Source organism: Sardina pilchardus, chromosome 7 (genome assembly GCF_963854185.1).
Source record: "Sardina pilchardus chromosome 7, fSarPil1.1, whole genome shotgun sequence".
NCBI lineage: Eukaryota > Metazoa > Chordata > Actinopteri > Clupeiformes > Clupeidae > Sardina > Sardina pilchardus.
This window is the reverse complement of record NC_085000.1, coordinates 34513034-34584537: the sequence shown is the minus strand read 5'-3', so window position 1 is coordinate 34584537 and position 71504 is coordinate 34513034. Positions and strand designations below refer to the sequence as shown.

At 45.7% G+C, this 71504-nt stretch overlaps 4 protein-coding genes across 6 annotated transcripts in view; 3 read left to right on the top strand and 1 right to left on the bottom strand.

Moving 5' to 3' along the window:
- Window positions 1-13360, top strand: part of LOC134088045 (sodium-dependent lysophosphatidylcholine symporter 1) — a 22865-nt gene extending 9505 nt beyond the window's left edge. Inside the window, exons 8-14 of the mRNA XM_062541941.1 lie at window positions 1446-1567; window positions 1812-1895; window positions 5209-5292; window positions 6191-6303; window positions 7910-8053; window positions 8846-9022; window positions 12953-13360. Of these exons, the coding sequence (XP_062397925.1) occupies window positions 1446-1567; window positions 1812-1895; window positions 5209-5292; window positions 6191-6303; window positions 7910-8053; window positions 8846-9022; window positions 12953-12989 (761 nt within the window). The 3' untranslated portion in view covers window positions 12990-13360. The remainder of the gene's footprint in view (window positions 1-1445; window positions 1568-1811; window positions 1896-5208; window positions 5293-6190; window positions 6304-7909; window positions 8054-8845; window positions 9023-12952) is intronic.
- A 9382-nt stretch (window positions 13361-22742) lies between these two features.
- fkbp1ab (FKBP prolyl isomerase 1Ab) lies at window positions 22743-28560 on the top strand. 2 transcript variants are annotated; one of them, XR_009939889.1, is made up of 5 exons: window positions 22743-22886; window positions 23031-23078; window positions 24876-24988; window positions 26523-26741; window positions 26993-28560. XR_009939889.1 is itself a non-coding variant. In XM_062541940.1 (5 exons), the coding sequence occupies exons 1-4, from the start codon at window positions 22850-22852 to the stop codon at window positions 26649-26651; spliced, it is 327 nt and encodes a 108-aa protein (XP_062397924.1). In that variant the 5' UTR covers window positions 22745-22849; the 3' UTR covers window positions 26652-26692; window positions 26993-28560. The 2 variants fall into 2 exon arrangements, 1 of the variants encoding a protein (XP_062397924.1); XM_062541940.1 differs by having other exon boundaries at window positions 22745-22886; window positions 26523-26692.
- Window positions 28561-29907: 1347 nt separating this feature from the next.
- On the top strand, window positions 29908-55238 carry sdcbp2 (syndecan binding protein (syntenin) 2). Of its 2 annotated transcripts, none has more exons than XM_062541939.1 (9): window positions 29908-30065; window positions 38690-38741; window positions 39510-39603; window positions 42525-42625; window positions 43964-44131; window positions 45501-45676; window positions 53281-53452; window positions 54108-54199; window positions 54589-55238. In XM_062541939.1, exons 2-9 carry the CDS (start codon window positions 38691-38693, stop codon window positions 54641-54643), a joined length of 909 nt encoding a protein of 302 aa, XP_062397923.1. In that variant the 5' UTR covers window positions 29908-30065; window position 38690; the 3' UTR covers window positions 54644-55238. The 2 variants fall into 2 exon arrangements, with proteins under 2 accessions (XP_062397923.1, XP_062397922.1); XM_062541938.1 differs by having other exon boundaries at window positions 43961-44131.
- A 4879-nt stretch (window positions 55239-60117) lies between these two features.
- On the bottom strand, window positions 60118-69526 carry snphb (syntaphilin b). The gene is made up of 7 exons (XM_062542072.1): window positions 69474-69526; window positions 68490-68597; window positions 66968-67120; window positions 64090-64375; window positions 63743-63855; window positions 61848-62763; window positions 60118-61817 (listed from the first exon to the last, which is right to left on the bottom strand). Exons 1-7 carry the CDS (start codon window positions 69524-69526, stop codon window positions 61476-61478), a joined length of 1971 nt encoding a protein of 656 aa, XP_062398056.1. The 3' UTR covers window positions 60118-61475.
- Between the last annotated feature and the right edge of the window lie 1978 nt (window positions 69527-71504).

Sequence of the window (71504 nt, the reverse complement as noted above, 5' to 3'; positions counted from 1 at the left end):
TCTTAAACCTCAGTCTATAGCTATAGCACTATATGTGACCTTCCACGGCGAAATCATTCACAATGTCCAAATTTTCAAAATCAAAGTTATTACGTTTTCAGGAAGGGGCATAATCAACCTTCAAAACGATACCTATATCTAATGAATTGAACGTCATATTACTGAAATATAAACATTCAAAGGAGTTGAGTTCATCCTGTCATGCCAATAGAAAAACGGAGAAATCTGCCTCTGAAGTTAACCGTCGGCTCAACACTCACGAACGCTTTGTAAGGTCGCCGCTATTACAAGATTTACGGTACTTGTATCAACGACACAGCACACGGATGGCTTGGTGGTTGTCAATGAGTGCAATTACCGTAAATATTGGAATAGAGCGGCAAAAACGAGACACCTCTAACTTCCTGCTTCCTCTAACTTTCTCACCTCAACAAACTCACGTTTTTAGACTACAAAAGGTCAGTTTTTCGGCGAAATGTATTCACGGCCGTACAGTGTAGACCTCCCACTGTTTCAAAACACTTACAAAAAAAATTCCACGATTTTAGCACAAGTGACATAAATGGCCATTTTTCTCAGAAACGCCTGTTGCGACAAGCGACTGGTTTTGCCGTGGAACGACACATATTTATATTTAATCTTAAACCTCAGTCTATAGCTGTTGCACTATTCCCACTATATTATTATTTAATCTTAAACCTCAGTCTATAGCTGTTGCACTATTCCCACTATATTATTATTTAATCTTAAACCTCAGTCTATAGCTGTTGCACTATTCCCACTATATTATTATTTAATCTTAAACCTCAGTCTATAGCTGTTGCACTATTCCCATCCTCTTTGTCCAGTTGTACACTGTATATATATATATATTGCATCTTGCTTGTGCCTGTTGAGGTGTGCACTACCATGGCAACCTTGACAGGGACAAGGAGGCGGACATCCCCAGCCACCATCCTCCAGACAACTGCATTACCATATCCACCCATGGTGTCTATTGATTACCCTATCCACCCATAGTGTCAACTGCATTACCATATCCACCCATGGTGTCTATTGATTACCCTGTCCACCCATAGTGTCTATTGATTACCCTGTCCACCCATAGTGTCAACTGCATTACCCTGTCCACCCATAGTGTCTATTGATTTTCAAATGTACATACTGTATTTATTCTGATACACAGCCTTATTCTACTGGCCTTCATCCTATTCTTTTTGTTGTGTTTTTTACTCTTTTATGTTTTATTTGTTTAAGTGTTGTACTTTGAGAGCAAATATTCTAACTCCTGGTTTGTTTACCCAAGCCTGGCCAATAAAGCTGGTTCTGACTCTGATTCTGGGTGGTCAGATTTCACCCTGGGTAGCTCCTCTGAGGCTGTGTGTGTGTGTGTGTGTGTGTGTGTGTGTGTGTGTGTGTGTGTGTGTGTGTGTGTGTGTGAGCAGCTCCGCTGAGTAAGCTGGACCGTATGCAGGTGCCGTACCTGACGGGGATGCGCATGGTGTGGAGACACACCCCCTACGTCTGGCTCGTCTTCGGATTCCTCTTCTCCTCGCTGGCTTTCCAGGTCACAAGCATTATGCCTCTCTGAGAGTGTGTGTGTGTGTGTTACCTCTGGTGTGTGTGTGTGTGTGCGTGTGTGTGTTGCCTCTGGTGTGTGTGTGTGTGTGTGTGTGTGTGTGTGTGTTAATAGCTCTGGTGTGTGTGTGTGTGTGTTTGATGTGCAGCTGTCTCAGGGTAACCTGGCTCTGGTGTGTGTGTGTGTGTGTGTGTGTTAATAGCTCTGGTGTGTGTGTGTGTTTGATGTGCAGCTGTCTCAGGGTAACCTGGCTCTGTTCTGCACCCATGCGGCTGGAATGGGGAAGTACTTCCAACACCTCGTCCTCATCCTCCTGGTGAGTGTGTGTGTGTGTGTGTGTGTGTATGTGTACTTCCAACACCTCGTCCTCATCCTCCTGGTGAGTGTGTGTTTGTGTGTATTCCCAACACCTTGTGTTGCTGGTGAGTGTGTGTGTGTGTGTTCCCAACTCCTCATCCTCATCCTGCTGGTGTGTGTGTGTGTGTGTGTGTGTGTGTTCCCAACTCCTCATCCTCATCCTGCTGGTGTGTGTGTGTGTGTTCCCAACTCCTCATCCTCCTGGTGAGTGTGTGTGCTGCTGGTGAGTGTGTGTGTGTGTGTGTGTGTGTGTGTGTTCCCAACTCCTCATCCTCATCCTGCTGGTGAGTGTGTGTGTGTGTGTGTGTTCCCAACTCCTCATCCTCCTGGTGAGTGTGTGTGCTGCTGTGATGCCAGTGCTGGATCGATGGACCAGGGCAGACATGTGGGGTGGAGAGTCCAGTATGTTTGAAGTGTGAAGGTGATGATGCACAAGTCAGATGAACAGACGTCGTTCTCACACTAGTCACTATGTAGCTCTGGCAAAGCAGCAGCATGTGTTTGTGAGAAAGCTAGCGGCCCTTAATTCAGCGTCTGCTCTTCTGTTATCTCTTCCCTTGCAGGTCAAGAGTACCTGTTAGCTCGCTCACATAGCAGTCTAGAAGCCAAACTCACTGATGCTTCTTAATTAGTTGTTATGTTTGTGGCATGGGACTTGTAGCCTGTGGCTCTGGAAGACACACACACACACACACACGGCGTATGGCGTATGCAACCCAAACATGGCGTATGCATGGAAATGAGGCGCATGCACAGGCAGATCAACTCCATCTGTCACTCAGGTCCTCCAGAGATACGAGCCACAGCTGCTCAATTCCCATCTAGGAAGTCATCCCGCTGGACTTTAGACGCATACCAACAACTAGCCTTCAATAACACCACCACGGCATGCTGCACAGCCAGACAACTGCACAGTTTGCTGTGAAAATGCCAAATGACAGATATGTTCTGGCAGTCAAGTAAACCAATGAGAGCATGCGTGTTCAACAGATGTATTAGATCTTAATGCGTGTTCATATATTATATCTTAATGCGTGTTCATATATTATATCTTAATGTGTGTTCATATATAGATCTTAATGTGTGTTATTAGATATTAATGCGTGTTCAACAGATATATTAGATCTTAATGCATGTTATAGATCTTAATGTTCAACAGATATATTAGATCTTAATGCATATTCAACAGATATATTAGATGTTAATGTTTGTTCAACATATATATTAGATCTTAATGTTTGTTCAACAGATATATTAGATCTTAATGCATGTTATAGATCTTAATGCATGTTCAACAGATATATTAGATCGTAATGCATATTCAACAGATATATTAGATGTTAATGTTTGTCCAACAGATATATTAGATCTTAATGCATATTCAACAGATATATTAGATCTTAATGTTTGTTCAACATATATATTAGATCTTAATGCATACTCAACAGATATATTAGATCTTAATGTTTGTTCAACATATATATTAGATCGTAATGCATATTCAACAGATAGGCCTATATTAGATGTTAATGTTTGTCCAACATATATATTAGATCTTAATGCATATTCAACAGATATATTAGATCTTAATGTTTGTTCAACAGATATATTAGATCTTTATGTTTGTTCAACAGATATATTAGATCTTAATGCATATTCAACAGATATATTAGATCTTAATGCATATTCAACAGATAGGCCTACTAGGGCAGTGCCCGTGCAATGTTTTCCAAGAAACATGTTACCCAATGACGTTGATGCAGGTAGATCATGTTAGATTGGTGATGATGTAGAATCAGGCCCGTGCAGTTAGAGCTTTTTACTGTCTTCGCAAAGTAAAAAAGTGAAGGGGAAAGGCGTTTGAGTTGCAGCTAATGGCAATATATTAGACACATGTTACATATCCGTGCGTTTTTGCTGTTGTTGGTAAATTATAGTCTAAACTTAACCGCATGACCATGGCCATATGCCAGTGCTATGAACTCGGAGTGATGTTTGAATGAATGTTATGCCTGTAGCCGATGTCCAGATAGAGTGAAGAGCCGCTGTTAAATGCAAATTTTAACAGAATGCTACCGACGTGTGTGTCGGCCTGATCAGGCAACAGAAGCGCTAGGCAACCGTGATTGTTGAGTAGCCTAGCTATATGCAACGTTACGTGACTGTAACAGCCTGGTGCATGTGACTGTAACAGCCGGGTGCATGTGTGTCAGACTCAGCATGTTTATCCAACATGAACAATCTTGAAACGGTCCGTTGTTTACGTGAGACATAGTAATTTCCATGATTGGCAACGTGAGTGTCAGCGAAATGGTCTTTTTTGTTTCTATGCTGGAGTAAGTGAGAGTGAGGGGGAGTGGCTAGTGCGAGAGTGGTAGAATTGTGGGATTGCGGTAGAGTTGTATTTCGCTTAATTTAACGATATCTTTGTCATTTGTTGTCCAACAACAACCAAACTTCGCACTGCACTCACGCATGGCATTAGCAATACCCGTGTCAAATTTTAGGTCAGTGGGATGAGCGGTTCGAGAGTTATGCGTGGGACAGACAGACAGACAGAGTGACACACAGACAGACGTTCCTTGCTTTAATAGATAGATAGATATTAGATCTTAATGTTTGTTCTACAGATATATTAGATCTTAATGCATATTCAACAGATATATTAGATCTTAATGTTTGTTCAACAGATATATTAGATCTTAATGCATATTCAACAGATATATTAGATCTTAATGCATATTCAACAGATATATTAGATCTTAATGTTTGTTCAACAGATATATTAGATCTTAATGCATGTTCAACAGATGTATTAGATCTTAATGCATATTCAACAGATGTATTAGATCTTAATGCATATTCAACAGATATATTAGATCTTAATGCATGTTCAACAGATATATTAGATCTTAATGCATGTTCAACAGATATATTAGATCTTAATGCATGTTCAACAGATATATTAGATCTTAATGCATATTCAACAGATATATTAGATCGTAATGTTTGTTCAACAGATATATTAGATCGTAATGTTTGTTCAACAGATATATTAGATCTTAATGCATACTCAACAGATATATTAGATCTTAATGCATATTCAACAGATATATTAGATCTTAATGCGTGTTCAACAGATATATTAGATCTTAATGCATGTTCAACAGATATATTAGATCTTAATGCATATTCAACAGATATATTAGATCTTAATGCATATTCAACAGATATATTAGATCTTAATGCATGTTCTGTTGCACTTGTTCCAGACCTCGGCCACCTTGTCCATCCCGCTGTGGCAGATGGTGCTGGTGAGAGTGGGCAAGAAGACGACCATATTCATCGGCCTGTCCGTGAGTCTACTGTCCCAATCTGGAGATTCAAAAGACTGGGCCTTAGAATGGCTCACTGACGATGGTGGGGGATCACAAGTGCAAGGATCACAATGAATACGACTCCTTTGCTAGAATACTGGTGTGGGAATTCAGATGTAGTTCTAAATCCCCATCTGGCCAGAGGGGGCGCTGCTCCACTGTAATTGCTAATAAAGCTTCATTAAAGTGGAACTTCACCCCATAACTCCACCCACTTCACATTTCTGAAAAAGGCTTTAAAAATGGGCAGGACGTTTTTGAATTTGGAAGGTAGTACAGCACTGCTGCAGCCAATCAACCATGGTGATTTTGTGTCAATCTGGGAATGAGTGCTGCAGACGGCTTATCACAGGTAGGCTAATCAGGGCAGCAGGTGTTGGGGCGTTTCATTCCTAATTTGTAACGACCCGGTGACGTAGTCTCGGCAGAAAAGTGCAGGGCTACGTCAGCATTCCAATAGCATTTTGGACAAAAATGCCATGGCATGTTTCAACCTGTAGAGGGCGCAGAGAGCTATATCTCCAATACAAAATCATACGAAAAGAAACACGATTTTTGTCAATATTAACCCCGGTAATAGTATACAGTAGGTCACCACTTATGAGTAATTCCAATCAATCAACAGCTCAAAAAAACATATTTTAGGGTGCAGTTACACTTTAAGACTGATGCATATTTTGAAGGGTGTGCATCTCTCCGCTACAATACGGTTAAGAAATACGTTTTAATACAGAACGATTCGATGCAACCATGACACTATGTAGGCTTATATGGTCCCAAAATGCAATACAGTTCTTAATATTTGTTTAATTTCCAAATGTATTTTTCATTGTATAGTAGGCCCATCTAATTAAGAACTCTCTCTCGCTCTGTCCAGTTCTACATGCCGGCCTTGGCCGTGATCGCCAGCGTGAAGAGTCAGCTGGTGGTGTTCATTCTGATGTCCATGCTGGCTGGCTCTAGTCTTGCTGCACTCTACCTGTTACCATGGTGAGTTGGTGTGTAGCTGTGTTACCATGGCGAGTTGGTGTGTAGTTGTGTTACCATGGTGAGTTGGTGCACTCTACCTGTTACCCTGGTGAGTTGGTATGTAGTTGTGTTACCATGGTGAGTTGGTGTGCTTTTGAAGTTGTGGGAGTTCATGGTGATGGCTAAAAGGATCGCTTCATAGGAGAGTTCTAGGGGAAGGTGTCTGGACTTCATCTGGCTTGTGCGTGTACACATTGCATGACAGTTTTGGAAGACTGAAGAAACACTCTCCAGTTATCTGGACATATGAGAATCCTTTAATTCAACCTCTTCAATGCCCGTTTCATGTCCTCATTTCGGGGAATAAGAAAGTAGGTTTGTGTGGATTTAGTTCAGTATTGTCAACACTGGAACAAGCAACTTCATCTGGTAAGCACTAAGCCTCTCTAGCGTAAAGGACAGGAAAGCACAACTGATAACATGAAGTTCCCCTGTAGCTGCACGCTAAGGGCGCCGCGGGGGAAGTCCGTCACAAGGAGTAAATATGTAAACAAGAAGTAAATATGTAGAGGCCTTGCAGCAAGCAAACATTAAACACAAGGCTTGTTTTCAAACACAGTGTTGCCTATTAAGGCCCCACTCACACTGGCACGGGTCACTTGCACCAGGCCGCTTCTCTCCCACTCACACTGGGCACGGGTCACTGGTACCCACTCACACTGGCACGGGTCACTTGCACCCACTCACACTTGCACCGGGCCGCTTCTCTCCCACTCACACTGGCACGGGTCACTTGCACCCACTCACACTGGCACGGGTCACTTGCACCCACTCACACTGGCACGGGTCACTTGCACCCACTCACACTGGCACGGGTCACTTATACCCACTCACACTGGCACGGGTCACTGGTACCCACTCACACTGGCACGGGTCACTTGAATCGTGCTAGAGAACGCTTCTCTCCCTCTCTTGGTCCGCACTCACGCTGTATATTATCAGGGGCACGGATAAGGGCACTGTGCCCGGGTACTGTACGGAGCGATCACACTGGTCAAACGAACCGGACTTTGGGGTTCAAGCGCACTCGGGTGCGGTACGCATGGCACAGTGTAAAATGTGTGATTATGGTGCAAGCACAGTGGCTAGAATCCTCACTGCAGCTCAGTTACTCCTCAGTCCAAGCACAAGCACAGTGGCTAGAATCCTCACTGCAGCTCAGTTACTCCTCAGTCCAAGCATGTCTCGCTGTGACCGGTAGGAAGGCGGAGTTAGATATCCCACATATATGCAGGACACGTGTGTGTCTGGGCAACAGGAAGAGAGAAGGGCCGGTTCCTCATCATCTCGCTCCCTCAGGCTGTGTGCTGGCATGAGGGAGACACCGAGAGAGCTTCATGTGTTTTCCATTACAGACACTTGCTCATTCCTCATGATTTATCACGTTGCTATGTGACGCTGTCCTTTTGTCACAAGTCAGTGTAGTGCATTCCAGTTTGTTGTTATGGCCACCAGGTCGATGTTGCCAGATGTGGTGTTGTCATGGCCACCAGGTCGATGTTGCCAGATGTGGTGTTTTTATGCCACCAGGTCGATGTTGCCAGATGTGGTGTTTTTATGCCACCAGGTCGATGTTGCCAGATGTGGTGGACGACTTCAAGCTGAAGAACCCAGCCTGCTCAGACCTGGAGCCCATGTTCTACTCGTTCTTCGTCTTCTTCAACAAGTTTGGAGGCGGCATGGCGGCAGGAGTCTCCACACTAGCTCTTCAGTGAGTACTGCACATACCACTGACAGGCTCTTCAGTGAGTACTGCACATACCACTGACAGGCTCTTCAGTGAGTACTGCACGACTGACAGGCTCTTTAGTGAGTACTGCACACACCACTGACGTGTTCTTTAGTGAGTACTGCACCACTAACGGGTTCTTTAGTGAGTACTGCACACATCACTGACGGGTTCTTTAGTGAGTACTGCACCACTGACGGGTTCTTTAGTGAGTACTGCACACTGACGTGTTCTTTAGTGAGTACTGCACACACCACTGATGTGCTCTTTAGTGAGTACTGCACCACTAACGGGTTCTTTAGTGAGTACTGCACACACCACTGACGTGTTCTTTAGTGAGTACTGCACACTGACGTGTTCTTTAGTGAGTACTGCATCACTGACAGGTTCTTTAGTGAGTACTGCACACACCACTGACGTGTTCTTTAGTGAGTACTGCACACACCACTGACGTGTTCTTTAGTGAGTACTGCACACTGACGTGTTCTTTAGTGAGTACTGCACACACCACTGACGTGTTCTTTAGTGAGTACTGCACACACCACTCACTCATTCTCACCCTGTCTCTTCCTCTTCCTCTCTGCAATGTCTTACATTTTTGTTGTAAAAAAAGGTGCTCGTTGTTCTATGGTTTTACTGTATTGTTTTTATCTTTGTGAAGCACATTGGGTTGCCACTGGGTTGAAGTGGTATAAATTAAGCGTGATCAGTCGTCCCTAACACCGAGCCTCTCTGCCAGCTTAATCATTTCACAATGTTGTTCCTCATTCTTAGTTTTGCAGGCTACAAGCCGGGGGCGTGCCAACACAACGAGGTGGTGATCACGACGCTGCGAGTGCTCTCTGCCCCCATGCCCATCGCTCTGATCGTGGTGGGCATGGCCCTTTTCTACTTCTACCCCATCAACGAGAAACGGCGGCAGGAGATACAGTGTGCCCTCAAGCAGGCTGCGTGAGTACATTTGAGCTAAACAAATTAATATGGCAGAACAGACAGTTAAATATATTGATATGGCAGAACAGACAGTTAAATATATTGATATGGCAGAACAGACAGTTAAATATATTAATATGGCAGAACAGACAGTTAAATATATTAATATGGCAGAACAGACAGTTAAATATATTGATATGGCAGAACAGACAGTTAAAGGGGAACTTGGCAACTATTTCAACTGCATTAACCTGTTTAGAAATCATTTGGATGATTAAATGACCCATTCTGGTGAAAATGGAGACTTTCCCCGCTTCCCCTAGCATCCCCAGGCCGAAAACCAGCCTTGCAACACAGGGACTTACTGTCCCGGTAAGAGAAGTGAGAAACAGGAAACGTTGTTTCTTACCTTGTAACTTTGGAAACTTTGTTTCTTACCTTGTAACATCCACATTGTTCTTCTGAACTTATGCTAACCGTTTCGCTAGCTTGTAAACAAATCCATGTGCTTTATCGTTACTTTTTTCCACAGTTGATAAGAAATAGCATGCACACTTTCTCCAGCAGAGGGGGAAATATAGCTAATCCTGCCAAGGGGGGCTTTAAATATGTTGATATGGCAGAACAGACTGTTAAATATTTGAATATGGCAGAACAGACAGTTAAATATATGAATATGGCAGAACAGACAGTTATATGAATATGGCAAAGCACTGACGGACTCTTTAGTGAGTAGGAGCAGGCTGTGTGAGTGCATTCAGACCCCGACCGCCCTATAAGTGCACTGCGCAAGTTGCGTAACGCCCCGCAGATGAAAAAGTAACCCTGGAGTAAAAACAACGAGGATCTATTCACGGTAGTTCACAAGTTCAAACTTTTGATTGAGAGTTTTGAGCCATTTTTTGCATTATTACTGAAAGCTAAAGTGGCAGCTTGTACATCCAAAAGCAAAAGCTGTTTTGCAGCACTGACATAAATGACGATGCTCAAAATACAATGACACGTCTGTGGTAGTGAGGTGAGGGTTTCTACAGACACACTGAGGTATTGTAAACTCTAATGACGTCTGTGGTAGTGAGTGAGGGTACTGACACACTGAAGTATTGTAAACTAGAGGGTTTCTACTGACACACTGAAGTATTGTAAACTAGAGGGTTTCTACAGACACACTGAGGTATTGTAAACTATAATGACGTCTGTGGTAGTGAGTGAGGGTTTCTACTGACACACTGAAGTATTGTAAACTCTAATGACGTCTGTGGTAGTGAGTGAGGGTTTCTACTGACACACTGAAATATTGTAAACTAGAGGGTTTCTACAGACACACTGAGGTATTGTAAACTATAATGACGTCTGTGGTAGTGAGTGAGGGTTTCTACTGACACACTGAAGTATTATAAACTAGAGGGTTTCTACTGAGACACTGAAGTATTGTAAACTCTAATGACGTCTGTGGTAGTGAGTGAGGGTTTCTACTGACACACTGAAGTATTGTAAACTCTAATGACGTCTGTGGTAGTGAGTGAGGGTTTCTACTGACACACTGAAGTATTGTAAACTAGAGGGTTTCTACAGACACATTGAGGTATTGTAAACTAGAGGGTTTCTACAGACACAGAAAGAGGAAGAGGCTTGTGATAGGTTAATGTACCATGAATGTGAGGTAATGGGACCCCATTTTTGTATACATATTAAAGCAAGAAGAGGAGTCGTTGTTGTTTATGACTACATCTGAACATATGGTGGCCATCTTTAGAGGCTGGGAACCACAAGTATCTCAGTAGATATTCAAAATATCTTCCCCTGGTGTTTTTTGATTGGTGCAATGACGAGATCTTCTGTTTGAACTCATCATGTGGTCATGGTTACTGTCTCCGTGGCTTTGAAATGGAATGTCCATGAAATGATTCCATCCACACCCAAAACAGAGAAGGGCTCTTGTTCCTGCCAAGTGGGTCACAGGAACCCTACAGCACAACTACGGGGCTGCGTTAACATTGCACTTTAGACGTCTGTGTTTGTGTTTTACATTTGTCAGGAAATAAATATGTCATGTGTCTAAAATCATAGACAGATAGATAGATAGATAGATAGATAGATAGATAGATAGATTATTATTGATCCCCAAGGGAAATTCAAGTCAATCATGGCATAGTATGTGTGAAGCCAGTAGACTGGAAAGCTGCTGTTTCGCTGGTGAGGGCCAAAGTGGAGCCTATAAGTAGTATAGTAATAACTATAATAAGTGTAGTTATATAGTCCTCTGATCCCATGAGGGAAATTCGGTCTCTGCATCTTCCTTGTCACTTGGTTTAATGACACATGTTTAGACGGTATCAGCCTCATCATTGTGAAACCTCTGGTTCCTTGGTGTCATTTGGCTGCAGCCATGATGGCATGATCTCGGGTGTTGACGCCACAAATTACAGTTAGAGTGTGGAGATGTGTGCACGATTATATCTGCATGTACTTGAAATGAACCGGCAAAACACACACACCCTGCAGACTAGTCCAGGCAATGTGTATGTTCTGTTTACAAACTTGAGGCAATGCGTACGTTGTGTTTACAGACTCAAGGCAATGTGTGAGCTCATACAGGTTTAGTGCTATGGGGTATCCATTGGTTTGAGATGCAGTTTTGATTGCCTAAGGTCTATATTGCTAAGGTCTATATATAACCTATATTGCTTTTATTTTACCTTTCAAATTGTGCCTTTGCTTTATGGACTTTTACAATAGACCAGTCTCACAATATGATTCTTTATTATACGGCTCTTCACAATGCAAGTAGAACGCTCCATTGACTTGAATGGGATTTCCCAAAGTTCTACCGGTCATTATTTTCTGATAGAGGACCTCTGAAAATAATAATGACCGTTGTCAATGGCAACAGAGTTTGTGCTTCTAATTCAGGTCTTTCTTTCATATCACTCCGCAATGGAATTTCGTTGAAAGTGAAAGACAGCTAGTAGACGTTGCCAAGCAAGTCTGTGTGGCAAATATTTATTTTGTTAGCGGAAGCCACGAAACGGTAGCTAAGTCATTGCTAAAGACACATTGTCGTAAGTTTCTTTTCTCATTATTATTCTGTAATAGACCAGTCTACCCACATTATTACTCAGTGGCGTAGCCTATGTCACTAATCCCTTCAGAAGTACCTCTGGTGTTTTGACTTTTCAGTAATATATATATATATTTTGTGAGGGTATTTTTGTATGCTTAAATGACTATTTACTTGAATTTTAATTGAACAGTTTGTTACATTTCATGAGACAATATTTTGTAGTTTGTTGCAAAATGTAGTTTGATGTATTTGTGCCCACCTCTGGCTGCACTGTAAAACTGGCTGTTGTTTCCACCATTGCCTGATCCACTCTTTATGTAGGCTATCTGCCACATCATAGTTACCCACACGTTGCGCTATTGACTCAATTCACTGTGTACTTTCACTTCCCTATTTAGTGATGGCACATTTGTGTCTGGTGGTCTTGGAAAGTTTGCTATGCACTGCAGGTATGCTGACAGTGTGAGCAGCAGTGGAGGAACACGGCAACAGCGCTTTACTGCAGCGACATCTAGTGGACATGTGCAGAATAACACACTACGGTCCACTTCTCTTGGCTGAACTAGGAAGTGTTGCATTTAGCTAGTTGAGTCTGAAATGATGGATAGATAGATAGATAGATAGATAGATAGATACTTTATTGATCCCCAAGGGGAAATAGATAGATAGATAGATAGATAGATAGATAGATAGATAGATAGATAGACAAATAGATACTTTATTGATCCCCAAGGGGAAATAGATAGATAGATAGATAGATAGATAGATAGATAGATAGATAGATAGATAGATACTTTATTGATCCCCAAGGGGAAATTCAATAAACGTCTAATGAATAAGTGTAGCAGTAATGTAATAAGAACGTTGCTTCTCTTGTTGCCTAGCAATGGGGCCCCGGTGACAGAAGACTTCCCCCTCTGAAGACAAATGAGCTCCATGGAGACCACGTGGGCATTTCATCATGTTTTTTACACTGTAACAGCAATGAATAGTGACAGCTGGTGTTAGCCCAGTGTTGGTCTAACATTTTCACGATATGGCTCTCTTTAGATGATGGTAAAAATGTAATATCTGAGAATTTATTATTGTGGCCTAGTGTATTTACTAAATGTACGATATGATTTTATATGCATAGGAAGTTACTTTATGTTGTAAGTCGCTTTGGTTAAAAGGTGTCAGCCAAATGTAATGTGAAGTAATGTAATAATGTAACAAGTGCACAGCAGGGAGAAGGAGCATTGAAATGTTTAAGAATGTGAGATTTAAATATATAAATATATATATTATTTTAATGAGTATCCTGTTTTCATTCATGTACTCAGAAATGAACTCTCCCGATTGGCTGGTCTTCTCTTTAGACCCTGTGTCTTTGGCACAGCAGTGCTTCCTGTTGGACGTTCTCTTTCGGCCATCTATTCCTACACAACTCTTCTCCTCTATCTGTTCCTACACAACTCTTCTCTATCTGTTCCTACACAACTCTTCTATCTGTTCCTACACAGCTCTTCTCCTCTATCTGTTCCTACACAACTCTTCTCCTCTATCTGTTCCTACACAACTCTTCTCTATCTGTTCCTACACAACTCTTCTATCTGTTCCTACACAACTCTTCTCCTCTATCTGTTCCTACACAACTCTTCTCCTCTATCTGTTCCTACACAACTCTTCTCTATCTGTTCCTACACAACTCTTCTCCTCTATCTGTTCCTACACAACTCTTCTCCTCTATCTGTTCCTACACAACTCTTCTCTATCTGTTCCTACACAACTCTTCTCCTCTATCTGTTCCTACACAACTCTTCTCCTCTATCTGTTCCTACACAGCTCTTCTATCTGTTCCTACACAGCTCTTCTCCTCTATCTGTTCCTACACAACTCTTCTATCTGTTCCTAAGCAACTCTTCTCCTCTATCTGTTCCTACACAACTCTTCTATCTGTTCCTAAGCAACTCTTCTCCTCTATCTGTTATACACAGCTCTTCTCTATCTGTTCCTAAGCAACTCTTCTCCTCTATCTGTTCCTACACAACTCTTCTATCTGTTCCTAAGCAACTCTTCTTCTCTATCTGTTATACACAGCTCTTCTCTATCTGTTCCTACACAACTCTTCTCCTCTATCTGTTCCTACACAACTCTTCTCTATCTGTTCCTACACAACTCTTCTCCTCTATCTGTTCCTACACAACTCTTCTCCTCTATCTGTTCCTACACAACTCTTCTCTATCTGTTCCTACACAACTCTTCTCCTCTATCTGTTCCTACACAACTCTTCTCCTCTATCTGTTCCTACACAGCTCTTCTATCTGTTCCTACACAGCTCTTCTCCTCTATCTGTTCCTACACAACTCTTCTATCTGTTCCTAAGCAACTCTTCTCCTCTATCTGTTCCTACACAACTCTTCTATCTGTTCCTAAGCAACTCTTCTCCTCTATCTGTTATACACAGCTCTTCTCTATCTGTTCCTAAGCAACTCTTCTCCTCTATCTGTTCCTACACAACTCTTCTATCTGTTCCTAAGCAACTCTTCTTCTCTATCTGTTATACACAGCTCTTCTCTATCTGTTCCTACACAACTCTTCTCCTCTATCTGTTCCTACACAACTCTTCTCTATCTGTTCCTACACAACTCTTCTCCTCTATCTGTTCCTACACAACTCTTCTCCTCTATCTGTTCCTACACAACTCTTCTCTATCTGTTCCTACACAACTCTTCACCAGTCACACAGCAGTGCAGTATTCACCACTCACACTCACACAGCAGTGCAGTATTCACCACTCACACTCACACAGCAGTGCAGTATTCACCACTCACACAGCAGTGCAGTATTCACCACTCACACAGCAGTGCAGTATTCACCACTCACACAGCAGTGCAGTATTCACCAGTCACACAGCAGTGCAGTATTCACCACTCACACTCACACAGCAGTGCAGTATTCACCAGTCACACTCACACTCACACTCACACAGCAGTGCAGTATTCACCAGTCACACAGCAGTGCAGTATTCACCACTCACACTCACACAGCAGTGCAGTATTCACCAGTCACACTCACACTCACACTCACACAGCAGTGCAGTATTCACCAGTCACACACTCACACAGCAGTGCAGTATTCACCAGTCACACAGCAGTGCAGTATTCACCACTCACACTCACACAGCAGTGCAGTATTCACCACACACACAGCAGTGCAGTATTCACCACTCACACAGCAGTGCAGTATTCACCACACACACAGCAGTGCAGTATTCACCACTCACACAGCAGTGCAGTATTCACCACTCACACAGCAGTGCAGTATTCACCAGTCACACAGCAGTGCAGTATTCACCACTCACACAGCAGTGCAGTATTCACCACTCACACACTCACACAGCAGTGCAGTATTCACCACTCACACAGCAGTGCAGTATTCACCACTCACACTCACACAGCAGTGCAGTATTCACCAGTCACACAGCAGTGCAGTATTCACACTCACACAGCAGTGCAGTATTCACCACTCACACTCACACAGCAGTGCAGTATTCACCACTCACACTCACACAGCAGTGCAGTATTCACCACTCACACAGCAGTGCAGTATTCACCAGTCACACAGCAGTGCAGTATTCACCACTCACACTCACACAGCAGTGCAGTATTCACCAGTCACACAGCAGTGCAGTATTCACCACTCACACTCACACAGCAGTGCAGTATTCACCAGTCACACAGCAGTGCAGTATTCACACTCACACAGCAGTGCAGTATTCACCACTCACACAGCAGTGCAGTATTCACCACTCACACAGCAGTGCAGTATTCACCACTCACACAGCAGTGCAGTATTCACCACTCACACAGCAGTGCAGTATTCACCACTCACACTCACACAGCAGTGGTGCAGTGTTCAGCTTCAGCCCATGTCTGCCCACTGTTTGTGCTGAATAGTCAATTATTTCAGCCATGAAAAGTACATCAGGGTTTCTTCTTCCAGCATTCTGCTAATGAAGCTTGGGTGTATGACGTCATTTACATTTTAAAAGACGTTTTAAAGTAAATAAGTGACTCTAAAAAATCAAACACCACGTAATGCGTCATGTCTTTGCATCCCCTTTCGAAAACAACATTCAAATGAATTGACAAAAAATTATACTCTGAGAAAAGGGGATTTTGAGGGGTATAGCTCCATAGACCTCCATTCATTCTGCACCCATTCTTTTTTTTTTTTTTTTTAATATATATTTTTTTGGCCTTTTTGCCTTTATTAGTATAGGACAGTGAAGAGGTAGACAGGAAACAAGTGGGAGAGAGATGGGGGGGATTGGGATATGACCGCAGGCCGGATTCGAACCTGGGTCCCCATGGGCACTCAGACCCGTAAATGGTATGGGCGCTGTAGCATGCTGCACCACAGCGCCCCCCATTCTGCACCCATTCTGCACCCATTCTGCACCCATTCTGCACCCATTCTGAGCGCGTCTAATGGAACCAGCGTGGAACTGCAACCATTTCAAAACCGGAAGTATAACGACAGTGGCAGTTCTCTCCTTATTAAAATATGGGTGCCTCTCATTTGGGCTTTTATACGTCCTCCCTCGCTCCTCAGGCCTCGATCCTCACTGATCGACATAAAGAATGATGGGGCGAAAACAATGGGATAGCCTATCCACTGTTAGTTATACACTAATCCAGCGAAACACGGAAGTAACACAAAACCGCCATTACTGCGTGCCTGGCTGCTAAGAAATTAGCTCGTTGGTTCCATAGGCGGCTGTTGCAGAAGTTAGCTGTCATTAATACACGTCTTAATACCTTATGGTGTTAATAAATTACCTTCATTGGTAAGTTTTGGTACAGTCTGACATCATTGATCCAATGTTCCCTTTCACCTGACATTTTCATTCATTAGCAGTCCTCTAGTTAGACATTCTCTGGCAGGATGCTTTCATTGAAAAGCACAGACAAGTGTCACTCGTCACACTCGCAGGCACGCAGTAATGGCGATATTCAAGATGGCAGCGCCCATAAAGTTCGCGCTGGATTAGTGTATAGATCAGTGGGAACGCCCCTTGAGGATCGAGCATCGAGGATGCTGCAGGATGTGTGGTTGGAGAATGTGATAGTGACGTCAGGTCGGACACCTCGAGGTACAAAACTTCCGCACGAGTCTCCGAGCATAAAATCCAACCCGACCTAGCGTTCATGTCATTTTTCCGCTATCAGAGGTCAGAAATTTCCGAAGGTCCGATGTGCATGAACGCACTATTAGTTTCAGTGACAGGAATTCTGAATGTGCCAGCATTAACCAAGAGATTTTGGACAATGCTCCCAACTTTGTGGGACGTTTGGGGATGGCCCCTTCCTGTTCCAACATGACTGTGCACCAGTGCACAAAGCAATAGGTGCATTCGAGTTCGGAAACGGCTGACTTCGGCTGACTGCATACGTCAACGAGAGCTTGAGTGTCACCGGGAGGGGCTAAAGTTTTAGGTGCAGATGGTCCCGAACACGATTTTGCAAATTTGACAGACGTGATTCGAGTGAGACCTCGCGGGAGATATCGCGGAATTTGTGTGCATTAAATACAGTATTTAACTTTCATTGTTACTCATTAAAACGAGCATGATGACTGACGAAATAAAGTGATATGAAGTAGTTTAAATAAACCACTGTTATCATACAGTTACAGGCCTGCATTGTAGCAAATTAATTAAATATCAAGTGTTTTCCGTGTGTATATGTAACCAACAGCATAAAATAGCAGAATATCAAAACCTTTTCAGTAGGCTAGCCTACCGCTGTTCCAGAAATCACAAATAAGAAGGTATCCCTTCCATATCTGTTCATTTTAGTACCTTCTAACGTAAGGGGCAAAGATTCTGCAACAGAACAAGATGGATCACTTTTGACAAGCTCAGGTGTCATCCCAGACGCTGGCTGGGCTGATCCTAAAATGTTAACTGCATCCATCTTGCTCCGCTATAGAATCTTTGGTAAGCAGGCAGAACGAGACCCCTGTCATAATCGTCATGGGGAGATTCCTTCCAAACCTGTTCCAAACGGACCTATCAAGTCCTTGAACTGACGTCATGGGGCGGGATACAGCCGGTTGCATGCACGAAAAGGCAAATGCAGAATTCGACTGCAGGTGTCTTCATCCCGCGAGTTTTGAGTGACGTGACATGGTCGCATTTTTGTCACATGATCACAACTTTTCTTCAAGTCGAACAACACGTCTAACCAGCATGCACTGCATATGACTCAAATTACGTTTCGACTGCATGCGTTTGCAGCCGACTTGACATGTCGAGTGCACCTAATGACAGACAGGCCCGCTGCTGAGCTTCTGGAGGCCCTAAGCTTAAATGGACAGGGAGGCCCCCAAACGCCCCCCCCCCCCCCCCCCCCCCACTACTGTTCATATAAAAAGTGACTCAAAAACAACATGTGAATCATCTTAAATCTGATGTTCATCTGTAAAGCACTTCGTTATTTCATAGCCAGTAGCCTGTGTATTTCACAATGATATGGGAAGCACATTAAGCTATTATATTAGGCTATATCAATTTTGTGGAACATATACAAAACCTTACGTCTATAGGCTACTCTAATTTTACACATCAAACAAAAGGCATTTTGTAAATAACCAAACGTAAAGATACCCTAGCACATTTTGGCCCAATACCAAATGAAATTGAATTGAGATATTGCATGTATGTGCCTTAAATAAGAGTTCTGAAATAATACTCACTATTCTTGATACATTCATCAGCCTGTCTAACTCCTGTCTAATCTCTGATCGCTGATCATGTTGTGTCACCTCAGCCTATGCAGAAAAGCTTTGGACAGAAGCAGCAGTGCTAATCTTGCAGTGCACTTTGCACAAACTGCTAACTAGAATTTCGCTGACTTCGTATTGGGTGCCAAATATCTACATTCACGACTGTCAACTATTTGCAAACATGTCACATGCATTGTGAAATCTAGTACACATACATCACATGCATTGTGAAATCTAGTTTTACATAATTTAGGGCTTAGAGCTACATCAAATCCAACTAGGTTGCTGTCGTTAGCAAAATAATTAAAACCAAAAGTAAACACGAACCTACCAGCAAAAGCTGCACAAGCGTCATCTCTCAGTTTTCTTTTCTTTTCTTTCGTTTTTCAGTGCCAGATCCATATTGTCTCTTACTTCCTATTATGAATCACCATTCAAATTCAGCTTGAATAAAGACGGGTTTTATTATTATGGTAAACTTCAGGCAGAAGGATGCGCCGATTTGAAAACACAGAACTTTGAAGGCTGTACCATTTCAGGAAAGCGGGGGAGACTCTTTTTATATATTAGGTAAAAACATATAATTTGCCCGAATTGAGTGATAGATTACACAATTAAGAAGGAATAACGATGGGCATGTTCATAACTTATTTCTATATTTTTTGTAATGTAATAATATATTAATTATCATTACAAAAAATTAGCAACCTTAATTTTGGGGGCCCCCGCCAGGTACTTGGGGCCCTACGCGCTCTGCGTACTCTGCGTATGCGGAGCGGCGGGCCTGATGACAGAGTTTGGTGTGGATGAACTTGACTGGCCTGAACAGAATCCTGACCTCAACCCAGTAGAACACCTTTGGGATAAATTATAGTGGATACTGAGAGCCAGTCTCCTCGTCCAACATCAGTGTGTGACCTCACAGATGCGCTTCTGGAAGAATGGTAAAAAAAATCCTAAGCACACTCCTTGTGGAACCTTGTGGAAAGTCTTCCCAGAAGAGTTGAAGATGTTACAGTATAGCTGCAAAGGGTGGATCGACGTCATAATAAACCCCATGGATTAAGGATGGGATGTGATGTCATAAAAAACCCTATGGATTAGGATGGGATCGATGTCATAATAAACCCTATGGATTAAGGATGGGATGTGACTGAAGTTCATATGTGTGTCAAAGCAGGTAAGCAAATACTTTTTGCAATATAGTGTATGTCATATGTGTCAAGTGCCTAAAATGTCTGAAGTTATTGTCTACAGGTGCCAAATGGGGATTGAGTCCTCTGCAAAGAGGCGTGTTGTTGACGTATTGAAGTTCCACCATATATCAAATTATAGAAATAAGTCACTGCTCTCATTAAGGGAACACTTCACCGTTTTTTCATATTAAACTACGTTATTCCCTTAACTAAGACGAGTTGATACCTGCAAGATACCTGATACCTCTCACGTTTCAATGCGTGCACTCATTGGCTCTGGCGTTACATGAGTAGTCACACGGCCAAGTATGGGGAGACAAAATAAAACGTGGTGCATTTCTAAGCGGGTAAGAGGGAGAACTACAGTATGTTGTGTGGCGGAATAACACTTGGGAGCACTAGACTCGGCGCAGTAATATCATCACTCTTGCACTTTCAGTTTCACTCTGGAGTGAGGATGTTACTGCACCGAGTCTAAGTGCTCCCAAGTATTATTCCGCCACACAATGTAGTTATCCCTCTTACCTGCTTAGAAATGCACCACGTTTTATTTTGTCTCCCCATACTTGGTTGTGTGACTACTCGTGTAACTGTGTCTTAATAGGGAAAACATGGATGTGTTTGGTCGCTTTTAACTTCATCTCTGTTTGGATCCTAATGAATGAACTGAGCTAGTTAAGTGCTATCAAAGTAGCGCCGTGCGCCAGTGAGTGCACGCATTGATACGTGAATGGTATGTATCAACTCGTCTTACTTAAAGGAATAACGTAGTTTAATATGAAAAAACGGTGAAGTGTTCCTTTAAGTTTACATAGCAGGATATGGTTCAGCTAGCCAGCGAATGTGTTGTCAAGGTATAGCGTACGTAGCAACTGGCGAACAGCTGAATAACAGCTGAAAAAAAGTAGATTTTCTTCAGACTGGAATACTCTGGAAAAAAATGCTAAAAATGTACCTGAAATGGTCAGGTTTGAGGGTCATGAAATCGTACCCAAAATGTAGGCTACATTACTAACTCGATATAACCCAGATCCTATAGGCCTATGTGGTGCAATTCTGAGCTGTGCCTGTAGAATAGAATAGAATAGAATATATACTTTTTTGATCCCCTTTTAACCCAATTTAAACGAAATAGTGACACACAGCACAGCACACACACAGTGAGGTGAATCACACAATAACCCAGAGCAGTGAGCTGCCTGCCCAACCAGCGGCGCTCGGGGAGGGGATAGGTGCCTTGCTCAACCGGCAACCCTCTGGTTATAAGCCCGAAGTCCTAACCAGTACACCACAGCTGCCCCAAACACCACGGCTGTCCCAGTAGACTAACTCTATAGAGCCAAGAACCAAGAGACTTAAAGGGATATTCCGCCATTTTTGGAAATACGCTCATTTTCCACCTCCCCTCGAGCAAAACAATCGATATTTACCTTGTTCCCGTTCATCCAGCCATTCTGTGAGTCTGGCGATACAACTTTTAGCTTCAGCCTAGCATAGATCACTGAATCGGATTAGACCATTAGCTTCTCGCCTGCTAGCTTCATGTTTAAAAGTGACTAAGATTTCTGATAATTTTCCCATTTAAAACGTGTCTCCTCTCAAGTTAGAAAGTGCAATAAGACCAACTGAAAATGAAACCTGGCGTTTTTCTAGGCTGATTTGACATGGAACTACACTCTCATCTGGCGCAATAATCAAGGCAACTTGCAAACGTACCATAGGCGCAGTGATATCGTACGCAGCATCTGAAAATAGTCCCCATAGACATCAAGCAGTAGTAGTGCCAGTAGCTGCAAGTTGCCTTGATTATTACGCCAGATGAGAATGTAGTTCCATGTCAAATCAGTCTAGAAAAACGGCAGGGTTCATTTTCAGTTGGTCTTATTGCACTTTCTAACTTGAGAGGACACACGTTTTAAATGGGAAAATTACCAGAAATATTAGTCACTTTTAAACATGAAGCTAGCAGGCGAGAAGCTAATGGTCTAATCCGATTTAATGATCTATGCTAGGCTGAAGCTAAAAGTTGCATCGCCAGACTCACAGAATGGCTGGATGAACGGGAACAAGGTAAATATCGATTGTTTTGCTCGAGGGAAGGTGGAAAATGAGCGTATTTCCACAAATGGCGGAATATCCCTTTAAATGGCAGAGCTGCTCTGCATCAAGGGGAATTTGTCCTCTTGTGCGATTCGGGTTCCAGGAAGTGGCTTCTGATGAAGTATCTTGCTCCGCCTTAACAGTCTTTGCCAACATACAGTTTTCTAATCAGCACACGTATTGTCCAGCATTCACTGTGTTAAGTCACATCTGTGCAGCGCTGCATGAAGGCAAATAACAGCCTGTGTTGCTGTCCCCCTGTAGCCATTCTTCCAACATGGGAAGTCTCTATCCCATACAGTGGGGAAACTGCCTTATTGTTCGGCCTACTTCCTATCAGGAGAGTCCCCTACATTAACACACAAAACACAAGTAGGCTATTAAAAGAGATTTCCATATTCCTTTAAAAAATAAAATCTATATATAAAAAGGTGAAACATACATACATAGTTTTACATAGAGAGAGAGCATTGTTTTACTCATAGATGTAGGACTACTAGGTTATCTTTGCTTCCCATTCAATCTAATGCATTCTTGTGTTATTTCCTTTTTCGTCTCACCATTTCCGGCGTCGAAGGTCGTACAAGCGTAAACACGCTCTCGTACGTTGGTGTCACGTGGTCTTGAACGCTGCATAGAGACAGCTTGGAACAGCCGCCGAGGGAGCAGATTGCGGGAGGGTGTCGTTTTTGGACGGAGATACTGTCGAACAAAATGGGAGTCGAGATTGAGACAATAACCCCGGGCGATGGTAACATAAAACCTCTAATATCCATTATGATTTTTTGGTATTTAAATATTGATATATTTTGTTATTATTTGTCTCTTTTTGATCTCATTTTTTTGATCGCGGGCTCTTGACTGTTTTCCTGTTTTTCTCTGCGCGTTTTAACAGGAAGGACTTTCCCCAAAAAAGGACAGAAGTGTGTGGTGCATTATGTCGGTGAGTCTTAAATAGGGTTTAACTGATTAAGTAGCGTTATTGTTTTCAGATTGTGTACCTTCTATGAAACTGGGCGTTATCTTGGTGTTCTATATCGAAGATATCGGCATATCGACCATTTTAGCTATACAAGCAGCCTCTATTAGGAGTCGTATCAAACAAGCCTAGCTGATGGCCCCAGCACCGCCAGTGTGTAGTTAGCTATGTCTGCTAACTGACTGCATGCACCCAACACGATTTGGAATAAATGGATGGAATTGTTTTCTTTGTAAAATCAGCATGCTTTCGTATATGTAAGATTGGTCAGTGTAAATCTGAAACCATGCATATTTTTAATCGTTAACGTTACACAATCGTGTTAAGCCATTAGACGAACAGATAGACGTTAACGTTTGTTGCGCTAGGTTGTCGTTAGCTAACAAACGACACCCCGGCACAATCTCAATGAAACTGGGTGGACTGTATAGCCATCTTGTAGTGTACGCTGGTTTTAAGGGACGAAGAAGCAGATTTGTTGTATCGTTCATCGTTATTGCATGTAGCTCCACTCGTAGTTAATTGAAAAACATATTTTTTTGCCCACGGTGGCCAGCCGTCAACAGCCAAAGGCATCTGTCTCATTCAGACAAGACAGCTCTGTTTTTAAACCCCGTCTGATTTCTTGCCTTTGTTGGAGCTCGAAGGATTGGCGGCGTTAGATAGAGCGGATTATCACGTCTGGGGTGATTGACTCCATGGGATATTGTGACTCGTTGTATTGGCTGCAAGTTAGTGCAGTAAGGAGTTTGAGTGGATAAGTCGTTAATTAAGTTACCGATCAGGTGCCCAGGGAATTGTTTTAATTTTCTTAAGAGATAATGCTTCTACGACGAGCTTGCCAATTCCAAAGCGCTAGACAGTTGCGATCAAGGCAGTGCGGCTGGTGTTTGATTATGTAACTTTGAAATACCACCCACATTCTTGTCTATTGTCCATTTTAAATTATGATGATGATGATGATTATTATTCTTTTTATTATTTATATTATTGGTTGTTCTTGTTATTTCACCAATTAATGGACTATATGGCACCATAACTAGTCATGCTAAACCATTTGGAAAACTGAACAAGCGATTCATTTGGTCAGTTCATGTGTAAAGAGGTCAATTGGAAGGGACTGCTCTGATACGCGATTAAGTGATGTCAACGGACACATCCATAGACTGCGTGTCTTTGCAGCTGTTGAGGTGCTTTCAATACAGTGTGCGTGTGCGTGTATGGGCCTAGACAGATGCTGTTGTGTATGAGGGGATGGGGACAGTGGTGTGGTGCGATGTGGGTGTTACCCTGTAGAGGTAATCTGTGTGGACTCCAGGTTTTGGCCCCACTTCCTCTCACTCCGCAACACGCCAGGGACAAGAGCCGTGGCTATTTCTGCTGAATGGAGGATCCTCTCCTTGACACAGAAACCTCTGTGTTCCCTCAGGAAGGAATCGCAGCTTGAGAAGCGGTTGAGTCCTTGTGCGTTGGTCACGTATGATCGTCGCTATCGTTTGCCTGCGTGTTACATAATGGCCTCTAGTGCAGTGCGCCCTCACCGCTGGCCCTGCATGCTCCTGTGACGTGGGGTTCCCTCTGGCCAGAGCCTTGTGCCTCCGAGTGGGAATCCTAAGAGGGGGTGGTGGTGATGACGGAGACCCTAAGAGGGGGTGGTGGTGACGGAGACCCTAAGAGGGGGTGGTGGTGACGGAGACCCTTCTGGTGGGCTGCAAGGGCTTCTGGGAAAATGACCGTGCACTCTCTCTCTCTCTTTTCTAGGCTCCCTCACCGATGGACGCAAGTTTGACTCTTCCCGCGACCGCGACAAGCCCTTCAAGTTCAAGATTGGCCACCAGGAAGTGATCCGTGGCTGGGAGGAAGGGGTAGTGCAGGTATGCAGCGCCGTGCGCCGCGTGGGCGTGGTCATGAAGAGAGGAACACGGCGGCTCATATGCCTGAACCAACAACAGGGCAAAGCAGAGTTACCTGTGTGTTGAGCTAGCTGTGTACAGGGCAGAGCAGAGTTACCTGTGTGTTGAGCTAGCTGTGTACAGGGCAGAGCAGAGTTACCTGGGTGTTGAGCTAGCTGTGTACAGGGCAAAGCAAAGTTACCTGTGTGTTGAGCTAGCTGTGTACAGGGCAGAGCAGAGTTACCTGTGTGTTGAGCTAGCTGTGTACAGGGCAGAGCAGAGTTACCTGTGTGTTGAGCTAGCTGTGTACAGGGCAGAGCAAAGTTACTTTTGTACAGGGCAAAGCAGAGTTACCTGTGTGTTGAGCTAGCTGTGTGCAGGGCAGAGCAAAGTTACTTTTGTACAGTGTAAAGTGGAGTTACCCGTGTGTGGGATTGGTCTATGTTTTAGTACTCGTTACAGCAGAATGTCTGGTGAGCTTGCCAAGAAATGCTGATCCGGCCCAGGCCAGCTTTAAGGGAATACGCCACCCAAAAATGAAATTAAGCCAGTCTCAGTCACCCCCAGAGTTATAACAGTGAAAAAAAAACGATTAAAATCTGTCCGGGCATTGTCCGGCTTTGGGAGCAGTGTTTTTAGCTTTAGCTTAGCACAGTTGCTGTAAATGAAGGGAGTCGGTTAGCACGTCCTACAAAAAAAGTGACAGACATTTTTTTTTGTCCTAAATATATCTTGGGAGACGTGTGTTCAGAACGAGTACAAATCATAATGCAAAATCGAACGAGGCTATTACCTGAACAGACATTTACTTGGATCTATATTCGGCCTCATCACAGACGAAGCACCGCTAAATAGGCGCAAAGTTCTCACGTAGCACTTGTTAGGGGGCAATATGCAAGAGTGGCGGTGGAGGTGAAGGTGCTGGTGTGGACGTGTTGGGGGGCAATATGGAGGTGTTGGTGTGGGCGTGTTAGGTGTTGGTGTGGGCGTGTTAGGGGGCAATATGGAGGTGTTGGTGTGGGCGTGTTCAATATGCAAGAGTGGCTGTGATGCCAAACCGTTGTCCTTTGGTTCCTCACCATTGTCAGTGGCAGCTGAATCATTATTTATTTATTTTTTCTCAGTTTTTATATATGTATATTTATATTTTATTTTTATATAATTACTCATCATTGTGTTTTCTGTGTTGGTATGTTTTACTCAGAGTTGGATTTGCTGATAGGTTGCCTATCAAACACAATCCAGCTGCTGCAGTCTTGGTTTGGTCAGGAGTCCTTTTCAGGTTTTCTGCACCTAAAACACAAACTGAATTGACTCCTTTTGTGCTGTGATGTGTTCAGATGAGCTTCACCTAAAACACAAACTGAATTGGACTCCTTTTGTGCTGTGATGTGTTCAGATGAGCGTCACCTAAAGCACAAACTGAATTGACTCCTTTTGTGCTGTGATGTGTTCAGATGAGCTTCACCTAAAACACAAACTGAATTGGACTCCTTTTGTGCTGTGATGTGTTCAGATGAGCTTGGGGCAGCGAGCGAAGCTGACTTGCACTCCTGACTATGCGTACGGCAACAAGGGCCACCCCGGCATCATCCCGCCCAACGCCACCCTAATCTTCGACGTGGAGCTTCTCGGCCTGGAGTGACCGCTTCTCTTCAGCCTCTCTCTTTTTGTTTAGATTTTTTGGTGAGTGACCGCTTCTCTTCAGCCTCTCTCTTTTTGTTTAGATTTTTTGGTGAGTGAACAGAACACACCTTTACTACTACCGTTACCTTTTTACACTTCCACCATTTTGATCACTTTCTATTTCAGCACTCTCTTTTTAAAATGTTCCTAGAATTGTTGTTAGAATTGCTTTAAAAAGCATAAAATGTTTACCGTGTTGTAAGTGTCAGCCTAATGTAACATGTATTCAGTGTTGCATACTCTGGTGTGTTGTGTGCTGAAATGTGCGTATGTAATCGTGTGTCCCTTTCTCTCCTACAGTTGGTCTCCTACCTTGGACACTTGTAACGGAGCGAGGGAGTCTGCACTTGATTATTAAGAGCCCCGAGTTTAATCTTCCACCATCTTGGGTCACTATTTTATCCGTATAGATCTGTGTTTTTGTCCGTGACTGTTATTCTCCTCCCTCCACACTCTTCCTATAAAACTATGGGCCATAACCTAACAAACCTCGTGATGTTCTTAATCTTGAAAATACTTAAAATTGTGGATTTTTCTTTTTTTTTTTTTTTTCTTTTGCTGTTCTAGTTTGTGCATGATCAAGTGAAACTACAACATACCAATGAACCATTGAGCAGAGATCTCGTTTACACAACAATGCACATTCACTCACTTATTGTCTATGTGCAAGCACCCATGTTTGACTTTGAGTTCAAGATGTAAGGGTAAGGAAAAGCACACGTTGGCATTCATACCTCCTCCCATCTGGAGAACAGAACAAATATGAGTTTAGTGCAGGACGTGAGGGCCTAGCCTGTACTGTTAGCTTGCATAGAGGTGTAGCTTTGAGTCATCAGTCTATCCTTTATGACGTCAATCAGGAACGCCATTACAATGCTAATTAGAAATGAAGTTGTGTTTTCCTTTTTAATTCTGCCCCTTCTATTTGAATTAGGTAGTTGTGTTAGTGTCTGTCCATACACTCGTGGTTTAGTTTGGTAGTGAATCCGGCATCCTGACCCTAGTGCCTCTTCATGAAACAGCCCAATGACACGGACGTTGTCACAGAGGAACAGTCTTGAAAGAGAAACAAAACAAACAATTTGCTGTCTTTTTGGTGGATCTAACTTTGCTTTGTATTAATCAAATAAATCAAGGTTTTGAAAATGGAAATGATATCAATATACTTACTAATCAAGAAAACTGTTTAGTGATTCTTGGATATCTGCACATTTTAGCACTGAAATCAGACTAATTTTGCAGCCACTCATTGAATGGGCATGGGGTGTGTATGTTCCATAGTTAAGTCCTCTACTGAGTTGACTTTCACTGTGCTCAACTTTTTCCAAGACATTTTAGCGACTTTAGTATTCATCTGGGTATGTGTGTACTTAGCACACTAAATTGTGTTTTGCTTTTTTTCCTTGCAGAAATGTTATTGCTAAAGTGGGGAAGTAGCTGACCTTTCCCACCTTATCTAGTTGAATTACTTGCCATTATTTGTATTTCTCAGATGCCAACTTTCTAACACAAAGAAATACTATTCTAAAGTTGGACTTTAAATTATAAATTTGTTTTTTGAAAGCTGCCACTATCAATACTGATGTGGAACACATTGCCTAAACAAGTTGTTTGTTTAGTCCGAATGACAGCTAGGGCAACAATGTTTTGTATGAACGATAAATGTTTTAATGAAGAGTTAACAGAAACCTATAGCTTAAGGAGATGCTGGCCTTTGCTACTGTTGAAACTCAAGCTATCTGGATATGTGGCTTAAGGGTCCTTTGCTGCACCACTCCTCTGTGTGCTCAGTAACTACCGCAGGCAAAACCAATGATGAAATCAAAATGTGCCGTTGCAATAAAGTGCTTTCTACCTGCTTTGAGAAATTAGCCTTTTTTCAGATGCCTTCACTAGCAAATGTCTTCACCAGACTGCACTTGAGCTGTGTTCTGGTTTCATGCCATCCCCATAACTAGAGGGCCCATTCATTAGTAAGGCCTTGACACTATCAGGGATGGATCACTGAACGGGCCTACCCAGCTTAGAACTCTGAAGCTCACGCCTCTGTTTTGAGGTCACACCACTGATATCTTTAATATAATAAAATGTATATACTTATATGTATAATAACGATACGGGTCACACTATGATAATCATAGTTCATACTGGCATCTTTGTTTCACAGCAAGATGCCTTAAATCTGTTGATGTTTACATCATATTTGTAAGTCTCAATCTGTCCATTTCTATGCACAAAATGTGCTAGAAGTCTTCACTTAAAGGGCTATTATTATTATTATTATTATATATATAATATTATAGCTTTCCCTGGACCCCCTAGCATTGCTAGTGGTGTTAGTGTAACAGTTAAGAGGCGGGGCAGGGCTAGCATGCAGCAGCTCAAATGTGTGGGTTCAGTTCCCACCGTTGTGCCCTTTAGCAAGGCATTTCACCCAAAGCTGCCCTAGTGCCTTGGGATAGAATTGACACCAGACAGTTATGAAAAGTGTCGGCTAACGTTCTACCTTTCTGAGGTGGGAAGAGGGGCTCTTTTCATGTCTGTGCCCAGGGTTAATCCGTACATGGCCAAATGAATGACTGAAAATTATTTCTCCATCACCCTTCTATTGGGCTGTTTTTCTCCATAAACATTAACTTACAACGGCACATTTGGAAACAGTCATAAGCAGGTCAATTAAGCCTAAGGACAGTAAGCCCAATGTCTAAAACAACACCAGTTACCCAAACTCTCAACCTGTGGGTTACATGACTTTGGAGATAGAAATTACTTACCTCAGCACGAGTCAGCAGCCATGGTAGGACCCAGGCTCCATCGATCGATCACTGTTTCTCAAACCATAGTTGAGTTGTGGGCTGCGACTGCTCAGAATAGGCGACTGTTTGATATCGGATGTAGTTATACTGTCAGGCAGGCCTAGAGAAATACCTATATGGCCTAGCCTACTTTTTGTGGCACATAATTGACTGAACTATGACTAAGAGTCATATGATACATAATTTGACAGTGTATCAGTGACTCATGTCAACATCCTTTCTCCAGAGCTGTAATATAGATTTTTTTTATGTTCCCGACCAGCAGTACAACAAAAATCTTCACATTGGCGTGACTAGTAAACGAAGGTTAAACTGGCTACAGAAAAGTCTCCAACAGCTGGTTTAAGGCAAGGCGGTCTGAAAAACGCTATCATACGGTCTATGGACATACGTCATCCAAGCCCGTGCCTACCAGGAAGTTTAGCAAAGAAGTTCCAGTAACAGCGCAAAGCGAGAGGTACCTCGGCTCGGACGGCTCTGGTTTTGTTGTCTCGTTAGCTACAGGAATCTCGTCCTTCCCGTGTTTGCTTGGATTTCAGCACAGTGTAAATTACAAGGTAAGAACATTTCCCATGAGTACGTTTTGAGTATGGACGCATATGGCAATTCGATGAATAGGCAATCGCGCTAGACCTGTTATGCTTTTAAAAAAATGTTTAGCTGATGATCAGCTAGCTCAGTGGCTTGAGTTGCATCTTTAGCCTAGTAGCTAACGTTATCCAAGCTAGCTCGCATAGCTCACAAGTGGTAACTATCGCTAGCTGCCTAGCGGTTTCTCGAAAGAACAAAGACAAATCCTTTTTGGTAAAAATCTGACTTTATCTACCTGTCATCTTTTACGAGGTCATTAGAATAACGCACCTTCAACATAGGGTATCCTTTAGCAGGACAGCTGATAAGTTGGAGTTCGACATAATTGTAAAAGTTCACTGGCAAGTAGTTAAATCAGTGGTAATAACAGCTTAAAGTAACACCTGGGAACCCACCCCGTTAGCTAACTTAGCGCGATGGCTGTGATGGCGCAGTTAATCTCGCTATTACAAATAAGTTAACCGTTTTCTTAATAATTCGTCAAAGATACGTGTCTTAGTTCAACTCAGCAGTCTATCACCTCTCTCCAGAATTCATGAACGTTGGCTTACCGTTAACACAATGATCTGGCCTAATCATAGTCGGTATGCGGACATAACGTTGACCAAAAACATCTAGGCTACCGTTAACGTTGTTTATTATCGACGTGAATACTGTTAACTGCTAGGTGAGTTGACGTGGTCGAGGCACTTTATGTCGGAGGCCTCTTCTTTGCTGTGGCCAACATTTAACCTTAACTTATTTGGTCATTATGAGTTGTCTCCAAGTCATTTTAGTTTGATGGTTAACTCATCAGTAATTTTAGTGACGCTGATTTGCTTCCCCTCACATGTAAATGAAGCTGTTTGGTCAGACTAACCATCTTAACCTTAACAAGATCATTTTGCTGAAGGAGGTAGAACGGGGGATTCCGAAATGACATCAGCTTCAGGATTGTGTTGGCCACTTATGTCAGACTGGCTGGACATTGGTAGTGTTGCAAATATCACATGATCACATGATAGTAGTTCTGTATATTGCAAGTGCTGCTGCTGTCGATGGTTATGATGACCATGCAACTTAGTTTCGTTTCTCTGACCTCTGTGTCCATGTGTGTTTCTATTTCTCCCAAAATGCCCTCCCGTGACAGTTGTGCCCCCCAAAAATGCTTTTGCTCTGTTTGATTGGAGATCCTCTACACCACACAAACCCTTGATTCGTTTTTTGAAGATTTCCAGAACTGTCTGTTTGTGTTGGTAAAGTAATGGGAAATGCGATATTGTTTTTGTTTGAGGTTAGTTGTTTTTAGAATTGCCCAGAAGTGTCTTTAGCTAGTCTGGTTGTTCCAGATGTTGCTACTCTGTCTCTCTGTACATCTTCTGAAGTATAGGGCAGTCTTTTTAACAGTCTTTTTTACTCATCTTGTGGCCTCTTGTTTTGTGTTTGCCGCCATAAGCTGTATAAATAGCATGGCTGTGTTCCGCTAGGGCCTGCGCTGGTCTGGATAATAGCTCGCTTATGAGCGGCCGAAGGAGATTCTGCGGAGGACAATAGAGGCCCAGCACTCTCTGAGTGACGGACTGGAGTCCTCTGATTCAATTATGTTGTTGTTGGAAGCACTCAGCCAGTACAGAGTGCTCATCACTCTGCCCAGGAATGACTTGCACTTGTGTTTTTTCCTAGTCCCGAGCTTCACCACTTCCAGTAGAAGGCAGCCGCAAAGTGGGCCGTTAGGTGTGTGCAGGCAGGGTATGTTGCCAGGAAGCCCTAAGTAATGTTATTCTAAGGTCCCTCGTTCTAGCCAGCGCACTGTGAGAGTGACCCACCCTGCCCACAGCCCAGAGCAAACATTGACGGGGCTTTACAGCCCCTGTAATGCCATAATGGAGGGATTGTATGACATCCTCACCCAGCAGGTCGGTTGCTACTGGTGTGTCCCACTGAGTAGAATCTTGAATCTCGTATTCTGCTGTGACATGGAAAAGACTCGGTTGCATCACGTGTTCTGCTGTGACATGGAAAAGACTGGGTTGGATCACGTGTTATGTGTGTAATATTTGGTTGTAGATCTGCCAGTGTGGGAACTCCCCTTCCTACCGCACAAAGAATCTCTCCTGTCTGAGAGACTTTGGCCTCCAGTTTCCGCTGAGAGTAGGAATCGATCCTCACTGGCCATCTCGCAGTTTCCGCTGAGAGTAGGAATCAATCCTTACTGGCCGTCTCGTAGTGGCCTACTGGAGTGTTTTTCTCAACGCTCAAAATGTTCCGGTTGGGAATGTCAAGTGGGAGCTGATTAAGGTAGTTAGCAGTCATGCATTTGGCCTTACTGGATAAAAACAAGGTGAAAGTCGTCCCTACAGCTGTCAGCTGACTATCTGAACTTCAGGGGCTATACAAAGAATCTAAAAAAGGCTATAGGTAACTAACTAGTGAATTTAGGAGAAACCACTAAAAGTAATGGTGGTGTCACTCGTAACTTTAGGACTCTTAGTTTGTTTGATGTAAAGTAATTCACAAAGCATTTTAGCTCTAGAAGTAGCACCTAAGTCTGGGACAGCTAAGAAGAAGCCGAGAGGACTCCTAACTCACTAAGACCTATTCGTCAACAATCCTTAGACCTTTTTGTGGCATTTCTCGGCGCAATGTTTTGAAATGCACATCTGCAGCTAGGAGCTCTCAGTTACGAGGGAATAATTATACATTGTGACTAAGGGATGCAATAACGCCACCAACAACATCCAGAACCATTCAGTGTCAACGTGTAAACTAAAGGTTTCGTTGTACATCAAATTAAGTTGTTTCCTCTCTTTGCAAACGTACATGTCTTAAAAGAGATTAATTTAAAACATGTTGCAAAGATGCTGCATCAATCTGTGGTGCATTTCATTAGACTACTAGGCTATTGGCTCTATCTTACTCTTCATGTATTTAGGGTATTTTTCATCATCTTCCATCCTTCGTGGCAGTCAAGGTCGTAACCATGATGTCACTGATGGGGGGGGGGGGGGGGGTCTTTGGGGGTGTCTGAGGCATGACTGGACTATGAACACACAACAGAGAGAGTGGTACATGTCTACACACACTTCTTACACACCAGAGGACTTGGTAAATGCGTTTAACTTAGTGTGGGCACGCTGTGTCTTTTTGAAAGGAAGTCATTGTGATGCTGACCACCAAAAACTTGTGCTTCCTGTTTTGATTGTAATAGATTGGCACATCATGTGACGCTCTCTTGCGTATGCACACACACATTGCAGAGGGATGTCTATAGGGAAGTATCCCTGCTCACTGTCAGGGGAGGCTGGCGTTGGCCAGCTTCTCTCTATATAAGGGAGTCGCTACAGGCTCTTGCTTAAGCATTATCGCAGGAGTGGGAGTGGTGTTGTTGGCCAATATCGCCACGGCTGAGTGCCATAGGTAACTACAGCCATGGCGATATTGGCCAACAACACCACGACCACGGGTGCGATAATGCTTTTATACAACATTTCCATTGCCAACAAAAAAAAGATACCCGAGTGCATTTTTAGGAAGGATAATTATTATTTGGCATCGTTTTATTTAGCCCAGTTCCTCCGCTATGCGAAGTAGGTCTAGCTCAGAACGCTTGTGGTTGCTATGCAACTGCTAAGTCAAAGAACATGGAATGCCGTCTCTGGTTAAATCAAAGCGAAGAATCAACGTCGCGGAGTGATTATTAGCTGTGAAGAGTCACCAGTGGTGATATCGGTTAATATCACCACTGATAGAAGGCGTCTCGTCCAATCAGATATTGCTTAATCGTTCGACCGGACCTAACTGTTGTATAATCAACAATATCTGCAACTGATGGCCTGCCTACCGCACAGGATACGTAATATAGGTCATACAGAGATGTTCTACCACACTAGGGTATATAATATAGCACACATACAGAGATGTTCTACCACACTAGGGTATATAATATAGCACACATACAGAGATGTTCTACCACACTAGGGTATATAATATAGCATAGAGATGCTCTACCACACTAGGGTATATAATATAGCATAGAGATGCTCTACCACACTAGGGTATATAATATAGCATAGAGATGCTCTACCACACTAGGGTATATAATATAGCATAGAGATGCTCTACCACACTAGGGTATATACGTAATATAGCATAGAGATGCTCTACCACACTAGGGTATATAATATAGCATAGAGATGTTCTACCACACTAGGGTATATACGTAATATAGCATAGAGATGCTCTACCACACTAGGGTATATAATATAGCATAGAGATGCTCTACCACACTAGGGTATATACGTAATATAGCATAGAGATGCTCTACCACACTAGGGTATATAATATAGCATAGAGATGTTCTACCACACTAGGGTATATACGTAATATAGCATAGAGATGCTCTACCACACTAGGGTATATAGTATAGCATAGAGATGTTCTACCACACTAGGCTGTGTAATATAGGCGTACGGAACGTATATAGATGTTCTACCACACTAGGATGTGTAATATAGGAGTACGGAACGTATGTAGATGTTCTACCACACTAGGCTGTGTAATATAGGCGTACGGAACGTATGTAGATGTTCTACCACACTAGGCTGTGTAATATAGGCGTACGGAACGTATGTAGATGCTCTGTACCATGGGCCTCCCTGTATTTGCATAGCATGTTCCGTCTCTTCTGCATCCCCACCTGTGTTTCCACCTCACCAGGGCCACCTCTGCACAGTACACTGCCAGCAATCTAGTGCTGCCACTAACGACTAATTTTCTAACGATTAATCTTTCGACTAATTTTTCAATTAGTCGACTAATCTAAACGACTATTTAAAAAGAAAAAAAAAAGGTTTTTGTTATTTTGTTGTGTCCATTTTATTTTTAACTCAACTGAAGGGCCAAAACATGACATATAGCCATAGATATAGATATGCTCATATCAATATCAGCCTACTTTTGTAGAGTTAATAACAGAATTAATAACATTACAGCCGTTAGAGACGGGAGACCAAAAATAAATAGGGGGTCAATAGCAAAACGATTAGTCGACTAAAAAAATTGGCATCGACTAATTTTCATAATCGATTAGTTCGATTGTGTCGATTAATCACGGCAGCACTACAGCAATCCACTCGTAGCCTCTCTCTCGTCACTTCAAAAGCCTGGAGTCATTCTGACTGTCCCCAGTGGTTATTCACACATAATCGCTGAGGTTCTTGAACATGGCCTGTCATTGCTCGTGGCTTCCTGTCTGTCTGGATGCAGCTGTAGCGTGTGTGTGTGTGTGTGTGTGTGTGTGTGTGTGTGTGTGTGTGTGTGTGTGTGTGTGTGTGTGTGTGTGTGTGTGTGTGTGTGTGTGTGTGTGTGTGTGTGTGTGTGTGTGTGTGTGTGTGTGTGTGTGTGTGTGTGTGTGTGTGTGTGTGTGTGTGTGTGTGTGTGTGTGTGTGTGTGTGTGTGTGTGTGTGTGTTCTCTGAGCAGCAGCTCCTGGATGAGGAGGTGTCTCTGTGCCCATTCACAAAGCACACACACACACACCCACTCACCTTTATGTAAGAGTGCCGCCACTCACCGGCTCCTCCAGCCTGCCCAGGTGCCCTCTGGCACGGCATAGGCTGCATCAGCTCATCAGCTCATGTGATTGGCCCTCTGGCACAGCACAGGCTGCATCAGCTCATGTGATTGGCCCTCTGCCACAGGCTGCATCAGCTCATGTGATTGGCCCTCTGGCACAGCATAGGCTGCATCAGCTCATGTGATTGGCCCTCTGGCACAGCATAGGCTGCATCAGCTCATGTGATTGGCCCTCTGGCACAGCATAGGCTGCATCAGCTCATGTGATTGGCCCTCTGGCACAGCGTAGGCTGCATCAGCTCATGTGATTGGCCCTCTGGCACAGCGTAGGCTGCATCAGCTCATGTGATTGGCCCTCTGGCACAGCATAGGCTGCATCAGCTCATGTGATTTGCTGGCAGAAGATGGACTTCTCTCCAGCCCAACCCAACCCTGGGTTACTTCTCTCTAGCCCAACCCAACCCTGGGTTACTTCTCTCCAGCCCAACCCAACCCTGGGTTACTTCTCTCCAGCCCAACCCAACCCTGGGTTACTTCTCTCCAGCCCAACCCAACCCTGGGTTCCCTCTCTCCAGCCCAACCCAACCCTGGGTTACTTCTCTCCAGCCCAACCCAACCCTGGGTTACTTCTCTCCAGCCCAACCCAACCCTGGGTTCCCTCTCTCCAGCCCAACCCAGCTCTAATGGGTTGCTGTGAGCTCTCGGCTGCTCATTAGTTTTCCATTTCCTGGGAAATAAATCATCAGAGTGCGCCATCATCAGCCAAACGAATCCACCCAGGTCGGGTTTTCCCCTAGCATCTCTTGCGTGCATTAGCATCTCCTGTGTACATTAGCGCACGTTATTTCTGTACAGGCTCAACTCCATCATGCTCTTGTCATTTAGCCTCTATTGTACATTGAGCATCATGGAACTTTGCCAGGTGTAAAGCAATGTGTTGTAGGGCTGAAGATTACTCATTGTTTTTTTTTAATCGATCATTTCAACTAGTGCAGTTGCAGCTTGGGATTATAATTATCTGAGACTATTTTGGGTTTAGCAGAAGTGATGTAAACAAAGGCACTACGCAAATTACAAAACCGAAACCACCTGAGGCCACACGGCAACACAACAAACATGTAGCAGCTTGTGGAGCAGCACAGACAGCCGTGCCCTGACCACAGCACTACAGCACTACAGCACTAGTACTGCTCACTACAGCACTACAGCACTAGTACTGCTCACTACAGCACTACAGCACTACAGCACTACAGCACTACAGCACTACTGCTGGCTCAGTATCTGTACAGGCAGCCGTGCCCTGACGGCAAGTACACAAGTACACAAGTACTGCTGGCTCAGGAATGGAGTGGATGATATGGTGACTATGGCCATGAGATATCTCCCCCTAAATCACTCAGCCCTGCTGTGCTGTGCTGGGTCTCCTCCTCACCCCTCTCCTTCTCCTCCTCTCCTCCTCCTCCTCTCCTCCTCCTCACCTCCTCCTCTCTCCTTCTCCTTTTCTCCTCCTCTTCCTCACTCCTCTACTCCTGCTCCTTCTCGCTCCCTCTCCTGAGCTCCTCCTCACTCCTCCACTCTTTTCTCCTCCTCCTCACCTCCTCCCCCTCTCCTCCTCTTCCTCACCCTCCTCCTCTCATCCTCTTCCTCACTCCTCTACTCCTGCTCCTTCTCACTCCTCCCCCTCTCCTCCTCTTCCTCACTCCTCCCCCTCTCCTCCTCTTCCTCAGCCCTCCTCCTCTCCTCCTCTTCCTCACCCCCCTCCTCTCCTCCTCTTCCTCACCCTCCTCCTTTCCTCCTCTTCCTCACTCCTCCCCCTCTCCTCTTCCTCACCTCTCCTCCTCTTCCTCACTCCTCTACACTCGCTCCCTCTCACTCCTCCACTCTCTCTTCTCTGGATCCTTCATCCTGTTCTCCCACACACTGGCTCCAGCGTGTGCGGTGGCTCGTCCTGCTTATTTTTATTGATTTTTTAACAGGTTTTATGTAACGCAGTCCACACCCCCGCCAGGCAGAATGTCTGGAGGCTAGCCGTGTGACTGATGACACATCCTGCACTGCTGCTCCTTCATTCATTTATTCATTTATTTAGTTAGTTAGTGAGTTCATTGTGCTGCTGTGATGTTTGCGCTAGTTTGAGATGGTCAGTCCACTCTGTGGTGTTTGCGCTAGTTTGAGATGGTCAGTCCACTCTGCGGTGAGCTAGTTTGTGTGTGTGTGTGTGTGTGTGTGTGGAAAGGACTTGTGTAGGTGGGAGAAGTGTGGAGGAAGTGGTTGCGTTGTTGCAAATGCTCAACAATATGCAGAATGAAAGGAAACTGAGGATGTGTCCCTGTTGGGGTGAAGGGCCTGTGTTGGCTTGTCCAGGTTTTTTTTTTAATGTATTTTGACCAGCCATGTGAAAGACTATGCTATTCAATAAAAAACAGAATATTTGAAATAATGTCTTGCCTTTTGTTATTTCACAAAATAATCGTAATCGAAAATCGGATTTTGAGAAAAGAAAATCAAGATTTTATTTTTCGGCAAAACCGAACAGCCCTATCTGTAGCATGTGGTTAGTATCCTGCGTGTCTTCCAGAATATACAGATTATTGAGTAAGTGTATACACCTTCACTCTTCTTGGAATCATTTCAAAATACTCTATGTATGAAAGGACTCCAGTAAATACAAAGAGCAAAAAGATGATGTGATTCTCGATAAGTAAATAGTAAAATGGTCATAAGTAAGTTGTGTTAAAACACTCCCAGTGGAGTATCATGCAGGATTAGAAGACAGAGCTCCATTCAAAAGCTGCAATCTCATTAGAGCAGCTGGCCTCCATGCCAGCCAATCACAGCTCTACTCCAGGGACTTATAGATAGCCTCTCCCCAGCCAATCACACAGCTCTACTTGAGTCCGGGTTCTGTGTTCTGTGTTCTGTTCTCTGTTGTTTGTGTTCATTGTTCTGTTCTCTGTGTTCTGTGTTCTGCTCTCTGTGCTCCGTGTTCTGTACAGCTTTTGTATTGTTGTTGATCAGTTCTTGTGTTGTGTTTTGCAGAATGTCGCTCTATCCATCCCTTGAGGACCTTAAGGTGGACAAGGTCATGAAGGTGAGTCAAGGTCATTAATGGTCAGTGATTTGAAGATGTTGAAGGTCGGTGATTCAGAGCTACAGATCACATGTGGTCAAGTGGCCTCTTGGGGTGGAGGACGGCAAGTAACTAGAGATTAGCCTAGAGATTGGCATGGTGTTTTTTCAGTTAGCCTATTAGCTGCTTTGATGCTCATTTAGCTCAATGCAAATCAAATCAGCTAATAGGCTAACTGAAAAAAACACCATGCCAATCTCTAGGTATGTGATGATGTTGGGCTATTTTAATTCCAAAGGCCAAGGGAACTGGTCTCATGTCGACTCTGGTCTCATGGCTGGTCTCATGTCTCTGGTCTCATGTCTCTGGTCTCATGGCTGGTCTCATGGCTGGTCTCATGTCTCTGGTCTCATGTCTCTGGTCTCATGGCTGGTCTCATGGCTGGTCTCATGGCTGGTCTCATGGCTGGTCTCATGGCTGGTCTCATGGCTGGTCTCATGGCTGGTCTCATGTCTCTGGTCTCATGTCTCTGGTCTCATGGCTGGTCTCATGTCTCTGGTCTCATGGCTGGTCTCATGTCTCTGGTCTCATGTCTGGTCTCATGGCTGGTCTCATGTCTCTGGTCTCTGGTCTCATGTGTCTGGTCTCATGTCTCTGGTCTCATGTCTCTGGTCTCATGGCTGGTCTCATGGCTGGTCTCATGGCTGGTCTCATGGCTGGTCTCATGGCTGGTCTCATGTCTACTCTGGTCTCTCTGCTGGTCTCATGGCTACTGTGGTGTGTCTGCAGGCCCAGTCTCAGTTTGCCCACTCCACCACTCCGGCCCTCACAGAGGGCAGCTACCAGCCAGCAGTCGCCGCCGGCATGGGGACCCCTGGATCAAGTGAGTCCCACACACCACACACTTATAGCGCTCTCTCTCTCTCTCTCTCTCTCTCTCTCTCTCTCTCTCTCTCTCTCTCTCTCTCTCTCTCTCTCTCTCTCTCTCAGCCTCTCTCTCTCTCTCTCTCTCTCTCTCTCTCTCTCTCTCTCTCTCGGTCTGTGTATATGTGTATCTGTGTTAGGATTTAGTGGATTAGTTCGGTTCAAGACCAGTTGATTTAGGGGACTGGTCTTAGGGTTCAGCTCTTGGGTTTGAAAGGCTCTAAAGTGCAGTGAATTTATGGGGCTTAACTTCAGGTGAATCCAGAATTGTAGTGACCTATTTTGGACATTGATCAGTACTGGAAATGGGCCTGGTGCATTCCTGATCACTTTTCTCTGGACGTGTGACCCATTTTTGCAGAATTGAATCCAGCTCTCTCCCCATTCATTTAGATAGAGCCCGGTCTTGTTCCGGTCAAAGTCGCTGCCCGACCCCATGGCCAATATGGCTGCTGAGTGACGTGACCTTGCTTTAAAAAGACTTTGGTATGGCTGTATAGGGTGCTGGTCCCATCTAGTGTAGTCGTGTCCACTCTCATAAATGCAATGGGCAGGATGGTGCTGGTGAATATTTTGGATCACATTTTAATTGGGATATGCATTTGCTGAACATTTATTTTTATGGCATAAAATGGTCTTTGTGCTGTGTGCCTCTTTCTTTCTTTCTTTCTTTCTTTCTTTCTTTCTCTCTCTCCCTCTATTTCTCTCTCTCCCTCTCTCCCCCTCTCTCCCCCTCTCTCCCTCTCTCTCCCTCTCTCTCCCTCTCTCTCTCCCTCTCTCTCCCTCTCTCTCCCTCTCTTGATGGGATGCCCTCTGAGCCTTAAGGCTTTTGTTTCCCTGTGTGTCAGTGGCTGGGGTCGCCATGGAGATGTGTTCTGGCAGCAGGATGGGGGGGTTGGCCTGCTACCCAGCAGTGATGTCAGGTTGTTTCCTCTGCGTCTTTCAGCCCAACAGCTTCTTTCTGCCACAGTCATTCTGTCCCTCGGAGTCTCTTTCTTTTCCATTGCTGGGTTCTGAACCCTCTCTTCCTCCCTCCCTCTCTCCCTCTCTCCCTCTCTCCCTCTCTCATTCTTGCTCTGTTCTTCTTTCTTCCCCTCCCCCTGCTCTGCATTTTGTGCATTTCCTTCCATCATTATGCCTCATTGCTACTCCCATCTCTCCATCTCTCTCTCTATCACTCACTCTCTCTCTCTCTCTCCCTCTCTCTCTCTCTCCCTCTCTCTCTCTCTCTCCTCTCTCTCTGTGCTGAATCCTTCTCTCTGCGTCTTGCTCTCTTTCATCCTCTGCTGTGTTTTTTTTCTCTCTCCACCCTCCCCGTCCTCTTCCTCCCCCCTCTTCATCTCCCTCCTCCTCCTTCCCCTCCTCCCCCTCCTCTTCCTCTTCCTCCCCCTCCTCTGTCTCTCTGACTCACTCTCTCTTCTGAACGCCCCTTTGGTTTCCTGTCGGCTGCCTTGTCCTTGCTGCTTAGTGAGCAGTGCTGCAGCAGACCCTCTCAATCCCCCCCCCACCCCCCACACACACACTAGTACAGACCCCCTCACCCCCCCCCCCCCCCCCCCCCCACAGTAGTGCAGTGCTGCAGCAGACCCTCTCAATCCCCCCCCCCCCACCCCCCACTAGTACAGACCCTCTCAGCTCTCTTTTTTGTTGTGGCCAGGTGTGTGCAGACCCGTAGATGAGTGTTGTGGCCAGGTGTGTGCAGGTAGATGAGCTGTGTTGTGTTGTGGCCAGGTGTGTGCAGGTAGATGAGCTGTGTTGTGTTGTGGCCAGGTGTGTGCAGGTAGATGAGCTGTGTTGTGTTATGGCCAGGTGTGTGCAGGTAGATGAGCTGTGTTGTGTTGTGGCCAGGTGTGTGCAGGTAGATGAGCTGTGTTGTGTTGTGGCCAGGTGTGTGCAGGTAGATGAGCTGTGCTGTGTTGTGTTGTGGCCAGGTGTGTGCAGGTAGATGAGTGTTATGGCCAGGTGTGTGCAGGTAGATGAGCTGTGTTGTGTTATGGCCAGGTGTGTGCAGGTAGATGAGCTGTGTTGTGTTATGGCCAGGTGTGTGCAGGTAGATGAGCTGTGTTGTGTTGTGGCCAGGTGTGTGCAGGTAGATGAGCCTGTGTTGTGTTGTGGCCAGGTGTGTGCAGGTAGATGAGCTGTGTTGTGTTGTGTTGTGTTGTGGCCAGGTGTGTGCAGGTAGATGAGTGTTGTGGCCAGGTGTGTGCAGGTAGATGAGCTGTGTTGTGTTGTGGCCAGGTGTGTGCAGGTAGGTGTCGTAAAATTATTTCTGCGCTCAGATATATGCTGGTATCTACGCTCTGTTGGTAAATGAGGGCCTGTGTGTGTGTGTGTGTGTGTGTGTAGTCCTGGGGAAGCAGAGAACGTCCGTGTGTGTGTGTGCGCGTAGTCCTGGGGAAGCAGAGAGCGTGTGTGTGTGTAGTCCTGGGGAAGCAGAGAGAGTGTGTGTGTGTGTGTGTGTGTGCGCGCGCCCACTCCATGGAAGCACTTAGTGTCCGTGTGCTTTATGATCTCCTCATGCAAATATGCCTCTATATGGCCGCCGCACCCTCTTATGCCCACGCCAGCAGGTCTGGGCACGCGGGTGTGCGTGTGTGCGTGTGTGCGTGTGTGCGTGTGTGCGTGTGGTTTTGGGCCTTTTTGTTCTGAGAAACCATCCTGGCTCACTGGAGTAAGAACTGGCCATTGAGGTGTCTTATGTGATCTTCACTAACCCACTGCTCTCCTGCTGTTGTATAAGTGTATATATATAAATGCTATAGATTCACTAACCTGTGTGTGTGTGTGTGTGTGTGTGTGTGTGTGTGTGTGTGTGTGTGGGTGTGTGTGTGTGTGTGTGTGTGTGTGTGTGTGTGTGTGTGTGTGTGTGTGTGTGGTCAGCCCTCTACCCCAACCTGCAGGAGCTGGGCGAGTACATGGGCCTGAACCTCAACAGTGACGAGGTGCAGAAGAACCTGGCGCTCGTGCCCATGGCCGACACCGTAAGTGTGTGTGTGTGTGTGTGTGTGTGTGTGTGTGTGTGTGTGGCCATCTTACAGCGTGCGTGTGTGAGGCGGGGTCATCTAGCGCGTGCATGCGTGCGTACGTCTGCCACTGCCTCTGTTTCCAACATCCATTGCTCCAAAACAGGGAAGCTCACCTGTTGGCCTTTTATGCTAAAGCTCTGATTGCTAATTGTAAAACTGTGTGACTGGTGTTTGCCCATGTGATGAGTCAGTGTGCATAGTAGGGCAGTTAGCTTTAGAATTTGAATGGCAGTGTGTTCCTTGTGAAAACAAGATATTTTATTCATGAAAATTTGCAGATGCAGAGAATTGTGTGTAGTGAGAATTGTGTGTAGTGACAGGCTCGTGAAAAATTTGTGTTCTAGAACTGCAATTTGAGTGTAAAGCAGACATTGTGCTTATAGTTCAGCAGAATCGGTTCAGGAGGTTGGTGCATGAGCTACATATTATGGGAATTGTGTCTCAAGTACCAGAAATTGTGTGTAAACAATTGAGAAAAACTGTAATGCAGAGTGCAGGCACTTGTGCAGGCAGGACCACTGTGTAGCGTAGCGTAGCTTAGTCACTAGTGTAGCGTAGTGTATCGTAGCGTAGTGTAGCGTAGCGTAGCTTAGCGTAGCGTAGCGTAGCTTAGTGTAGCGTAGCGTAGCTTAGTTTAGTGTAGCGTAGTGTAGCGTATTGTAGCGTAGCGTAGCTTAGTGTAGAGTAGCGTAGTGTAGCGTAGCGTAGCGTAGCGTAGCGTAGTGTAGCTTAGTGTAGCGTAGCGTAGTGTAGTGTAGCTTAGTTTAGTGTAGCGTATTGTAGTTTAGTGTAGTGTAGCGTAGTGTAGCTTAGTGTAGTGTAGCATAGTGTAGCCTAGTGTAGTGTAGCGTAGCGTAGTGTTATGGAGGAAAAGGCCAGTGTGAGTCGACTCTGCAGCTTGGTGTTCTTGGAATCATCACAAGGAGAGACATCACTGACTCACTAGCCAGCAGCAGTCTGGAGGTGTGTGTGTGTGGAGGAGGTGCTGTTGTCGAAAGGTGTCTGTGTGTGTCTGTGTGTCTGTGTGTGTGGAGGAGGTCTGCTAAGGACTGTGTGTGTGTGCCTTGGCAGCTCTAAACGGGTGCTTATTTCATTTTCTATTGACTATGCTAAATTTTATTCTAGAACATGTGTGTTTGATGGCCTGCTCATGTTGCTGTGTGTCCTCTCGTGTGTTTCTCTGTGTGTGTGATGGCCTGCTCATCTTACTGTGTCTCTGTGTGTGTGTGTGCGATGGCCTGCTCATCTAACTGCGTGTCCTCTCGTGTGTGTCTCTGTGTGTGTGTGCAGCAGGTGGCGGTGCCCGCGGGCATGGGCGTGGGCGTGGCTGGCATGGTGCGTCCGGTGACGGGCGGTGACGTGGGCATCAGGCGGGCGGAGATCCGGCAGGGCCTGCGTGAGGTCGTGCTGTGCAAGGACCAGGACGGCAAGGTGGGCCTGCGGCTCCGCCAGATCGACAACGTGAGTCACCCACCGGCGCCATGGCCACCAGCCACTGCAGCACACACACCACCTCCCACCACACACACCACACCACCTCCCATCACTCACACCACCTCCCATCACTCACACCACCTCCCTGCTGCTCACACACCACACACGCACACCACACTCACACCACCTCCCATCACTCACACCACACCACACCACACACACCACCTCTCATCACACTCACACCACACCACACGCACCACACACACACCACACACACCACACACACCACACACACCACACACACCACACACACCACCTCCCATCACACACACCACACACACCACCTCCCATCACTCACACCACCTCCCATCACTCACACCACCTCCCACCACACACACCACACCACACACACCACACACACACACACACCACACACACACCTCACACACACCACTTCTCACACACACACCACCTCCCACCACACACACCACACCACACACACCACACACACACACACACCACACACACACCTCACACACACCACCTCCCACCACACACACCACCTCCCACCACCCACACCACCTCCCATCACCCACACCACCTCCCATCACACACACCACACACACACCACCTCTCATCACACACACCACCTCTCATCACACACACCACACCACACCACACACACCACCTCTCATCACACACACGTCACACACACACCACCTCCCATCACACACACCACACACACACACACGTCACACACACACCACCTCCCATCACACACCTCACACACACTACCTCCATCACACACACCACTTCTCACACACACCACCTCCCATCACACACACCACCTCCCATCACTCACACCACCTCCCACCACACACACACACACACACACACACACACGTCACACACACACCACCTCCCATCACACACACCACACACACACACACGTCACACACACACCACCTCCCATCACACACCTCACACACACTACCTCCCATCACACACACCACTTCTCACACACACCACCTCCCATCACACACACCACCTCCCATCACACACACCACACACACCACCTCCCATCACACACACCACACACACACACACACACACACACACGTCACACACACACCACCTCCCTCACACACACACCACCTCTCTCACACACACCACCTCCCATCACTCGCACCACCTCCCATCACACACACACACCACCTCCCATCACACACACCACACACACACGTCACACACACCACCTCCCTCACACACACCACCTCCCATCACACACACCACACACACCACCTCTCTCACACACACTACCTCCCATCACACACACCACTTCCCTCCCTGCTCACACACCCCACACACCCCTCTCTCTCTCTCTCTCTCTCTGCAGGGCATGTTCCTGCAGCTGGTGCAGGCCAACTCCCCGGCGGCTCTGGCCGGCCTGCGCTTCGGTGACCAGGTGCTGCAGATCAACGGCCAGAACTGCGCCGGCTGGAGCACCGATAAGGCCCACAAGGCCCTGAAGTCCGCCGCCGAGACCCGCATCGAGCTCGTCGTACGCGACAGGTCAGTCCGCCGCCGAGACCCGCATCCAGCTCGTCGTACGCCACAGGTCAGTCCCGCATCGAGCTCATCGTACGCGACAGGTCAGTCCGCCGCCGAGACCCGCATCCAGCTCGTCGTACGCGACAGGTCAGTCCGCCGCCGAGACCCGCATCCAGCTCGTCGTACGCGACAGGTCAGTTAAGCATCGAGCTCATCGTACGCCACAGGTCAGTTAAGCATCGAGCTCATCGTACGCCACAGGTCAGTTAAGCATCGAGCTCATCGTACGCGACAGGTCAGTTAAGCATCGAGCTCAATGTGTCATTTCGACTCTTAATAACCCATTGAGAATAGCCGAATGGCTGAAACGTCTGCTCAGTAAAATCCTTGTCAGCAAAGACTTGTCCATGTTTTTCAGAGTGCAAACCTTTTCTGCATTCTCTTGATCTCTTTTGGTTTGACGCACCTGGTTAAAAAGGTTTTCATCTAGAGCGCAACAGTACACCTTCTGACTCTTCATAACCCGGAAGATCCCCCTCGCCCCTACAGCCCCCTAGTCCCATGTCCCTTTGTTTACAAACACAAATAAACCTTCTGTTCCGATATCCGGTTGTTTCCGACCATATCGGCTTTTGTGGATTACCTCCCATATTCTAAAATCTGAATCCACAATAACAAGCGAAATGACTTCTCTCTGTCTGATAAATGGCCAGTCCCCTTGCTGACCTCCTCAGGATGAGGGCTCAAGTCCCAACGCATCCTGGTGATCGTTTACCCTCCTATTTAGCGCTGTCCACTTGTGATCAGATCACCAAAGACACGTTATAAGACCATATGCAAACAGGTCCAGTATGAATGATTCCTCTTTAACAAACATGATTAGAGATCATTGATATGATGATCAAAGGTCTCCAGTAGTCTGGCTATCACCATACTAAACTCAATCTTTTAAGATTGAACATTAGTCTGGGGAGTCTGCGCTTTATTTCTACTGCACAAGAGGCGTGATCAATGGACAGTTCAAATGACTCTGCACTTTTGAATAGTCCTTCAACCAATCAGAATAACGATCCTTTTGGATAAGCTAGTTTGTGATTGGACCCAGAAGATGTGGCCAGGAAGCAGGAGAGATAGATGTGCAGGATTCCAGCTGAGCTGCAGGGACCTCGCCGGCAGATCAGGCAGGGTTGTTTACCCAGCCAAGGTCTCCAGGTTATTAGCATAGAAATATATAGGATTCTGATATGGCCGTCTCTAGCTGAGGTGGGTGTTGGTGTTTAGCTGAGGTGTGTGTTGGTGTTTAGCTGAGGTGGGTGTTGGTGTTTAGCTGAGGTGGGTGTTGGTGTTTAGCTGAGGTGGGTGTTGGTGTCTAGCTGAGGTGTGTGTTGGTGTTTAGCTGAGTTGAGGTGTGTGTTGGTGTTTAGCTGAGGTGTGTGTTGGTGTTTAGCTGAGGTGTGTTGGTGTTTAGCTGAGGTGGGTGTTGGTGTTTAGCTGAGGTGGGTGTTGGTGTTTAGCTGAGCTGAGGTGGGTGTTGGTGTTTAGGTGAGGTGGGTGTTGCTGTTTGTCTCTAGCTGAGGTGGGTGTTGGTGTTTAGCTGAGGTGTGTGTTGGTGTTTAGCTGAGGTGGGTGTTGGTGTTTAGCTGAGGTGGGTGTTGGTGTTTAGCTGAGGTGTGTGTTGGTGTTTAGCTGAGGTGGGTGTTGGTGTTTAGCTGAGGTGGGTGTTGCTGTTTAGCTGAGGTGGGTGTTGGTGTTTAGCTGAGGTGAGGTGTGTGTTGGTGTTTATCTGAGCTGAGGTGTGTGTTGGTGTCTAGCTGAGGTGTGTGTTGGTGTAGCTGGAGTCAGTGCAAGAAGCCAGAGGTCCAAACTGGGTCGGCTTCACACAGGCCGTGAGGAGAACCAGCGGCTGCACCGGCACTAGGGATGCAACGGTACAGTTTTGCCACGGTTCGGTTTGTATCACGGTTTTTGGGCCACGGTAACGGTTCGGTTTCAATATATCAATATTATCTTGGCTCTAGCATACAGGAGGCTATATTTGCCTTTTCTATTTCAAATCAACAATGTGCTTCTACTTACACTTGCAGAGAAAATATTAAATGCATAGCCTGACACAGATGAAGCAGAATCACAAAAATGTATTAAAAGAAAAGAACACCATCATTGCCTTCTGTCATAAACAGGCAATGTTATCCATAGTGCAGTGCAGCATAAAGTAATGTGTAGTTATTTATTTAATAAACTCACTGTTCTTCACACATTTAAAGAAAATACTTAACTGTTATACACCCTCAAAAAAGTAGTCAACAATTCTGAAAATCTTCTCAAAATAATTGGTGAGGTAGTATTATGTGTAGTTTCAAATGGATATTTGATTTGGGAGTGCCTGCCCTGTCCTCTTTTATGAACGTAAAAAATGTAAACATAGACAAAAGTGCAGTGCAGCATTAAAAATATTAGAACAATGAAATGAACATTATTGCAACCTGTTGTCGGGGGGGGGGGGGGGGGGGCAATATTCCGAGAAGAAAGTGGCAAATTTGCCACTTCACAAAGTGTCTGTTTCCCCTGTGTCTCCTGTCGTGTGTGTGTGTGTGTGTGTGTGTGCGTGTGTGTGCGAGAGAGTTTGTGTGATTGACGAGTGGACGAGCGATTGGCTGATTTAGCAGTGAGTTTATTGTTTTTCGAGTGGACACCTCCCGCTGCCCGTAGCCTAGCATGTACAACGTCAGGAAAATAAATGACCCGAGTTTGGAATGACATGTCAGCCTCCCCATCTCCTATAACCTCCCATCCCTACAATATTTTCCAGTAAACTATCAAAAAGAGAATGCACTCAGCTGTGTCGGCGTCACGCTTTCTTAGGCTACTCTAGCGAGCAATCAACGCAGGGCAGAAACCACCGGTTACACTGTTACACACAGACTTTATAATGTGGCAAATTTTCGACCTTCTAAAGTGGCAAATTTGCGTCTTTACAAAGTATATATACGTGGCCCTAATACGCCGTCGTATTCGTTATGTCTTTGGGAATTATAGGAATATTGTTGTCGAAAGGCTGCAGCAATGGATGGTTGGGTTTTCGGTGGCAAACTAACTCTCCGTGCTGCTCCACTTAAGGTTACAGCCGGGTGATGAAGGCGCAAGTGGGCCGACATGTTGGATGTGTTACCTTTATTAGGTGATCGTTGTGAAGCAGTGCTTGCAATGCACACTGTGCTTTGTTTACTGACGGTCTTTTTGCCTTGTTCGTGGGCTACTTCAAATGTCGCCATGATCAGCCGCCGGTAAAGTTTGTTTCTTGGTTTCTTCTCACATGACTCCTTCATTTGCATTTCAACGCGCTTATTGGCTCTTGGGAAATTCAGTAAAATTCTGATTGGTTGTTGCAAGGTTGACGAGAGGCAAGCTGAACAGTCAGAGAAAACGCATCCCCCGGGTCCTAAGCACTCCTCTCTATCGCTCCCAGGCTACGCGCGCGCAATAACCTTGTATTAAATAAAAAGTTTAATGTCGCGTATACCGAAATATTGCGGTTTAGGTGAGTCTATTGAACCGAACAGGCCAAACCGAACGGTTCAATAAATTATTGAAAACCGTTGCATCCCTAACCGGCACATTGTATCAATATTTAAAAGCTGCTGTGCTCCAGCGCGGGGAGTTTGCTCTCGACATGGCCGTTATCAGTCCTCAGGGTGGTGTGCACACACGCGGCGTATTATGGGATGTTATGCTGGAGCCGCTTGGACTGCACTCACTAGCCAACACGGCTGGGCCACACATGCAGTTAGATGGTGTCATTGTTTCCATTGTGGAATTGCAGGGCAAAGTCCACGCAGATAAAAGAGCTTTTCCTTCCCCGCCTCACCAGCGAGCATGTGGGCGCTTTGGTTCCCCCTGGTGGTCAGAATTATGGTCACATCTAGTCAGTGACTCATTTTTGTCCAGAACCTCAAGAGGCAGAGCAAAGCACTCCACTCACAGTTGCTTAGTGTATCTGCCATCAAGCTTCCTTTGAACTACTTCATTCACAGATTCAGTTAATGATGCATCTGCGGCTTATATTTACCTCCTCTAATTCATATTTTTAGGTCTTATTTTATGTCATATACAGACCCTCCATAAGTGTTTGAACACATGCTAAAGTTCATTAAAAAGAGGGGTATAGAATCATCTTTAGAATCATCTTTTGGAATTGATCTTAATGCCTTAAAAAAAAAAGAGGAAATATCCAACCTTTTAAGGACATCTATTTGTGAATGAGTAATGTATCGTGAAATCTTTTCCTTAAAATACAGTTGTCATAAGTATTGGAAACACCTATGTTAACCCTATGTGTTAAATTCCCATAGAGGCAGGCAGATTTGTATTTTTAAAGGCCACTTATTTAATGGATCCAGGATACTATGCGTCCTGACAAAGTTCCGTTGGCCTTAAAATAGCCCCAGTCATAAGGGTCTCCCATATGCCACAACTCTAGAACCGTACAGTCATAAGGGTCTCCTATATACCACAACTCTAGAACTATACAGTCATAAGGGTCTCCTATATGCTCAACTCGAGAACCATACAGTCATAAGGGTCTCCCATATGGCACAACTGTAGAACCATACAGTCATAAGGGTCTCCTATATGGCACAACTCTAGAACCATACAGTCATAAGGGTCTCCTGTATGGCACAACTCTAGAACCATACAATCATAAGGGTCTCCTGTATGGCACAACTTTAGAACCATACAGTCATAAGGGTCTCCTATATGGCACAACTCTAGAACCATACAGTCATAAGGGTCTCCTATATGCTCAACTCTAGAACCATACAGTCATAAGGGTCTCCTGTATGGCACAACTCTAGAACCATACAGTCATAAGGGTCTCCTATATGCTCAACTCTAGAACCATACAGTCATAAGGGTCTCCTGTATGGCACAACTCTAGAACCATACAGTCATAAGGGTCTCCTGTATGGCACAACTCTAGAACCATACAGTCATAAGGGTCTCCTATATGCTCAACTCGAGAACCATACAGTCATAAGGGTCTCCTATATGCTCAACTCTAGAACCATACAGTCATAAGGGTCTCCTGTATGGCACAACTCTAGAACCATACAGTCATAAGGGTCTCCTGTACGGCACAACTCTAGAACCATACAGTCATAAGGGTCTCCTGTACGGCACAACTCTAGAACCATACAGTCATAAGGGTCTCCTATATGGCACAACTCTAGAACCATACAGTCATAAGGGTCTCCTGTATGGCACAACTCTAGAACCATACAGTCATAAGGGTCTCCTATATGCCTCAACTCTAGAACCATACAGTCATAAGGGTCTCCTATATGGCACAACTTTAGAACCATACAGTCATAAGGGTCTCCTATATGCTCAACTCTAGAACCATACAGTCATAACGGTCTCCTATATGTTCAACTCTAGAACCATACAGTCATAAGGGTCTCCTATATGGCTCAACTCTAGAACCATACAGTCATAAGGGTCTCCCATATGGCACAACTCTAGAACCATACAGTCATAAGGGTCTCCCATATGGCACAACTCTAGAACCATACAGTCATAAGGGTCTCAAATATGGCACAACTCTAGAACCATACAGTCATAAGGGTCTCCCATATGTTCAACTCTAGAACCGTACAGTCATAAGGGTCTCCTATATGCTCAACTCTAGAACCGTACAGTCATAAGGGTCTCCTATATGGCACAACTCTAGAACCGTACAGTCATAACGGTCTCCTATATGGCTCAACTCTAGAACCGTACAGTCATAACGGTCTCCTATATGGCTCAACTCTAGAACCATACAGTCATAAGGGTCTCCTATATGCTCAACTCTAGAACCATACAGTCATAAGGGTCTCCTATATGCTCAACTCTAGAACCGTACAGTCATAAGGGTCTCCTATATGGCACAACTCTAGAACCGTACAGTCATAAGGGTCTCCTATATGGCACAACTCTAGAACCGTACAGTCATAACCAGACATGGGCAGTATTTCAACTATATGTATTTTAAATACGTATTTAATTACTTCAGTGTATTTTGTAATTTGTATTTTGCAGGATTGGAAAAAATCAAATGTACTTTGTAACAAAATACTTTGAGGGGTTGTATTTAGAGTATTTAAAATACTTAAATACTTAACAAAATCTCATCATTTCCCCCCTCAAATTAGCCAAACATTCATCACACAGTTAAATATAGCCTCTTACCTAGTATAACCATGACAATATGCTATGCTTATCATAGTCTGGGAGTCAAAGGTCAGAATCTTTAGGACATGAACCCCATGACATGAGGATTTATGTAAGGTATCAACCAAGGTGTCCTGATCTGCAGAAATAATGGAGGAGACTGAGACAAAAACCTCCCCAATGCGAAACAGTCTCGAGTTTTCACCTCCCAGTTAATTAATTCTGTATATTGAGACACCTTACAGGATGTTACTTTATTTGTCCCCCGTGTTGCCAGTCATGTATGAAGGCAAAAGGCATGCATTTATAGCACAAAAAGGGAAATGCATTTAAAAAGGCTAACCTGTTCAATCTGTTGTACTACTTTCATTGAATACGGAAAATGATGGTGGGTAGTTTGCTTCGTCAGAGTTGCAAAGCCTGCTTGTTGTCAGTTCAATCATCGTTTATATTGATATAGGATGCTGATTACATTTTTTACTAAATTTAGATCTACTTCATGGGTAGCCTGGCTCCGCCTTCCTACATACTTCCGTTCAGTTTTCATTTCACTCCACTACGTAGTCTGGGTCTGCGGTATATTCACAGGTTTTCTCAAGACAAAAATGTGCAGGTCCAATCAGCGAACAGAGGGAGTAGCTGAGAACGATGACGTTGAGGTCGCTAGTTTGAGCATGTCACCTCACGACCAAACGTTTATCGATTGGTTATGGCAGATCTGAGAGGCTCTGGGCAGAGTATCCGCATTCAAGGAAATTCATGCTTGGCAATGGAAAGTGTCCAGACTCTCTGTACATTATGAATGTACGAGAGTATGGTAGGACCAGGCTACTTCAGCCCAAAGTAAAGAATTTAGACCTCTGTCCGCCAATAAAAAACTAGTATTTCTTGTAGTTTATTTTAAAAGTTGGTATACCATGATTATTGTGGGGGTATTTTTGTATTTTCTAATTACTAATTACTTGTATTTTAATTAAATACATTTTTCACATCCATATTTTGTATTTTATTTTGTTACATTTTCTACGCCAGTATTTGTATTTTGTAACAAAATAGTTTTTGATGTATTTGTGCCCACCTCTGGTCATAACGGTCTCCTATATGGCACAACTCTAGAACCGTACAGTCATAAGGGTCTCCTATATGCTCAACTCTAGAACCGTACAGTCATAAGGGTCTCCTATATGCTCAACTCTAGAACCGTACAGTCATAAGGGTCTCCTATATGCCACTGTTGTGAATGCTGATTCATATTAGTGGGTGTTGGAGCTGGACTGTTCCTTGCGTATGCTGACTGGCTCCTCCTCCTCCTGTGTGTGTGTGTGTTGCTTTGGTCGCTTTGGTTAAAAAGCGTCAGCCAAATGAAATGTAATGTAATGTAATGTGTGTGTGTGTGTGTGTGTGTGTGTGTCCAGGCCGTTCCAGCGCGCCATCACCATGCACAAGGACAGCTCCGGCCACGTGGGGTTCATCTACAAGTCCGGCCGCATCACCTCGCTGGTCAAGGACGGCTCGGCCGCCCGCAACGGCATGCTGACTGACCACTACATCTGCGAGATCAACGGCCAGAACGTCATCGGCCTCAAGGTGCGTCCCACCTTGGAGCTGGGCTAGTGTGTGTGCGTGTGTGCGTGTGTGTGTGTGTGTGTGTGTGTGTGTGTGTGTGTGTGTGTGTGTGTGTGTGTGTGTGTGTGTGTGTGTGTGTGTGTGTGTGGGGGGGGGGGTGGTGGTAGTGTAGTCGTGTAGTGGTTAAGGAGCTGGGCTGGCGTGCAGTAGTGTGTGTGTGTGTGTGTGTGTAGGGTGGTGTTAGTGTAGTGGTTAAGGAGCTGGGCTAGCGTGCAGTAGTGTGTGTGTGTGGGTGTGTGGGGGGGGTGGTGGTAGTGTAGTCGTGTAGTGGTTAAGGAACTAGGCTAGCGTTCAGGAGCCTGAAAGTTGTGAGTTCAATTCCCGGCTTCCACCGTTGTGCCCTTGAGCAAGGCACTCCACCCCTCCGGGGCCAATGTAATGACAATGTAATGACAATGTAATCCCTTGTAATATAGTTGAGTAATGAGTATGAGTCACTTTGGACAAAAAAAAGTGTCTGCTAAATCTAATGTAATGTAACATAATGTAATGTAACATAATGTATGTAATGTAATGCAATGTAATCTTGGGCAGGTCTGTAACTGCTATCTAGCGTCTCTGTTTGTGTCTTTGATTGTCGTGCGGAATCCAACTGAATTGCTTTGTGTGTTTGCAGGACACTCAGATTAAAGACATTCTGAGCACCTCCCCTACTGCCATGACCATTACAATCATGCCCAAGTTCATCTACGAGCACATGATTAAAAAGTGAGTATTCACAGGCAATGGAACTCCAGTCACCAGCTAATAGAGTCATGTGGTTAACTGAACTTAGCAGAAGTAGTGCATTTTGCATGACCATTGTAATCCTCACCTAAGATCTAATGGCTGTATCCTGCTGCATAGAGGTTAAAGGTTTGTCAAGTGTTAGGTTGTATCCTGCTGCATAGAGGTTAAAGGTTAAGGTCAAGTGTTAGGTTGTAAACGTGCATGACCGGGTGCTCGCAGGTGTCTGCTGGTGTTGGGGTCTCAGTGTCCAGCTGCTGGTGTTGGGGTCTCAGTGTCCAGCTGCTGGTGTTGGGGTCTCAGTGTCCAGCTGCTGGTGTTGGTGAACGTTTCTGTGTTTGTTTGTAACGTTGGTGACTCGTTGCTCGTAGGATGTCGGGCGGTCTGCTGCGGTCTGCCATGGACCACTCCGTGCCTGAGGTGTGAAGCTCGCCGCCGGTCCTCTCCAGATGCCGGTCCTCTCCAGACGCTACAATCTCTCCAGCCTGCCCTGCCACAGACCGCGGGGCAGCTGCTCTACTGCTGAACTGAACACCTTCACATTACCTCCATCTATCAGCACACACACACACACACACACACACACACATATACATGTACCTTACCAGAGGCCTTCTTTTCTACTGGTTATAGTTCAGTACTCTCCATCTGTCCACTTCCTTTTTCTACCTTCTCATTCTTTTAATATTGTTGTCTTTTAAATGTACTTCATAATAATGCATCACATTTATCAAATGTTAATGTTTTTTTAATTTGGCTCATGACGTGCACCTTTTTTACTGTATTTTGTTTTTACAAAGGAGCAGAATTACGAAGCCATAGGATTGAGTTAAGAGCTTCTGTAGTGGTAAAATAAAAGGAAAAGGATTGAGGGCATTGACTAGCACTCCTAAGCCTGACCCCCCCCCCGCAGTTTATTTCCTAACTGATGTTGATTTATGCCAAGAATGAAAGACTGACTGGTTGATTTACAGCTTCAGATTGAGTATGTGTTCAAAATAACAATAGAGAAAAAAGAAAACATCACTTGATTTGTCATGCAATGTCCTTTTTTTTTTAGGAATTTGTAACTTTTTGATAATTCTCACCACCATCATCCTGAACATGTTAGATCCTGTAAAAATATATATATATATGAATGAATGTAACCACAAGATGATTATTGTACAAGAAAAAAAAAACAATAAATAACTCTGCTACAAAGCGGTCTCAGGTGCTATGTGCAGCCCACCTGTGTCCCCGCACGCTGTTGACTCTGATCTCCCCGTCGGAACATGGCGTCAATGTATCGATAACGTCTTACCAGCACAACACAACTGCTGTTGAGGATAGCGTCAATGTATCGATAACGTCTCACCGACACAACACAACTGCAGCAGCAGCGCAGAGGGTTAGAGGAACGTGCTGTTAATGTATCGATAACGTTTCACCAATACAACACAACTGCTGTAGAGGAACATGGCGTCAATGTATCGATAACGTCTCACCGACACAACACAACTGCTGTAGAGGAACATGGCGTCAATGTATCGATAACGTCTCACCGACACAACTACTGTAGCAGTGCAGGAGGTGTAGAGGAACGTGCTGTCAATATAGCGATAACGTCTCACCAACACAACTGCTGTAGAGGAACGTGGTGTCAATGTATCGATAACGTCTCACCAATACAACACAACTGCTGTAGCAGTGCAGGAGGTGTACACTAGAGGAACGTGCTGTCAATGTATCGATAATGTCTCACCAGCACAATGATCAATGGGCATAGTTTAAATTACTGTCCACTTGGATAGTCCTTCAACCAATCAGACCAACGATCCGGGTGCGGTAGGTGAATGAGCCTGTTCGTGATTGGTCCCCGCAAATTAGTAAAACATTTAAGATAGGACTGCGGTCAGTTCAGAGCATTAAAGACAAGACAGTGTGTAAGACAGGACAGCGGTCAGTTCAGAGCGTTAAAGACAGGACAGCGGTCAGTTCAGAGCATTAAAGACAGGACAGAGGTCACTTTTCACCATGCTGTTTAATAGACTTAGTTTATATAGTGTGTTATGGGTGAAAGTAGGATTTTATGGCCAGACACATCTGTACACACAATATTGCCAATAAAATAATGAATTTACAATTTGTATATACGCTCCTTATTGATATCAATAAAAGCAATGGCTGTGAGATCCACCCGTGAGGCGTCCGACAGGAACTACTTGAAAGACGTTGACATCGTTGAAGTTCAGCAACCCTTTCTGATCCTAGTTTTACATCAAACAGAACCCATATCAAATGCATACACAACTCTTGATACACACAGTATAAACAAACAAATGACTCACAAATCAGTATCAGGAGACTATTTCTGGACCCTTCCTCCACTAAAGGTATTTTCAAACACACATCTTGCACATATTCTGCTGTTGTCCCACGGCAGGGATGTATACTGTGTATTCTGCATCACCTGGCAATAGGATGCAGTTGGATCTCTATGGTCCTCATGTCATTTAAAGCAGTGAAGCAAAAGGATGCACATTTTTCAGATACGGTGGATTCATCATGAAGTCTTACAAAGAGACGATATGCAGCATATGGGTACGTATCAGCACAATTCCCCAGCATGACAGAGCATCATTGTAGTTACCTAATAAGTGCCTTAAATGCAAACCTGTAGTGCTGTAGGATCTCCTCAGCAGTGCTCGTGATATTGCAACTCAGGGTGTCATGCTCGTTATTAGTGATAGTCTGAATTCTTTTGAGAACACAAAGATGTAATATGCATATCCAGGGATGGGTAGTATTTATGATACATGTATTAGGGCATTTCATATTTTATTAATACACTTTTTGCCCATCCCTGGATACATCTTGCTGTTTTGACGAGCAGTTGTTGTTTGCGGCGGTGCCTCTTTATTGCTCTACAGCTCAAATCAGAAGTCAAACCAAATGAATTGTTTTGCTCTGCGGACGGCATTCAGACTGAAATCTAAACCAAGTAACAGAACGTGTTCTATCCCTGTACTAGTATGAGCAGCAGAGCAGAGATCACAAGCATCACTGTTCACCCTCATATCAGGGCAGCACAGCAGAGATCACAAGCATCACTGCTCACCCTCATATCAGGGCAGCACAGCAGAGATCACAAGCATCACTGCTCACCCTCATATCAGGGCAGCACAGCAGAGATCACAAGCATCACTGCTCACCCTCATATCAGGGCAGCACAGCAGAGATCACAAGCATCACTGCTCACCCTCATATCAGGGCAGAGCAGCAGAGATCACAAGCATCACTGCTCACCCTCATATCAGGGCAGCACAGCGCTGAGCAGAGATCACAAGCATCACTGCTCACCCTCATATCAGGGCAGCACAGCGCTGAGCAGAGATCACAAGCATCACTGCTCACCCTCATATCAGGGCAGCACAGCGCTGAGCAGAGATCACAAGCATCACTGCTCACCCTCATATCAGGGCAGTGCAGCACAGCTCAGAGATCACAAGCATCACTGCTCACCCTCATATCAGGGCAGCACAGCAGAGATCACAAGCATCACTGCTCACCCTCATATCAGGGCAGAGCAGCAGAGATCACAAGCATCACTGCTCACCCTCATATCAGGGCAGCACAGCGCTGAGCCCACCTCATGACACTCAAGTATTGGTGTGACAACGTAACCCATTAAGGCCATGCTTATTAGATCAGCTTACACAGGGGGCAGCTAGTGCTGGAGGCTGTGTGTGTGTGTGTGTGTGTGTGTGTGTGTGTGTGTGTGTGTGTGTGTGTGTGTGTGTTAGTGCAGGGTTCCTCTGGAGGCGGTAGAATGTGCTTTGGACTCACCAGGAGGTCAATGTCATGTTTGAGATGAAGGATGAGGACATGAAGAAGAGCCTGATTAACAACAGCTATCCCATAATAGACCTGGGTCAGAGGTCACCCAGTCACACACTCTCACAGCTCTCTGTATAGGACAGAGGGGTACGCCAGTCCCCCCCCCCCCCCCTCTTGGGGTTCCTCTCCTTGGACAGAACATAAACAATGGTGGGGAACAGAGGCCGAGCTCATACTACTACAGGACAGAACATAAACAATAACCATCACCTGTTTATCTTGCACATCGTATATTTTACACGCTGTGCTCTTCCGCTTCAAGTGCTCAGAGAAGTGTGTGTCTCTAATCTAGCCAACCTAGTAGACTATTACTATGATTCATCATTTAGAAGTGTTTTACTCTGCTCAGTGAAGAGGTGAATTACTAAGCTCCAAAGACTCACTGGAACACCTTACATGGGTTTCATCAGGTACAGGCACAGGTGAATTGATCAAGTACCATTCATAATCTAGGTGCTTGATATTATACACCTGTGGAAAGGGACCTGATGAAACCGATGAATAAAGCATGGTAGTCACCTGGAAGCTTGTCGTTTTTAGCGGTAGCATTTTAACGCTTTCTGGTTCGTAAGAGAAAATCACAATGGGAAAATGAATGGTGTTTAGTAATACGTTTCAAGTAAAGTCTGAGCGAAGCAACGGCCGTCGAAAACCTCGGTGTTCAGTTTGATGAGTTAAAATGTATTTATTATCGGTGTTTCGTCACAAACTGTAGTCTTGTAGGTTTTGGACAACTCACTCCTTGGCTGGCAAGATGGCGGCAAGCAGAAAAACCGAGTGAGTTGTTTCTTTTAGTAAACTCTGTGTACGATGTTCTCAGTGCTCAAGGACAAGGTCATGTATAGAGGCTTCGTGTTTCATGTTGTGTTGAGCCTTTTTAGTGTTTTAAAAATAGTGATTTTGACGCAATCATGTATCAAAATAGATTTGATACTACCACTCCTTTTCAAAACGCCACTTGATCCAACATGGACAAGCTTGAAAGCTACGTATGTAATTACAAAGGTTTGACTCGGGTAGTTTAAAAAAAAACACCCTAGGATGCATTTTGCCGAGAGTTATCCTTTAATAGGGTGATTGTGAAAAAGGTTATTACCCTTGCTCGCTAAAGCCAACTGTGGTTCGCCACTACTTGTCTTGTGATGCAAAGCTAGGAGACAGCGAGGGAGACAGTTTGTAGTTTAATGTTTATCGTTAGTTGTAGCAACAGTCATATTTTTATATATTCTTGCCGGAGTAAATGAAGGCGGATCAAACTATTCCAGGCAGAGTATCGTAGGGAAAAGAAGTTGAGCGGAAGTAGGTGGAAAGGCTACATCTAAAGTCCTCACTGAGACAACACACGCTGATTTTATTAAAAGGATATGAACGCGTGGACTCCCAAGATACCATTCATTTGTGCATAAGGATTTTCTTTTTTACGAACCGGAACATGCAAAAATGCTAATGGAACCCATATGGAATGATGTAGTGTCTACCACACTCTATAGTGCAACAGAACGGTATCTTTGACCACCCCTCATATGTAGTGAATAACCAGGATGTGCCCAGTGCCTTGACCACCCTCATATGTAGTGAATAACCAGGATGTGCCCAGTGCCTTGGCAGGAAATGGTACCATAGGCAGCAAGAAAAACGCAAAAACAGACTTAATAACAAACAGCAGGAGAATGCACATTTAAAAAGCCACACACACACACACACACACCTTCCCTTACAAAAACACACACAAGGAAAAGGCCACATACACTCAGTTCTGAGTTGAAAATCAAGACAAAAAGTATCTGTGTCTTCTGTTTAATTTCAGCATAAACCTACTCTTCACCTTGGAGCATCCAGTACATTTGAAATACTGCTATGTTGGTTGTTAGCTAGGTTAGCCTATCAGTGTTAAGACTGAACTAATTTGTCTTACCAGTATACTCACAATAGCATAGCATTCACAACTAATAAATGTTGGAGTGAGACAGATTGCAGACAGATGCCTCCAAGCCACAAATTCAAAATGGACACAATGGGAACACAATCTTAAATTCAAGTAATTGTCAACCTCTTAAAGTGAACACTAGTGCAATTAAAATGTCCATATCTACATTCACTAACGACAAGAAACATCTCACGAAAAACTAGGATTCTCCAACTCAATGGCCAGAAAACAGCGTAAAGGATGCGTGTACATTTTTGTGGCAAACAATCTTCATTATGGGTTCACTACATGAGATACACAGACACAACACTTAGAGACGATTACTCATAGCAGCTGCAGTGGCACACATCTGTAAGCTCTGAGTCAGAGACGTCTGTAGATTGCAACATTCTCATACCTCATAGCCATCATGTTCTGCTCAATCGAAATTACCCAACTTACCCGAAACCCTGTCAACAATTACAGCCTTTTAGGCTAAACGTTATCGTTTCATGTCAACTTGACTTTCACTGAAAGCAAACTAAATGTCATTAAACGAAAATCAACTCGTAGTCTGAGCAACCTCCCCCTATAGAGTCCACTAATGAGAATAATTGTTTTCCATACAGTGTGTAACATCTAGATTTGGTCTACTGTGCAAGGTGTGTTAATCTCTGAAGGAGGCAAAGCGAGGGGAAATAACAGGACACCATTGGCAGAGGCGAAGCGAAGCGCATAAATAGTATTGCAGCAGCTTGGACACCTTAAGGTCGGGAGATGGCGGACAGGCCAAGGGCAGTCACTTACTCAGCTGTGAGAAGTGTGTACTCAACGAACCACAGCACTGAGGACAATTAGGACAGCCAGGTACACACACACACACACACACACATACACACACAGAGAAAAACACACACACAAAGGATGAGTACATCCCAGCGACAAATTGCAGGAACTTCAGAAAACGTATAATTCAACAACTTTTGTGTCTGACTGGCTGTTTAGCAGGACACCATTGTGCTACAATCAGCGTCAATCAGGTCCATTTGCATTCATCCCTTCGGTTTGCATTCAGCGCCAAACACATTCCATACACACACACACACACACACACACACACACACACACACACCGGTCTCCCAATGAGTCCTGCTGAGCCAGAGTTAGAGTACAAAAGGTGACGTGCAGGAGTTCTATGAGGTTGTTTGTATTGATGGTGTTTATGATGTCCTCCATAACTCCCATTCCTTTGTCCCACGCCAGCCACCATAGCCTCTCTCTCTCTCTCTCTCTCTCTCTCTCTCTCTCTCTCTCTCTCTCTCTCTCTCTCTCTCTCTCTCTCTCTCTCTCTCTCTCTCTCTCTGTCTCTCTCTCTCTATCTCTCTCTGTCTCTCGCTCTCTGTCTCTCCATCTGTCTCAGGAGCAGGACTATGGAGGCGGAGTCAGTCTCTGCCGCGGCGCCCGCTGCTGATCTCAGATCTGCGCCCCGGGGGTCCCCCCCCCGCCCCCTCCCCCGGCCGGGTAGTGTCGCAGGCCGCCCCCGCGGCGCAGAGAGCTCAGGGCCACCGTGCAGCAGCCCCGCAGCAGCGAGCCCAGGTGGTAGAGCGGCTGCCCGTCACGGCGCGGAGCAGCCCGGCACAACCACACGGCCGTGGGCACCGCGGGCACCGCCACCGCTAGCAGGTCCACCAGGAAGTGGCGGCTCCAGTAGCTCTTGACCGGCGGCCCCGCACACGCCCCGTCACCCGCACACGCCCCGTCACCCGCCGCTCCGTCACCCGCCGCTCCGTCACCCGCCGCTCCATCCTCCTCCTCCTCCTCCGCCCTCTCGCCCTCCTCCACCACCACGGGCTCGCTGGAGGGGACGGGGGAGCCGCCGCCACGGGGCTGGGAGGTCTGGGGGGGGGCAGCGTTCTGCTCCTGAATGAGGTCAGTGATTGACCCCTCCCTTGACCCCTCCCCAGGCTCCTGAAATACATCTGAAACGGACCCCTCCCTGGACTGAAAGACGTCTGAGACTGACCCCTCCCTTGATCCCTCCCTGGGCTCCTGAGAGACGTCTGAGACTGACCCCTCCCTGCCTGCTGGGGTGGGCGGGGGTGTGGAGGAGGAGGAGGAGGGGGGGCCGGGGGGTGCGGGCCGGTCAGGGGGGTCCAGAGGCAGCGGCGGCTCTTCTGGGGGGTCGACGGGCAGCAGCACTGAGGCGGCCTCGGGGGCGGTGGTGGTGGCCGTCACGGTCGTCGTGGTGACGGACACGGTGGTGAGGTCCAGCTCGTCGCCCTCGTCCGAGCACCAGGTGGAGGTGGGGCTGCAGGCCTGCGAGCGGAAGGTGCGCTGCTCGGCGATGGTGTCCAGGTCCGACGCCAGCGGTCCGTACCCGTGGGCGGGCGCTGACGCAGGGGTGGCGTCGAGGTCGGTCTGGATGCCCTGCTCCCGCAGGTGGTGCAGGTACAGGTGGTGGTGCGACAGGCAGGGGTGGCTGGCACTGCCCGCTCCACCCGCTCCACCCGCTGCACAGCGCAGGGGCACCACGTGCTCGTAGGTGGCGGAGTGGGAGTGGGGCAGGCGGTAGGAGCTGAGCAGGGACGCCGTCTCCTTGGACAGGAAGGCCGCCTCCAGCAGCAGGTCGGCGTGGCTGGCCGCCGCGCTCTCCCCGCAGCACACGAAGCCGCTGTCCTGCGTGCCCTCAGCCGACAGGCACGCCAGCTCGTCACCGCCGCGCACGCTTCCACTCGTGCTGCCGCACGCACTCCCGCAGCCACTGCACACAACAACGACAACAACAACATATAAGACCCAACTTCAACTTCAACTTCAACTTTATTTTGTCCCCCAATGGGGCAATTCATTTGCAGGAGTGAAGAGCACAACACAACATATAACATAAACCACTCACATAAAGGGACAAATCACAGATAACAAAGGACAGATCACAGATGACAGCCAAAGACAACATGATGATAAGAAGAAGCTGGCCAAGCGCACTTTAGTCAAATAGCACTTTGGCCAGCTTGGTCTAGGCACAGCACAGCCTGTTTTTTATTTTCTTTTATGCATCTTATCATCATGTTGTCTTTGGCTGTCATCTGTGATGTCACTAAACACCTCTAAGTTGTGATGTCACTAAACACCCCTCTAAGTTGTGATGTCACTAAACACCCCTCTAAGTTGTGATGTCACTAAACACCTCTAAGTTGTGATGTCACTAAACACCCCTCTAAGTTGTGATGTCACTAAACACCTCTACAGTGAAGTTGTGATGTCACTAAACACCTCTACAGTGAAGTTGTGATGTCACTAAACACCTCTCTAAGTTGTGATGTCACTAAACACCCCTCTAAGTTGTGATGTCACTAAACACCTCTCTACAGTGAAGTTGTGATGTCACTAAACACCTCTCTAAGTTGTGATGTCACTAAACACCACTACAGTGGAGTTGTGATGTCACTAAATACCTCTCTAAGTTGTGATGTCACTAAATACCTCTCTAAGTTGCAATGTCACTAAACACCTCTACAGTGGAGTGTGAAGGTGAGGTCACTAAAGTGGTGAGGTCACTAAAGTGGTGAGGTCACTAAAGTGGTGAGGTCACTAGAGTGGTGAGGTCACTAAAGTGGTGAGGTCACTAAAGCGGTGAGGTCACTAAAGCGGTGAGGTCACTAGAGTGGTGAGGTCACTAAAGCGGTGAGGTCACTGAAGCGGTGAGGTCACTGAAGCGGTGAGGTCACTAGCGCACTCACCTGCCGCAGCTGCTCCGGTCGCGGGGGGCGTGGTCACTCAGCTTGGTGTAGGTGGAGCTGCGGGTGAGCGAGCGGGCGGGAGAGCCCTCGCACGACCCCCCCGACTGCCCCCCCTCACCCACCTCCAGCTCCGCCAGCACCGCCGCCGGACCCTCCCCTCCCCCCCCCGCCGCCGTCCTGAGCGGCTCCTCCTCCCCGGCGGGCTGCGCCCTCTTGTGGTCGTTGTGGGTGGTGGCGGTCTGGGCCAGCTCCATGCTGTGCAGCAGCGTGGCCCCCTGGTGGGCGTTGTGGGTGGTGGCGGTCTGGGCCAGCTCCATGCTGTGCAGCAGCGTCTCCCCCTGGTGGGCGTTGTGGGTGGTGGCGGTCTGGGCCAGCTCCATGCTGTGCAGCAGCGTCTCCAGCTTGTGGTTCTGCAGGTGGATGTCCTGGAAGCACCGCTGCATGGCGGGGTGGGCGGCGTCGGGGTGGGAGCCCAGCGAGGAGCGCACCGCCTCCACCACCTGCTGCAGCTGCCGGATCTCCCCCTGCGCCTCCTTCAGCGCCAGCTGCGCCTCCACGCGGTGGCACTCCTCCTCGATCCAGTCCTCCTGCATGCGCGACAGCTGCGTACGCAACTCATCGATCTCCGAGTCCCTGCAGTCCCACCGCAGAGAGATGACCATGAGAGATGACCACAGAGAGAGAGAGAGAGAGAGAGAGAGAGAGAGAGAGAGAGAGAGAGATGACCATGAGAGATGACCACAGAGAGAGAGAGAGAGAGAGAGAGAGAGAGGGAGAGAGAGATGACCGTGATGGCAGTGGAGAGGGAGAGATGACCGTAGTGGCAGTGGAGAGAGAGAGAAAGAAAGAGAGAGAGAGAGGTGACCATGATGGCAGTGGAGAGAGAGAGAGAGAAAGAAAGAAAGAGAGAGAGAGAGGTGACCGTGATGGCAGTGGAGAGAGAGAGAAAGAAAGAGAGAGAGAGAGAGAGAGAGAGAGAGAGAGAGAGAGAGAGAGGTGACCGTGATGGCAGTGGAGAGAGAGAGAAAGAAAGAGAGAGAGAGAGAGAGAGAGGTGACCGTGATGGCAGTGGAGAGAGAGAGAAAGAGAGAGTGAGAGAGAGAGAGAGAGGGATGACCGTGATGGCAGTGGAGAGAGGTAGAGGTGGGGAAAACAGGAAGTGGAGGAGGTAGAAGGAGCAGAATTCCATTAAAGGACCAGAGAGCATCATGAACAGAGTCAGTGTGGACATTTGGCGCTTTAATGTCAATTGCCTCCTACTAATCTGGACTCTCTTTCCCGTCAATACACTCTCCACAGTGATGCTAATGGGGAATACCAAATGAATACTATATGAATGGATGCTAACATTTCAAAAGATTGCATTAGCTTTGATCTCAGCCGTCATCACTGATACGACTCTCCTCCACTGCAAAGCTACAGCTCCCAAGCCCTGCTCTCAAGGGAGAACTTCCAGGCTGGCGCCTCGCTACGTCAGGATAGCATTTAATCTAAAATAGCATCCGGCAAATAGCACAGGCAATGAGGTGTCATTATTCATGAAAAATCACACAATTCATGGGGCCTCGTTTGATCAGAAATAAAAGCCTATCAAATTCAAATGACCATGTAACTGAAAATCTGCACTTCAAGGAGGGGATGTCCTCTTAGGCTGCACACACTGGTATACTATGCCTCCAGCTCAGATACAGAGATATAGAGATATATCAGCTATGATACAGAGATATAGAGATATATCAGCTATGATACAGAGATATAGAGATACAGAGATATATCAGCTATGATACAGAGATATAGAGATATATCAGCTATGATACAGAGATATAGAGATACAGAGATATATCAGCTATGATACAGAGATATAGAGATATATCAGCTATGATACAGAGATATAGAGATACAGAGATATATCAGCTATGATACAGAGATATAGAGATATATCAGCTATGATACAGAGATACTATGATACAGAGATATAGAGATATATCAGCTATGATACAGAGATACTATGATACAGAGATATAGAGATATATCAGCTATGATACAGAGATATAGAGATATAGAGATATATCAGCTATGATACAGAGATATAGAGATATATCAGCTATGATACAGAGATACTATGATACAGAGATATAGAGATATATCAGCTATGATACAGAGATACTCTTATCGCAGCATACCACATTATCTCAGTTCAACACCTGCATTTAAGGCACACAGCTCAGATGTTCTGAAGTTTTGCCCCTGAAGAGGTAACCACTGATACTAAATGCCATTTATCCAAACAGACATCGCAAGGTCACTGCCTAGATCATCCTCGTCTACAAATGAGCTGGATTACTCTAATTGTTAAAGAAAAAACAGCCAAAGATCAAAGCCTGATGACTTGGGCTATTCTCTATGTGCACTATTCTCTATGACTATGTGCACTATTCTCTATGACCATGTGCACTATTCTCTATGACTATGTGCACTATTCTCTGACTATGTGCACTATTCTCTATGATTATGTGCACTATTCTCTATGACTATGAGTATGTGCACTATTCTCTATGAGTATGTGCACTATTCTCTATGACTGAGTATGTGCACTATTCTCTTTGACCATGTGCACTATTCTCTATGAGTATGTGCACTATTCTCTATGTGCACTATTCTCTATGACCATGTGCACTATTCTCTATAACCATGTGCACTATTCTCTATGACTATGTGCACTATTCTCTATGAGTATGTGCACTATTCTTTATGAGTATGTGCACTATTCTTTATGAGTATGTGCACTATTCTCTATGACCATGTGCACTACTCTCTATGAGTATTTGCACTATTCTCTGTAAAGGCCGGATTGAGAGATCTACTGACATGGCTCGAGGGGGCTGTGTGGACATGGCTGTGTGTAGGTGACTCATGTGTGTACGGGACGTGGCTGTGTGTAGGTGTGTGTGGCTGTATGCAGGTATGTGTAGGTATGTGTAGGTGACTCATGTGTGTACGGGACGTGGCTGTGTGTAGGTGTGTGTAGGTGACTCATGTGTGTACGGGACGTGGCTGTGTGTAGGTGTGTGTAGGTGACTCCTCTGTGTACGGGACATGGCTGTGTGTAGGTATGTGTAGGTGTGTGTAGGTGAATCATGTGTGTACGGGACGTGGCTGTGTGTAGGTGTGTGTAGATGTGTGCGGCTGTATGCAGGTGTGTGTAGGTGTGTGTAGGTGACTCACCTGTCCTGCAGCCGGTCGACGGTCTCCTTGAGGCGAGCGCGCAGGTGTCGGATGCACACCTCCTTCTGCTGCAGGGGGGTCAGGTACTGCTCCGGGGGAGGGGGGCGGATGCCGTGGTTGTCTGTGCAGGACGTACTGTACTTCACGTTACGCCTGCCAGAGACGACACACCACACTCGCACCATTAACATACACCATTAACATACACCCCACATACACCATTAACATACACCATTAACATACAACCCACCCCACATACACCATTAACATACACCATTAACATACACCCCACATACACCATTAACATACACCATTAACATACACCCCACATACACCATTAACATACACCATTAACATACAACCCACCCCACATACACCATTAACATACACCATTAACATATACCCCACATACACCATTAACATACACCCCACATACACCATTAACATATACCCCACATACACCATTAACATACACCCCACATACACCCCACATACACCATTAACATACACCCCACACATACCACACTGACATACACCACCACACTCACATACACCCCACATATCCTTCATATCCTAGGTAGGTAGGTGTTGGCCAGGTAAGCCTATAGCCCACATATCCTTCATATCCTAGGTAGGTAGGTGTTGGCCAGGTAAGCCTATAGCCCACATATCCTTCATATCCTAGGTAGGTAGGTAGGTGTTGGCCAGGTAAGCCTATAGCCCACATATCCTTCATATCCTAGGTAGGTAGGTAGGTGTTGGCCAGGTAAGCCTATAGCCCACATATCCTTCATATCCTAGGTAGGTAGGTGTTGGCCAGGTAAGCCTATAGCCCTCTTGCTCTTCATATCCTAGGTAGGTAGGTAGGTGTTGGCCAGGTAAGGTAGGTAGGTGTTGGCCAGGTAAGCCTATACCCCACATATCCTTCATATCCTAGGTAGGTAGGTAGGTGTTGGCCAGGTAAGGTAGGTAGGTAGGTGTTGGCCAGGTAAGGTAGGTAGGTGTTGGCCAGGTAAGCCTATAGCCCACATATCCTTCGTATCCTAGGTAGGTGGGTGTTGGCCAGGTAAGCCTATACCCCACATATGCTTCATATCCTAGGTAGGTAGGTAGGTGTTGGCCAGGTAAGGTAGGTAGGTAGGTGTTGGCCAGGTAAGGTAGGTAGGTGTTGGCCAGGTAAGGTAGGTGTTGGCCAGGTAAGCCTATACCCCACATATGCTTCATATCCTAGGTAGGTAGGTGTTGGCCAGGTGGGTGTTGGCCAGGTAAGGTAGGTAGGTGTTGGCCAGGTAAGGTAGGTGTTGGCCAGGTAGGTAAGTGTTGGCCAGGTAAGGTAGGTAGGTGTTGGCCAGGTAAGGTAGGTGTTGGCCAGGTAGGTAAGTGTTGGCCAGGTAAGGTAGGTAGGTGTTGGCCAGGTGAGCCTATAGCCCTCTTATCCTTCATATCCTAGGTAGGCAGGTAGGTGTTGGCCAGGTAAGGTAGGTAGGTGTTGGCCAGGTGAGCCTATAGCCCTCTTGCTCACCTGGCTGTTGGGCTGCAGTCGCTGCCCTTGCAGGACCCTGAGTTGCTGCTGCTGCTGAGGGAGGCGTTGCCATAGGGATCTCTGCTGCTCACCGGGGCTGGGGACCGCCTGCAGGATCACCATGGAGATGTCAGTGCACACGCCCAGACCATCACACAGCAAATGGACACGGGTTCAAGAGGGGAGACCCTCTCACTCACAGAGCCTCTGCACTGACAAACAGCCTCTTATGCGAACACACATGTTGAAGGAGACCACAAAATAAGACCACATAACATGCCCAGAAACACACATGTTGAAGGAGACCACAACATAAGACCACACAACATGCCCAGAAATACACATGTTGAAGGAGACCACAACATAAGACCACACAACATGCCCAGAAACACACACAAACATGCCCACGAACACAACGCATACACCTGGAACTAGACAGGTCAGTCCACCAGCATCACGGCAAACACTAAAAGAAACCCAGCACTTGAGAACACACCTAAAGGCAAACAAGCAGGCTGGATGAACATGATGAGGTGACTCATCCACCATGTAGCGTATCCATGGTGGTTAACAGCCCAAAATCAGAGCATCAAAAGAAGAGAATCAACAAAGCCATGGTTCCATTTCATCAGCTGAAAAAGCAGAGCCCATGCAGACAGGCACAATTAACGAATGAATGCGCTGAGATATGAGCCCTGGCCGCAGTAACGGAGGTAGAATATGGTGTCCCACAGGGGTCAATCTATCCACCAGGACCTAAACATTTGGGTCTCATGTGCCAGTCCTGCGCAGACAAAAATCACACTCCGTTTCCAGAGGGGCAATTTGTTCCTTGGTGGAGAGACAGAACCCTGAGAGGACACTGAAGCAGGACGAGTGGAGGATGAAAGGAGGGATCAAATGGGAGAAAGAAAGTAAGAAAGGAAGGAAGGAAGAAAGTAAAAGTAAGAGAGCGAGAAAGCAAGAAAGCGATGAGGTGCTGACCGGCAGTGGCGCTCTGGAGAGTTCTGTGCCAGGTATCCTTGCGTGGGCCGCATTGAGACCATGTAGCCGGTCTCCATGGGAATGTAGTCTAGCTCTATAAACCTGCAATAGTCAAAACTGACCACAAAAACAACACTGTTACAGGCAGTAGCGGCAGAGTGAACACCTGCATTAGGACAAGCTTCACTGTGTCTCAAACCGCGCACTTCTGCACTTAAAATACTTAATTTGAGTGCGTGAGGGCGTTTACACTGAAATTTCGAACGATACGAAGGGCACTGCAAGTCCCCGGATGGTGCACTCATAACGGTCAAAAAGTTGAGTGTGGAACGCTGGACACTTCTCGCCCTCAACGGACGCCATGTTGGCTAAATAACGGAAGGGGAGGGAGTATTTTCAAACTCGTAGAAATCGCGGTAGAGAAATCTGAAGCAGCAGCGGTGGAAAACACACTTTACAGAGGTACAAGCAAGTTACAACATAAACTGTTCATGTTTTGACACAGTACGACCATGTCACGGTGGAATTGAGGACACCAATAAAAACATATTTAAACGTTACGATCGTCATTTCCGTGAAGTGCACGGAGGTTAGCGTTTGATATGAGACGACACTATTCTGTTAAAATGTGCACACTATGCCAGTAAGCACACAGGGCACATAGGGTGCTGTACGAAAGTGTACTCACGGAAGTAGTCGGTTTGAGACAGACTATTTGTGTCTGTGAGAGTAGGCTAGCTTTGTGTCTGTGAGAGTAGGCTAGCTTGAGAGCAGGCTAGCTTTGTGTCTGTGAGAGTAGGCTAGCGTGAGAGTAGGCTAGCTTTGTGTCTGTGAGAGTAGGCTAGCTTGAGAGTAGGCTAGCTTTGTGTCTGTGACAGTAGGCTAGCTTTGTGTCTGTGAGAGTAGGCTAGCTTTGTGTCTGTGAGAGTAGGCTAGCTTGAGAGTAGGCTAGCTTTGTGTCTGTGAGAGTAGGCTAGCTTGAGAGTAGGCTAGCTTTATTGTGTCTGTGAGAGTAGGCTAGGTTTGTGTTTGGAATGACTTCTCATTCGTCTGATGACATAAGCATCTCAGCCTTCACTGAACACTTAAGGCTGGTTTCCTGTACTTGGAATTGGATTAAGTCTAGTCCTAGACTAAAAGGTTTTCCTCACTGGAGATCTCCATTAGAATTCTGTTTTAGTCCAGAGGGGTATTTCACAAAACCTAGATAAGGGATTAAACTGGGATTAAAGTGTAACTTCACCCCATAACTCCACCCACTTCACACTTCACAAAAAGGCTTTCAAAATGGGCAGGACGTTCTGAAATTTGGAAGGGAGTGCAGCACTGCTGCAGCCAATCAACCATGGTGATTTCATGTCAATCTGGGAATGAGTGCTGCAGACATGGCTTATCACAGGTAGGCTAATCAGGGCAGGGCAGCAGGTGTTGGGGCGTTTCATTCCTAATTTGTAACGACACGGTGACGTAGATTCGCCAGAGAAGTGCAGGACTACGTCAGCATTCCAATAGCATTTTTGACTAAAATGCCATGGCATGTTTCAACCTGTAGAGGGCGCGGAGAGCTATATCTCCAATACAAAATCATACGAATATGTTACTTTTCTCGGGAAAAAAGTGCAGTTACACTTTAAGCTGCGTTCTGCCTGAGACCCCCCTCAGGACTAGGTTCAGTCCATTTAGGGTAGCCTGACGAGCTTTGGGGTTCAAAGGTACTCAGGTCCGGCAGAGGGCATAGTGTGAGTGCCCTTGGACTACACACCAAAAGTGTACAATTTTAAAATAAGCGGATCGGATCATGGTTCAGGTATTTAATCTTTATTAATATTTGCTGTTCAAGTTGTGGTCGGGCTGATTTAAATATCGGACGAGCTCAGGCTGATTGTGACCACATCCATGGACCACTGCCACCTTCTAAACTCCGCCCTCAAAGGCTTCTAAACTCCACCCTCAAAGGCCACATAGAGCTCCTAAACTAAACTACGCCCACACCAAAGGCATCTAAACTACGCCCTCACCAAAGGCATCTAA

Excerpts from the sequence above, each read along its gene's own strand:
- sdcbp2 (XM_062541938.1), top strand. The coding sequence starts at position 38,691 with ATGTCGCTCTATCCATCCCTTGAGGACCTTAAGGTGGACAAGGTCATG. Across the intron at positions 44,132-45,500 it reads GGCTCCGCCAGATCGACAAC|GGCATGTTCCTGCAGCTGGT; the intron begins GTGAGTCACCCA and ends CTCTCTCTGCAG. Across the intron at positions 45,677-53,280 it reads GAGCTCGTCGTACGCGACAG|GCCGTTCCAGCGCGCCATCA; the intron begins GTCAGTCCGCCG and ends GTGTGTGTCCAG.
- fkbp1ab (XM_062541940.1), top strand. The coding sequence starts at position 22,850 with ATGGGAGTCGAGATTGAGACAATAACCCCGGGCGATG. Across the intron at positions 22,887-23,030 it reads GACAATAACCCCGGGCGATG|GAAGGACTTTCCCCAAAAAA; the intron begins GTAACATAAAAC and ends GCGTTTTAACAG. Across the intron at positions 24,989-26,522 it reads GGGAGGAAGGGGTAGTGCAG|ATGAGCTTGGGGCAGCGAGC; the intron begins GTATGCAGCGCC and ends TGATGTGTTCAG.
- snphb (XM_062542072.1), bottom strand. The coding sequence starts at position 69,526 with ATGCGGCCCACGCAAGGATACCTGGCACAGAACTCTCCAGAGCGCCAC. Across the intron at positions 67,121-68,489 it reads GACTGCAGCCCAACAGCCAG|GCGTAACGTGAAGTACAGTA; the intron begins GTGAGCAAGAGG and ends CGTCTCTGGCAG. Across the intron at positions 62,764-63,742 it reads GACCGGAGCAGCTGCGGCAG|TGGCTGCGGGAGTGCGTGCG; the intron begins GTGAGTGCGCTA and ends TGTTGTGTGCAG.